The 72,089-nt window shown below is 40.4% G+C and overlaps 2 protein-coding genes across 2 annotated transcripts; both read left to right on the top strand.

The window, feature by feature from the left end:
- The first annotated feature begins 3,668 nt into the window (after positions 1-3,668).
- Positions 3,669-13,558, top strand: LOC148436131 (embryonic protein UVS.2-like). The gene is made up of 13 exons (XM_088465333.1): positions 3,669-3,693; positions 3,994-4,041; positions 5,559-5,606; positions 6,442-6,501; positions 7,350-7,484; positions 7,577-7,694; positions 7,923-8,101; positions 8,203-8,284; positions 8,429-8,556; positions 8,938-9,053; positions 10,367-10,592; positions 12,635-12,753; positions 13,337-13,558. Exons 1-13 carry the CDS (start codon positions 3,681-3,683, stop codon positions 13,556-13,558), a joined length of 1,494 nt encoding a protein of 497 aa, XP_088321459.1. The 5' UTR covers positions 3,669-3,680.
- Positions 13,559-32,546: 18,988 nt separating this feature from the next.
- On the top strand, positions 32,547-59,227 carry LOC148436130 (embryonic protein UVS.2-like). Its single transcript, XM_088465280.1, has 13 exons — positions 32,547-32,589; positions 33,429-33,488; positions 37,871-38,007; positions 38,095-38,210; positions 38,439-38,617; positions 38,721-38,802; positions 38,947-39,074; positions 39,456-39,571; positions 40,918-41,143; positions 42,678-42,796; positions 43,183-43,393; positions 55,474-55,826; positions 58,979-59,227. Exons 3-13 carry the CDS (start codon positions 37,906-37,908, stop codon positions 59,225-59,227), a joined length of 1,881 nt encoding a protein of 626 aa, XP_088321406.1. The 5' UTR covers positions 32,547-32,589; positions 33,429-33,488; positions 37,871-37,905.
- The last annotated feature ends 12,862 nt before the right edge of the window (positions 59,228-72,089 follow it).

Genomic DNA, 72,089 nt, shown 5'->3' with positions numbered 1-72,089 from the left:
TATATTCCTGATTTTAAAAGAGTAAAAATCGGCCATTTTTGATCGATCCAAGCTGATTTGAAAAATGGGACAAATCGGGACCAACAGGAATGTTAATAAATTGACCCCTGACTGTATGACTATTGATGCAGCAATGTTCATATACCTTGTCCTTGTTCTGCAATGTTTTGTACTGTAAATCACCTTTTTTTTCTGTGTGTGTTCATACTGTTTCTGTTTCTGTGCCTGATTCAGCATGGATCACAACTGCTAAATGGTGTGCAGAGGGACGATTGTTGCGTACTCTGCATGTGTATGCATCGCAACGCTTGTAGGCGAAAGTATCATTATGATCACGGTAGCGATCATGGAGACAACGGAGTACCATCACAGAGTGATTGACATGCAGTGAGCGTTTGGGGGTGGTGAGAGGGGAGTGGTTGGAGAAATGCAGGCGTACCTGTCCGTTTGAATGCCATTACATGGGCGTGCATAAATTAGCCACTGTGATGGCATATGCAGCTTGAGTGCTCACTGTGTGCACAGAGGTTAGCAATTTCTGAGTAAGGACTAACCTGCTTTCATAGACCATGAGGCTCCGATGTTACTTGATGGTACTGATGTTTTTGCTGGATTGCAAGGTACTTCAGATGTGAAATAGGGGAAGTGGGTGTCTATGTTGGTCTGTGACAGCTTTCCGATTGCATACATTATCATATTTTTGCAGCAGACCTGTGTGCGATTACAAAGATGCGATCACAATAGAGATCTGTAATAAATCAGGCCCTCTGTATGTTGTAAGGCGCTGCGGACCCCCGTGGCCCCATATAAATAAAGGATAATAATGAAATTAATAAAGATTAGAGATGAGCCAATAAGATAAAAAAAATAAATACAAACTAATTCGAACTTGCACTAATTTGATGAAAAGAACTGAGTCAAAACCGAATAAAGATTCGCCATATATTTTATCACCGTTGATTTTTTTATAGACTTCAATTTTTAAAGAAAATCAGTTCTTAAAGGTTAAGCTTCAAAAATCATAACAAAAGTGTCTCATACAATGACCTATCTGAATGATAAATGCCATTAAGGAAAAGGGAAAATAGAAGAAAATATTAAATAAGTTGCAAAGTACTGCTCATATTTACTATGTAATCAGACACCTATTCACTGTAATTATTTTTACTCCATGCATCATTATATTTAGAGCAAACAGGCAGAAACACAGCCTAACCCAGCTACTGGTAGGGCAAAGAAGAAGCATCCTCCTTGCTGAAGAAGTTACTTAAGATCCTACTGAAAGTTCAGTTCAAATAACTGGCAAATGCATAAAGACCAACATAACCACCCTGACAGACTGATTGTATCAGGGGTGGGATCTCTCTTCTACATGCTAATCCTACTTATGGTAGCAATGCTGCACAGATGAGGCAATCATATCACAGGTACAATAAGGACAAGCACAGTAACAAAACAACACACTCAATAGCTAATATTGTATTATTTGGGGAAGTAATAGCTTCTTGCTGGGGCACAGTCTGTCTACTAAGGAGATTGGTAAACAATTTGCCTACTGCCCTTGGCCTGTGTCCTGGGGACATGGGTGCAGGTTTCACATATTACCTATATCCTGATATTGGATGGATCCTAAAGTGGGGAAGGGCCTTGTGCCATAGGGAAACAGGAGAGCCCTAGTCTATTTATGTGGGTCTACTGCCCTGTCCTGAAAAACCCTATGATACATGCATGAAACACAGTGTACAGCACATTCAAAGATTATATTGCTTTGGGACTGAAGGTATCAGAAATGGGGCAGCAGAGTGATGAGCGTTCCTGGGCAGTGACTCTGATGTGGACTGAAAAACACAAATAAATCCTGTCTCATGGGCATGTTATGGAAATGTTGTTGGTGTGTAAGTAAAAGTGGTTGCATTCTTAGTCACATAGCCCCAGTAGCAGAAGCCATGCTCACATCAATAATCTGCACCTGCCATTGGTCTAATGCAAGTATTGAGGGTGCCTGTAATAGTGCGCCAATGGTGGTACGTGCACTGATTACCGGCAGTGTTATAGCATGCAGAGACACAGAGTGGGCATCTCAGTTCTTGCTCATTCAGACACAGACTACAAAACAAGAGAAGGCTGATACCAGTATTTACATATTATCTCAGCTGTGACTCCGACAACAGATGAAAAAGCTCATGCAGCAACGTCCATCACTGAGTTAGATCCTATGTGTTTGGATACAGTTGCTGAATTTTGTTATTATTGTGAAAATTTATAGACAATTTAGGCTTCAACAATTTTTATTAGGCGCTTATTGTAGCTGTATCCATAAATACTTTGAAACATAATATAAAAGTATCTTTGGTTTGGTATATAAGAATTGTCCTTCTCTGTATTGATCCATGGTGGAAAGTGGTTATACTTTGTTGTTACATCTTATAGTAGTTGAATGATGATGATATCCTCTACAGTCATTACATACTATCATGACAAATTCCGATTTACCATCATCCATCTCCCATTCATTGTATAGGGTTTAATGTCCTGGAATTACTCTAGAAGTAACTGATGAAAACAGAGACACTCTATGCCTACACAGATCATCAGTCTACTGACAGGACAGTAACATTTCAGTGTAAAACACTTATTTTTAATAACATATAATGTGGAGAATTTATACTTGACTGTGACACTAAATAATCTGCAGAAGCTCATTATGATAATCCCCATGTGGTCACACATAAAGATAATGACATACCTATAACAGCCATGCACTGACCCCAGGCATCTATCCCGGTCATTGCTTAAATCCATCATTCTGCCTTGTGGTTGGTTAGATTTTCTCCTAGACCAGTATATAAGATACTCCAGAGACTGAGGTTACCATACAGCTAGAGAGATTCTCTATAATATAGTACGGAGGCTACTAGAACAACAAAGAGAGCGATATATGAACAAGATGTATAAAATGTCCTCCTTGTTTCTTCTGCTCTGTGTTATGAACTCAGTGACAAGTCTTCCTTTGGCCCCATCATTACAGGTGAGATAATGAATGAAAATGAATGAATCAATGGTGCCTTATGCTGGGTTTTATCAGACTGTGTGGTTCTAATATACAGTTTTTGTGAATGAAAAATAATCTGTTATTTTATAGGGCAAACAGTACTGTATGTGGTAATTGTATAAATGTAAGGCTTTCTGCCCTCACCCCCTCCCCAGTATAGTACAGTACATAAATACAGTCTCTCTGTTTCTTAGTCAGTGACTGCAGTATAATAATAATATATAGGGTATATATATATATCACTGTTCACTTCTTCTATTCACTATGCAAGCAGTGAGCTAAGTGGCAGTGGGAGTAGAGGAGATAGAGAGGAGGGGGCCAAGTAACCTACCTCACTTATTTCTGTCCCTTCCTACAGTCAGTCACCATGATCATCAACCAGTGACTGCAGGAGGAAGCTCACAGTGACACGTGTCTCAATGCCCTTTTATTGTAACGACTTGTTGAGGAGCACTGTGACTGACTGCATAGTGGTAGCAGATGATAAAGAGTCCAGTGGCCATGAGCTGGGAACTTCATCACTTCTTCCTTAAGATTTATAATACTTTAAGTGAGACCAGTGAGTAAAACAAATCACAGTGTGAGCATTACCTAAACCATATTTATCTTTCAGCTTTCCCAGCATGAAATGAATGGTTTTGGTAAGTTAAAAATTTGAATAATTCATTAAATATCCTTCATTTTCCCCTTCTAGTCACTAAGTTTTCATTTTTATTTTGTCTACTTTTCTCTCTCATGTCATTGTTTTAATTAAATCATTCACTTGTCTCTTTTGCTGCATTTTCTCTCTCTCTTTTGCTGCATTCTGTCTTTCACTCTCTCACTCTTTTGCAGCATTGTGTCTCTTAATTTCTCTCTCTCTCTCTCTCTCTCTCTCTCTCACTTTCAAGAAACCTTCCTCATTCTTACACCATCACAATATTTTTACTTGTCTTTGACAGATCCAAAAACACTGGATATCATTAAGGAGATGGGAACATTCCATAAAGGTAAGAAAGAATACTATGAATTAGCACAATCCATATTACAATAGTTGTATTATACAATATTTATATAATGATGAAATCATTTCAATCTATTAAGACTTTTTTAAGGACACAATAAAAAAATGACCATGAAAGGAATAAGTACTCCCAAAACTATCTACAATTAATTAACAATTGGTGACTGTAACACCCGCTCTACAGAAGGGGGCATTCACAAAAAAAAATCCTGTGATTACAAGATAACTAAACAATCACAATAAGCAGTGTAACAAATCCTATAAATATAAAAATGTATCTGCTAGAGTAAGTAGAATAGATTTCCTAAAAAGTTAACAATGTATATACATCCAAAATGAAGTAAGACAGAAAAAAACAAAATTAAATAGCAAACTAAGCAACTGAGATAATGTATAAACAGGGCAATCTATGGCTAGCTAAGGGGTGATGCAAACCACCACATACTGTATTAGATGCAGTAAATCAGAGAACTGTTACAGAAATCAGGGGACACAATAATATAAAGTGACACCTAACCATGATGACTGTGAGTAATATCCAGTCTGTGTATCTATGTACTAAGTCTTGGAGAGTTATTAAGTTGATGGAGATAAAGTAGCAACCAATCAGCTCCTAACTGCCACTTCAAAGGCTGTGTTTGAAATATTACAAGAGCTGATTGGTTGGTATCTTTGCTCTCTCAAAGACTTAGTACATAGACCCGTAAGTCACCTATAGTAAGTATAGTAAGGCTGGTCTCACACCTGTCAGCATAACAGGTCAATTACGAACCTCCCTCTCTCTCCATCTCTCTCTCTCTATCTCTCCATCTCTCTCTCCATATCTATCTCTCTCTCTCTCTCTCCATCTCTCTCTCTCTCCATGTCTATCTCTCTCCCTCTCTCTCTCTCTCTCCATCTCTCCATCTCTCTCTCTCCATCTCTACATCTCTCTCCATGTCTCTCTCTCCATCTTTCCATCTCTCTATCTCTCTCTCCATCTCTCTCTCACCATCTCTCTCTCTCCATCTCTCTCTCCATCTCTCCATCTCTCTATCTCTCTCTCCATCTCTCTCTCTCCATCTCTCTCTCCATCTCTCTCTCCATCTCTCTCTCTCCATCTCTTTCTCTGTGTCTCGCTCTCTCTCTCCCCGTCTCTTTCTCCATCTCTCTCTCTTTCTCTCTCTCTCCATCTCTCCCTCCCTCTCTCTCTCTCTCTCTCTCCCTCTCTCTCCATCTCTTTCTCTCCATCTCTCTCTCCAACTCTCTCTCCATCTCTCTCTCCATCTCTCTCTCCATCTCTCTCTCCCTCTCTCTCCATCTCTCTCTCTGTCTCTTGCTCTCTCTCTCTCCATCTCTCCATCTCTCTCTATCTCTCTCTCTCCATCTCTCTCTCTCCATCTCTTTCCATCTCTCTTTCTCCCTCTCTCTCCATCTCTCTCTATCTCTCTCTCCATCTCTCCATCTTTCTCTCTCTCTCCATCTCTCTCTCTCTCTCTCTCTCGGTATCTCTCACTCTCTCAGATCCAGAGACACAGAACAATGAGAAGGAGACAGCAGCTTCCCATTCAGGTAAGAATTATAAGATAAAGTACAATCCATATTACCTTACATTACTTATATACTACAGTAACAAGAATATATATGTTTCCCCTAATAATGAGAAATGCTTATTTACACCATCACAATCACTATCACTGGGATATACATTTGTCTAATGATAACAATATTTAATGTAAGTACCATTTAGAAAGGTACATCAGTATAATGTAATAGTGTAAGAAATAGTGCAGTTATTACCACGTCTGTGTGTGAGTGCACTGACACTGCCATGGTGACTGCATCTTCTGTGGTTTGGTTACTAGAACGGCTCTCACTATTGGTTACACATCTTATACTACTGGCTAGAACATAAATGTAAATAAGACATATGTAACAAGGGTGTGACATTAATTACATTATAATTATATTTTAGGTGAAACTTCTAATATTTTTAGAAGACAATTTATAATTTTTTTAACAAAATAATAGAATCTGGCCGGAGTGTAATTTAGGTGAAGTTGTCTTATCAGTAGTCTATACAATCCCCATTACACTTATTACTGAATGTCAAAATAAAGCAATATTAGTAACTTACCCCTATCAATTACTTTGAGTCACATGTAATTGTAATTATAGCAGGTAAAACTGTGTCATGAGAGCCTATTCATAGAACATATTTATCTGGTCATAAGTAAGGACATGTATTGTATCTAAAAGATCATTGATAAGATAACTGATAGGAATGTATTTAGTATGATGCTGTTTATTGCTCTCCAACAACTGCAACATACTGTATGCTCAATGCACTATTTAGGTAAATGTAGTATTTATGGTTATTATATTGTATGTACATTACTATTTATAGTAGACACTGATGCCGGAGTGCAGGAAGGTACCTTCAGCAAGATTATTGAAGTCAACAAAGGTATTAACATACTACTAATGCTAAAAATGTATAAACTAGTTAGGTTAAGAAATCTGTTGGTTCCTTAAAGTCTATGTTGGTACATGAGTAGGCAGCTGAACACAAAGGAACCTAATCATAGAAAATAGGATTAAGACCAGGGATAGTTATAGAGTTACTCTGTTCTTCACCTTTTCCCCAAAACTGACAAAGAACTGCCCATTAGTACCATTTTTAGTAACCCAACTGCTAGTCCTGTAATCCATACTATTACCAGTCAGTAATTGTGAAGGAGGACGCATTACATTAATCTCTACTGACTGTACTAGGTACCCCCTAGATGACCAGTGCCAAGGGTGAGTAGGCTGAGCTTTTATAAAATGGTGGAGAGAGTTTATTTTATTAATTAATTTATTTTACACTACTAGACAGTAAGTATCCTTCCGCCCCTGTCCGGCTCCTTCCACCGGATGCCGGGGCTTTGTGCGCCTGCATGAACTTTAGTTAGACTCAGCAGTGCTAAGTTTCACTACTCCAGAAGGAGCAGTGAAAACATTTTGGGAATCAGATGATTTTCGGATGAGCTGTCTCAACACCAGTGTAATGATAAATTGCTCCAGTGCTCACCGCAAATTAGTAAGTTAATTATCATTGTCCAGCCTTACCCTGATAATAAAATAGTGAATAGACCCTTTAGTAAGGAGGAACTGTAGGTGTGTTAACGAGCTAAGAAACATCTTTAATGGAAAGAAAGATTGGTATAATATCTCTGTTATTATTACAACATAGGATTGAATAGTCTTACATAACTCTTACATACAGTAAACTAATGTATGAATTCTTCTTGTCCATGTAACTGGTTAATGTAGATAACAACATAACTGTGCATGAAGGAGATGTGCTCATGAAACCTGGACGCAGCGCCATCAGCTGTAAAAATTGCCTGTGGCCTAAATCTGCAGATGGGACTGTCCTTGTTCCGTACATCTTAGCCTCTGTTTATAGTGAGTTATCTATTCCTCATGGTATCCTAAAGTAGTCATGATCACCTATTGTTCTAATATAATAATATATGCTCAACTTCCTTTCGCTACAGATGACAATCAAGTCAAGTTGTTCAAAACTTCTATGCAGGAGTTTGAGACATTGACGTGTGTGAGGTTTGTACCAAGGACTGCAGAGAAGGATTATATCAACATTGTCTCATCAAATGGGTAGGTTCTTCCATTATGTCTAAGTTATAGAGTAACACTAACTGAGAGGCTTCTGGTAACAAAAGCAGAATTTTCTATTCTTCATGATTACTGCTAACTCTCCATAAGAATACTTCTGGAATGGGTGTGAATTTACCTTCCAGTGATGACTATTTATTTCCCTATGTATATAAGTATACTGTAACCATTAAACAGACTGTCATACTGTACCTTCCTCACTGCTTCCAGTTGTACATCATTTATCGGACGACAAGGTGGAGGACAGATGGTTGGACTAGATGTTGCTGGTTGTATGTCCAGAGGAGCTGTAGAACATGAACTAAGTCATGTCCTGGGATTTTACCATGAGCATATGAGGAGTGACCGCGATGACTATGTCACCATCAATTACCAATATATCTCACCAGGTACTATGCATATGGCAAATGCTCAAAAATACTGATTGTCACAGTTTTGTGTTGTTGTCATTCACATGTGATGTGTAGTAATGGGAGATTTCTTGTTACAGGTAATGCAGTGAATTTTATAAAGAAAAACACTAATAACCTGGGTCTGGAGTATGATTATAGCTCAGTGATGCATTATGACAGGTAAGCTGCTATGCACAGAGGTACTACATAATAGAGGATGGTGCATGAATATAATTAGTGCACATTGATGTTATAACTGCCTCTATAATTCTGGACTGTACCGATTTTTACATGATATTATCATGTTTATTGTCTGTGTGACAGGTATGCATTCTCTAACACTTCAAAGCAACCCTCCATTGTACCCAAGCCTGATCCTACCATAACCATTGGTCAAAGAAAAGGACTGAGTATCTTGGATGTTTCTAAAATTAACCGGCTCTACCAGTGTAGTAAGTACAGATGTCATATAGCCTCATTTATAGTTAGGAGTAAATTTAGCTAATACTTGCAATGTCACACCTTAGCTAGGCCATGTTGCACTGCAGGTGCTGGTGGTGGGGTCTCACGCTTCCAATCCCAACTCTAAAACCCAATATAAATATACCCTGGCCATTATTTCTATGCTATGCATTTGTGCCTCTTGTGTCACAACATGGTTTATCTAGGTGTAGACTTGTTCATTTTAGTGGGATTGTTTCTTAACACAAAGTGAGGCCCATTACAATGAGTGGCTGTATCTGTCACATATGTAGCTCACCCTAGTAATATAACAACTCATTATACTTTACCACATCTATAGTCATTAAATTATATCACTTTCTACCTCTTAGGTGTTTGTGCAAATTTGCTTAACGATAAGAATGGAACTCTGACCTCAGCCAATTATCCCTCAGCTTATCCCAATGATGCCAGATGTGTTTGGTTGATCAGGACACCATCTGGACAGGTATAGTAATGAATGGAATTAGCATATACATATATATGTACTATATATGTACTACCCACTTAATTCAGATATCAGAACGAGGCAAAATGTTATCTTTCATGGACATCTCTGCACAGATATCCATGAAAGATGATACTGGCCAACTGCTCTGGGATAAAACCTCATAGAAGCCATCAGATCGACCCCCAGCTATGGGTAAAGACAGAGGTGAATGGTGATTTGGAGCATTTGTGCCTGGGATTTATTTGGACTACTATAGCTGATGCTGCTTTTTTTGTGATTGATATCATTCTAACACACATAGGGCCACATTTAATAGGGTGAGTGTTTAGAAAATGTGAGAGTTTAGCAGTAAACACTCACACTATTACATGGGTTGAGTTGTATCTTCAAAATGGGAAAATATCTGGATGAGAATTTAAATCGTGAGAGTTTTTTGAGCCTGAATAACATGCACGTTTTCATGTTCTCGGACTCTATTACATTGGCCGAGTTTAAAAAGTGTGAGAAAACTCTCACTTTATCTAAACTTTCACAATATAATATTTGGACCATAGTGTGGCTGTGACTACCTGTGGCCCCATTATACATTTGCAGTGTATTTGCAGTGGAGTGCTCCAACTATGGACTTCACAAATATTTATAATTTATTTATGTCAAATGGAATGTGCAATGTGCTCCATAAAGACTGTGGGTCTCATTTATTAACAAGTTGGCAGGAGCACCATTATAATATGCAATGAGCTTTATCATATGCAACGAGTGATAAAGCTTATTGAATATTATAATGGTGCTCCAGCCAATCATCTCCTAACTGTCATATGTTGAGCACCACGTAATTGATTACACCAGCTGGGCGCAACTGGGAACCTTTCTCTGTGTGCCTTATAGATTGGGCAGTTAAGCAGCTGTCACATCCTGGTTTGCTGTATTACTAGTGTGTCATTTTATCTAGGGATTATTGTACTAGCACCAGGTTCAAAGTATTCGGAGGTCATTCTCTGATACTTATCTGTTCTTTTTATAGTAATAAATCCTCCTAAGGATTGTATAATTTCCAACAGAAAAGAAGGATGTGGGGGGGAAGTATATACAATGGTGACATACAGTATGATGGGTTGTTCTGCTCATTGCAAAGATGTAATTCTCCATTTAAGATTTCACAATACTCAAGTAAATAAGCCTAAATAAGGTGATCACATCCCCCAGTTTGGCATAATGTGTGTACATTAAGCTACATATGAACTTATTTGCAAAATGAAATGACTAAATAAATAAGTTATTGCTGACTCCCTGATATGTCTTACATTAAGGCTACCCTGAATTTTAATGGCTTTGATGTCCAATCCTCACCTGACTGTGCATCTGACTACATCAAGATATATGATGGTCCCAGTAAGACATCTCCCCTGTTACTGGACAAAACTTGTGGGACTGGACTGATCCCTCTAATTGTTGCTTCAACTAACCAGATGCTGGTGGAGTTTGCCAGTGACAGTAGCGCTACAGGGGTCGGCTTCAAAGCTACATATGGCTCAGGTATTGTACTCAGTTATAGAAATGCCCAATGTTATAGTTTTACACTGTCTAATCCTACTTATATCCTACAGATGTTGTCATGTTCCTTGCACTGAATGGCAGTTACAGCATGGATGATTATATAAATAAACTAGAACATGCAGCTCACAGCTAAACTAATTACCTACAATTCAATTCAATTGATCTCAAAGTAGAAAAACTGACATGAATTAACTAATACCCCTTTTACGCCGGAGCTAAAACCCGGGTTTTTGAAGGGTTAACCCGGGCAGCTCCCTGGTGTAAAAGGGGAGAGAGTTGGATCACCGGGTCGAGTGACCCGGCAATCCAACCCAGGTAACTAGCAGGGTTTAACACGGGCGTAGCCCATGAAACCCTGCTGTGAGAACAGCACACTCCGGGTCACGATGACCTGGAGTGCGCTGCTAGCCGGCCGATTGGTCCGGCTTCTGTGGTGCTTGGAGATGACATCATCTCCAAGCGACCACTTTCACTCCGCAATAGCCGGGTCAGTGCAGACCCGACTGCGGTGTGAGCGGCACTGACTCGGGAATATCCAGAGTCGGCTCCGGCAAAATTCCGGGTCTGATCCGGATAGGAACTTTGTTCCAACTCCGGGTCAGACCCGGAATTTAGGTGGAAAAGGGGTATAAGTAACCATTGATGTTTGATTGTTTTTACTGCTTCAATAATATGGTACCATCATTAATTTACTATATACTATTTTATAAAATATTGTTTCCACTATATATGGCAATGTTAGTATGAATAGAAACTATATCAAATCAGCCCTCAATAGCTCCCCTTACATATAAATCTGAACTTGTCCTGAGATATCTCTCCTCTTGCCACCTTAATATTTCCTGAGACGTACTGTATAACTTTCCTACCCCTAGTAACCAGACTTCTCCTGCAGCGCTTCCCACTTGTGGGAATCCCTATCTCACCTGACCAACTCTTTCTCAACCTTCACTACTTCAATTGGTCCCTCAAAACCTCTCTCTTCACAAGTGACTTCTTCCCCTCTACATGCAACATCTCCTACCACTCATCCCTTTAGCCCCTGCCCTACGAACTTCTCCTGCAGCATTTTCCACTTGTGGAAATCCTCATCCCATCTGACCAAGCACTTTCCTAACCTTCACTTCTTCAAGTGGTCCCTCAAATACTCTCTTTACAAGTGCCTTCCTCCCCTCCACCATCTCTTACCACTCATCCCTTCTGCCCCTGCCCTACCAACTTGTGCCTCTATCTGCCACCTACAGCTAGAGCAAGATCCTCTCAACCTTATGTCTCACATCTGTCCCTGGCATCCATCCATTCACACATTGTCCATCCTCTGTGAGCTTCCTAACAGTAAAACCATTTTTTAATTTACACCTTCTCTGGATTGCATGATTATAGCTGCTTAAAAATTCCCCACAGTAGGAAAATTCAGTCAAGCTCATATCTGCTATGCACCGCAAATCTTCTGCTCTGCTCCCCCTACCCGTAAAAGCAACATTAATGCAAAACCATAAAAAGGGCAACCAAAACACAGAAAGGGAGGGTGAGAAGTTTAAAACAAAAAAGCCTCAGTCAGGGTGCACATAACTTTTATTAACTTCTGAGGCCTGAAACCTATCCCCTAGCTGTATGCTGAATGGACAGTATTCAATGTGTGATAGCTCAGGCCAAAAAATTACAAACCAGTTCAATAAACTTCAAGGTTTAAACTCCTTCAGTCATAGTATGACTTCTATCATCCTTTATGAATATTTGTTTTATTTGTGTTAGATTGTTTGTTCCTTTGCCTGTTCAGTATTGTGGAACATTACAAATAAACTTTGATGATTATGATCAGAAAACCACAGGCACTTAGTAGTTGACATACTTACAAACAAAATTTGTTTATGAATTAATTTTATATAGAAATAAGAAAGTTTTATGGAAGCTTTGTCATGTTTTCATCATATGTTAGAGAATTACATAGCCTGGTCCTTTGCTGGATTTTGGATAACAAATGCTGTTTGTTCTCTGCTTTATATCATATCTCCCTAAAGTACAATGTGGAGGGAATTTCTTTGCCTTTGAGAAGAACTTTACATCTCCTGGATACCCAAATGCATACAGCCCAAACATGGATTGTACCTTCAATATTACAGCTCCTCAGGGATATCGGGTAAGAACAGATTTGTAGTTGAAGATAATTTGTGTAGTGGATTCAGTAATGTTATGGAAGCTTTATGTATAGATACATAGAAAGAGAGAAATAATAGATAGATAGATAGATAGATAGATAGATAGATAGATAGATAGATAGATAGATAGATAGATAGATGATAGATAGAGAGAAAGGGATAGTGTCTCATGTGTGAATGTAGTCACCAGGCCAATATTGAGTTCATCGTGGGCTGTGATATGAGGTAAGTGGCCAACTCACCTCCTTATCCTAGAATATATTAGTCCCATTTGTATGATGTAGTTTGCTGACTATAATGGCTGTGGAGATAGATTTATTTGAAGGAGTTTCATAGGCTCTAAAACACAAATTGTATGATTGGTTAATAAAAATATTCTGCTTTAAGAATGATCAGTATAGATATGAAATTTACAAACATATCTATGTATGATGTTATTATCAGATTTATATGCTCACACATTGTGCCTGTGGGGAATATTCTAGCTGACTTTGGTATTTCTGTCGTATCTGCTTTCTGTATGTCTCTTTCATTAATAATAATTAATATTTCTGTGTATTACAGATATTACTGACTGCAACTGATTTTCACCTAGAGGACGCCGCTCACTGCATCCAAGACTATGTGGAGGTCCATTTTGATTCTCGTGTGTATGGTCCATTTTGTGGTGAAGACGGCGGATTTAATCCCATAACCTCCACTGGGAATACCATGGTGGTGATATTCCACAGTGATATCAAAACTCAGCTAAAAGGTTTCCAGGCTTACTACACCTTCAGTGAGTAATATAATTCCATATATTCACTACAGAGCAGTTCTATAGGACATTATATAACTTTTATGATTTCATTTATTTGCTATAATTAGGTGTATTGCTTCTCACTGATACTGATTTATGACATCACTTTCATTTACACACATCATATAGCTTTGTTGTAACCTCAGGTAGTCTGAACCCAGATGTCGCCTGAGCAGGGCTGGATTCAGCTTTGTAAGGGTGACTACCGAGTAAATTGTCAAAATTATATAGTGGTGATGCTATTAAAAAGAATAATGTGTAAATATACCCAGCACCATAAATGTGTTAAACACACTATAGTGCTCCCAGTTCACATTATGCCACAGTGCCCCCCACTAAAGTGATGTAGCTAAGTGTGGGGGCCCTGTTGGTAATCTGGCAGTGGTTCTTTACTCAATCCTCAGGACACCACACAAGTCACGTTTTGCAAGTCACCCAGCAGGTGCAGAGGTGTAGTCATTACTCACTGACACATTTTACAAGATCCACAGGTGGAGCTAATTATTTCACTTGTGATTCTGTGAGGACACCTGGAAAACATGCACTGTTTGGGGTCCTGAGGACTTAGTTTGAGAACCTGTGAGGTAGATCATTGGCAGGATCAGTATCACAGTCCTTACACTTTTTATTTAACAAGTAATAACATAAAATAGCATGAAAAGCCTTTACATTAGGAATACAGTAGGACGATTTCCCATTAGAACTTGATGTTGTGATCCTATCATTTATATACTGTATCAATTTAGTGTAAGATATTTTGTATAACACAATTTTTTAAAAGTTGTATTATATGGCCTTCTTGTCCTCCAGCTTTTAGCCTCAAAAGAGCAGATGATTTTCTTATACATAAGAAAAATAATATCCTCTTAAACATTCCTGATTTGTCTGTTAATGGACATCAGAGTACAACACTAAATTTGGATGTTAGTTCTTGTACTCTTATTAGCCAAAGTTTTCAGTAATACCTCAAAATTTGCTGGTGACGGTGTGATTATAACAAAATAACCACTAGATTTAAAGTATCTATTAATTTAAAGGCAAAAACATCCTGGGTTTGTCTTTTAATAATTGCTATTTTAAATCCAGCAGCTTTATTGTTGAAATTATGTAAGTACCTGCAAGAGTGGTTGAAAAGATGCAGGAGACAGCAAGTGTCCCTTCCTAACCCCTGTACAGTCCACTAGTTCTTTTACTCTTGGGGCATATTCATTAGGTGCGAGAATAGCGACAATCCTGCACCTGCGGGGTTTTTCCTGCAAGTGCAGCATTTTTGCTATTTTGTTGAGGGGTTTTTAAACCTCCTCCCCGAAGACTGATTAAGCTATTGGAAATTTCCAATTAGCTTAATTAGTCCTTAATTACTCACCTTCCGAAGCGTAGTCTTCTTCCTCCAGCGTCGGGATCCAGGTCTTTTGCAGCAGAGTGAGTATGTCAGTGTGTGTTAGTGTTTGTTAGTGTTTCCAAGTGTGTATGAGTGAGTGTGTGTGACCCCCAGTGTGTGTGACCCCCATGTAAGTGTATACCCCTGTAATGGCTACTGAGCAGGGCCGGATTAAGGCTTGTGGGGGCCCCGGGGCAACTAAGTTGTGGGGGCCCCATCAATATAATTGTCGCGGCCTCACCCAGCGACTACTATGCCCCTTACCTTGCCACTGGATTCTCCACTGACCGGCAAGGTGGCAGCATACTAAATCATGTCCGCGACACTGCTGGGAACCGATTCCTGGCAGCATAGTGGACATGATTTATCTGTCCTGCTGCAGTTGTAATCTATGCTCCATGCTGTCTGAGCCGGCATCCGGGTCTACCCAGAATGCAGAGCGTGAGCAGATTCCCTTCCCCCAGTACACAGCACCTCTCTAACCATTCCCACTCTACCCCATTCTCTCTAAAGTGCACATCATCCAGTGTACCCCCTTTTCCCAGTACACAGCAGCATTCCATTCACCCAGAAAGCAGTCTGCGGACCCCCCCTCCCCAGCAGTGTCCGACCAACCCTCAACCCCTCCCTCCCCCAGTACACACCATCCAGTGCCCCCACCCAAGAGAGGTTGTCACCGTGGCCAGGTTTGTTTCTGCGGACTGATGCGGATAACTGGCTGCCATTACAGCTCAGTTACCGTAGAGGAGAGGCAGCCAGGGACAGCTAAGGGAATAAGCAACGCTCCACACAAATAATATGGCTCCCCTCCCAGATCTCCTCTGCGTCTAGTCTGCTGGACTACGCATGTGCACACAATTCACACTCAAGAAAATCAACTTCACTCGGCAGTGCTGTTTACAGAGAGAAACAGCGCTGGTGGTTTTTTTTGATACTAGCGCTTGCCAGCAAGCGCCTCAATGATGATTTCTGAATTGAAAATGATTGCGGCAATCACTAGTGACAAATATCTTTAGTGTAAAAATGCGTTGGTAAATGGAGCCCATTGCAAGAGCGATAGACAGATAGATAGATAGATAGATAGATAGATAGATAGATAGATAGATAGATAGAGAGATAGATAGATAGATAGATATTGTATAGAGAAAGAGTGAGTGAGTGGGGGGAAGGGTGAGAGAGGGAAGAAGGGGCAGGGAGAGATACAGACAGAGAGGGGGAAGGGAGAAAAAAAGAGGGAGAAGAGAGAGAGGGACGGAGGAGGATACAGAGGGACATGGAGAAAGAGAGGAATAAACGGTCACAGGGAGGGAGAGAGGAAGTGGAAGAGAGAGAAAGGGAGGAAGGGACAGAAAAAGAGCACACAGTACCTGTTGCAGCAGCTGCAGCAGCATAAGCTTTCTGATGGGAGCGAGCACTTCGTGGCAATAGGCGGGGGGCGGGGCTTCCATAGTCAATCACGTTCATGGACTCCATCTGGTCCACCAACCACCAGTCCATCAGTGAGTGTGGCTGGCAGTGTGCTGTGTATAATGCTGCCAAGAGCCAGCCAGGAAGTGTTCAGAGTGTCCAGGTTCCAGCCAATATTTGCGGCGGTATGGGGGCCCCTGGATGACCGCCCCATCCGCGTTGCCTATAATCCGGCCTTTTTACTGGGAAAGCAGCCCTTGCACCTCCCTGCAGCCCTTGGAGCCTCCCAGCTGTCCAGGGACTCCCAGAAGCTTCCTCCCCAGTGACAAGAAGGAGGGGAGACCACCAGGAGCCACAGAGACCCACGGGCAGGTAAGTGTTTTTTTTTCTCATAGCTGAAAACCCTGCAACCACATTTTTTGTTACTGGATACCATGGGTATCTGGGGCGCACTTACCCTCAGTGTTCCAAAATTGGGCACAAGATTTTTTACCTCACTAAACTTTGCACCCAATTGAATATGCCTAATAGTATTGGAAATGCAACCATATAAATCAGTAACTCATATTAACATCACACACTTGTCAGCTGTTGCATGTAATATGGTTATGTAAAAAAGTTATTATAAGAATTATATATGATGCAATTACAACACTGAATATGTGTAACCATTTTGTTTTCTAACTCGTGTTTATTTATTTCTCATTACAGTATAATGGAGGCGTATTACACAATGTTATATCATAGCAAGAAAGATCACTAATGGTGGAAATCAACAGAAGTCACTGGAATAAAATAACATTATAATTATCTCTCTCTATGGGAAGCAGCAAATCTGTTTAATTCTCACAAATCGGTGTGAAGACAAAATATAGTTTAGTCATTCAATAGAAAATGATATTGATAGCTTTCTCTTACTATGAATTGATTACATTGTAAGGACAGTAGAATATAGAATTAATAAAATGAAAATAATATGAATTGTACAGGTGTGTGTGTAATTACTTATAGCATCATGTTTTATAGTCAGTGATTCTAATAAGTGAACCTCACAAAAAGGTAAAGTATTGAAGAGGTTGACCCCGAGTTACATGATTATTGAGTAGAAGACATTTCTATACTCCATAAATGGGATATTTCTACCAGGGAATATCAGAGTATTAGAAGTAAATAAACCAAATGCACTGACACGTCCGCGTTTCGCCGACCAACCCCTTGTCACCACCATGAATGATCATGACTTATGACTTAAGCTTGATACAGAAGGCCTGATTCAGAAGTGGATGCTAATGATCACACTACTGTGAATTTATGCTAATGCCGCAGCCGATGGGCTCTCTACTGAGAGGCCCACCAGCTGTGGTTTTAATCAACTGCAATACGCAAATAGTTGCACCACCGAATGGACATTGGCTGCACTATCGGATATTAGAGCAACCCTATAGTTGTTCAGAAGGTCCAACGGTACATTGCTGCAGGTGCCAGTGGAACTATGTCTACCAACGCTGTCACTGACAAACACCTGGCATGCCCATCGATGGAAATCACCCCCAGTCACTGCCCAGGAACACCATCAGAATTGCTTAGATCTCAATGTAATTCCATTCTGTGTTCTCCAGCTCTAACCATCGGGATGCATGCCCAGTACTTCTCTGATGTAGGCGCAGATTTAAAACATCTAGTGCTTGTGCCCGATGTTTTAAATGCATCCACCTCTGGATCAGGCCCAGAGTCTTCAGGTACATAACTTACAGTACTAGCAATAGCTCGAGGATAATACACTGTTGCACCACTCTAATGTTTGTCTTCCGTATTAAATGATTTGATATGGAGGACTATGCTACAGTAGGTGCAAGAGGCCATCAGAAACAGGCTTCTCTTCTCCATATGCATGACTCGGAATAGCATGGACATGTATATAGATGCCCAGGATCAGGGCCAGCTCCAGGGGTCGGAGCACCCTGTGCCGGCCAATTCCAGAGAGCCCTATCTTTTCGCGCGGCAAAGATAGAATATAGGGGAGTGGCCTTTTTACCATAGGCCATGCCCTCTACATGACATTATTAGGAGGCATATCTGCCTCAAATAATGTTAGGCTGGGGGTAGCCTCACTAGCTGTGCTTCCCCCAGCACTCTCCCGTCACTGAATGGATGCCGCGCACATGCGCGCAGCATCCATTCAGAACCTCTGGGGTCGGGCACCGCAGCACAGCTGCGGCAGTGGGGGGTCCCCAGCCTCCCGATTTAACCACCCGTGGGCCACTGAAATCGGGATGTTGGGAAGGGGTGCAACCTCTATGGGTGGTGCCCCTATGCGACTGCTCAGGTCGAACAACCCTAGAGCTGGCCCTGCCCAGGACACTCCAACAAGAAAGATCTCCTGAGAACGTTTACATGGACGATGATGGTAGCTCCCATTTCATGCAAAGCGAGATCCAGCAAAGACCCATCAGAATCGCTCATACTGTAGCTATGCAAAGATGTGTACATTTACTGCAGTGCATGTGCTGTCTGGTAACACACACTATTGGCATCCATGTGATGTACCTGCCTCAGAATCAGGCCCATTGGGATAGATGTACTAAGCCTTGGAGAGTGATAAAGTGGTGAGAGATACTGCTTTAAGTTGGTGGGGATAAGTGGCATGTGATGATTGGCGGCTGAGGGTACAGGCTAGCAGGTTCATCACGTGGAGTGCCATAACTTTAAAGGGGCAGCCCTGCACCCTGCCTAAACAGAGGCACTCACCACCGTCTGGCTCCAGAAAGCCCACCCTCCAGCCACCCATTGGTGTTACTGTTATACACTCAGGGGTAGGGAGCAGGGGAGAGAAGAGGTGTGAAAGTGCAGCACAGGATGGCCCTGGGTGCAGAGAAGCCTAGTCCCTGTATATATAATGTGATATATATATTGCATACGCATGCAGTTCAACTGCGATAGCAAGCCACTCCACTGCGATCGCAATGCAAACTTAGCACCACAAAAGGATGCCTACTTTACATTACACACATCTGTAATACCTAGCAGAATAGTGAAACCATCAGTACAATGGAGTACCATCGGACCTATACGCACACTTGCATAAGCCCTGACCTTACTTATAAATTGCTAACTCCCACTCACGCTATGAGACCTCACACTGCGTATGATAATTTATTCACGCCCCTGCAACAGCGTGCAAATGCACTGGCACTCCTGTGTTTCCCCGACCCCCCCCATCACCACCCACAAATGGCACTTCCTGTCATTCACTCTATGAGGAGTGTCCGTAGCCTCTGTCATCGCAGTGCCAATTACAATGGCTAGTTCGTGCACGCGCACTGTGATGCATACACATGCGCAGTGAGGAACAATCAACCAATTGAGTGCATATTAGCGACTACTTTCCTTGCTCAATCAGGCCCTGTATACAGTACAAGTAGGACAAAACACAACTGAAAAACTCATTAACCATTTGCTGACATGATTGCATCAGATACAACCACGTCAGGCTGGGTTTTCCCTGACATGGTTGCATCTGAGGCGACCAATCAGAAACAGCCTATGAGCGGCTGCTGTAAGGTAACCTTCCAGCAGCCGCCCATATCACAGGGACACCAGGATTCTGTTATTGTGTGCCAGTCTGCCTGGCAGCACCCTCCAACTGGCATCTCTGCCAGGCTCCACTGTAACACTGCACCCGGTGGCTACAGAAGAGCAGCTGCAAGGGAAGTATAAACTTAGAAGCACCTCTTACCCCTTTGGTAGCATCGATTATAAATCTAGATTGATTTCCCAATTTATTGGTAACAGTCTATATATATATTTTTGTTTATTTTGCCCTTTATATTTATTTACATTTTAATATCAGTGTTATTGTGAAAGGTCTGATGGCAAGTTTTATTTTACATCAATGTAGCCCCGAGTAAACATGGTTGGCTCTCGTTCTGATAGTTATGGTTTTCACATGCAAATAACTCAACTATCGATTGTTAACCATCAATGATTTTCTGAAGATGGTTTAAAACCATCGGCCATCAATGTCTGTACCATTGATGGCCGATGGTACACTATAGTATACCATAAAAATGACAACTAATATTCTCAGCGCCTGAGTTGCACCTAAGGAAGGAACACCTGCTGCAGTTATAATGAGGGAGACTTGCAAACCCTCCAACAAACATGCAAAAAAGAGGGGGGAATTATTGCGCTGGTTTCCTGAATGTATATACTATTAAAACAATAGAAAAGTGACAAACCTCTTTAACTGTTTCTAACAGTCTTAATCACTCCAATTGATATGAATACATAAGTTATGTAACAATATTTCCTAGTAGAGAAAAACATTAGCTCACACAAACTTTTACTAGAAAATCACATAATATGGAAAAAAGACACATTGATGGATGAGTTCCTTTGATATTTGTGGCTTTAGGTGGTTGTCTATTGAAGTTACTATGTACTAAAAGATCTTTTAGGCTGGTTACACATGTAAAGATTTTCTGTCCAACCATCCAACTAGTTGATTGGTTGAACAGAAATTCTTTACGTGTGTACCCAGCCTTAGATTGGTGGATCATCTTATTCATATTTAGTTTAATATATATAAGGCATAATAGCATAATTACCATATAACTTTAAAATTGTGGGTGAAAGATTTAATAGTTATATGGCAATGATGCTATCATGCCTATTATGTGTTAAACTACATGTACATATAATTTTAGTATTGAAGCTACATAGTATAAATGTAAGCAATAGTTTTAAGTGATAGTAATCTTTTCACATGACTAAGATGCTGGCAGCATGCTTGCTGGAAATCTGGGTGTATAACAGAGACCGCTTGACCACAATCACCTACGTATTGATAAAGACCCAAATGGGTTGAAACATGACAGCGGCAGTAAGTGAAGGTGGTAACGCACAGCAGTGGGAACAGTGAATCTTAATTGCGCCAAGAAAACTGTCAACTTCAGAATATGCTCTATACAGAGAGCGGAGGAGAGTTACAGCCAGGCGATAATTTTGTGAAGCGGCTATAGAGTGGTAATCTTGTATTAAACATCATATCGGATGTATTTAATATAGCCAAACACTTCCAAATTTCAGGAGAGCTTACTTGCTCCTATTTTCTGATGGGAAGAACAATAAATATTTTTATATGAATGACTGTGCGTTCTGTGTATAAAACAGAGAAGCAGAAGTTTAGCTTTGACATTTAAGTGTTTTTTTATAAAACTTTTTATTACATATTATATCGATTCTAAGGAATAAAGGAATTTTTGGATTTTGAAAGAATTATATACCAGGTTGTAAGACTCTTGGATTTTTGTGATAAATATTTGATGGCACAAATGAGGTTTATTCAACCTAAACAGATTCTCATATGTAACAATATATATGAAAAGGATAATATAACCATCAAGTTTTGTTTTAAGTAGAGGGTTGATTAGTTTCCAATACAAGCTTGAGAACACTCTCATCATTGGTTGGAGGCTGTTATATATATTTGAGTTGTTATTCATGCTCTGCATAACTTGTAACCCCCCCACACCAATGCTCTAATAGCCAGCTAATAGTTACAAGAATCTCAGCTGCTCACTGTCTATTGCATAATTAAATGGAGCATATTGATTTAATGTTACATTTTGTAAAGGTTAGCAACATACCACAAAATCTGAGCCTTTGTCTAGGCTGTTTAATAGAACACCCCCAAACTTATCAAGATACCTAAACATTGTTTTTATAGTGCAAATGTGAAAGCTTTCCCACATCTAGTGGCTTCTCATTATATTGATGGTTGACAGGAGACCATAGTAGTGTCATACATCAAAAAGGAGAAATTGGGCTATCCACACGGGAAATAAAAAATATTACAATTAATCTATTCCCAGGATTTTTGTAACAATTTGTGCTAATATGAATGAGGTGCACCTAACAATAAAATATGGTACAACAGACAGAAAGATTTAAATTATGCTTATATTGTAGCAACAGATTTGTAAGTAGGCAGGAGTGACAGTCATAGCCTGACTCACCTGTGTGTAAAATAACATAGTAGAGTATTAATTATTTAAGACAAACCAAAAAAATAGTGTAATATACACATACCCAGCAGCAATCCTCCAGCATTAATCCATACTCGATGAATGGATGAGTTACTGCAAATAAAGGCATTGTGACATAAGCCAAAATAGCCAGCTACTTTACTTGACTCACTTAAAGTTTTCCATCACAGACACAAATGCATATTAAGTGAGCAGTTAAGAAGCTGTCAGGTTGTGGCCTAGGATCGGCCATTGCTCACCTCAGTGCCGGCTTCCCCTCATATCTAGATCGGCAGACATCAGGTGCGGTGGCGAGTGACGCGCTAAGGATTATACCTGGGGTCTGCTAGGACGTCCATGTGCTTGCTCCATGATGTGGTTTCTGCAGTTGCCATCTTAAGTGCAACCATTACAGTCACTTTTCATCTGACTAACCCTTTACCCAATGGTATCATTGGGTGCTGTCATCTGACAGTGTCCTCCAATGGACTGCTACCTTAGGGCATATAACCAGACTCTGGACAATAGTAAGTTGCCTATACAACGTCATTACTTCCAGTGTAAGCTTGCTGTTGCAGCATTCCAGGTTCCAAGCTCCAATTTCTCTAGTGACATATTCCTAGTGTGTTCCATGGTGTGTGTACTCAGAACATCTTCTAAGCACAATCTATTCAGAGTCATCTCCTATACTTCTCTGTGCCTAAAGCCACAACATGTGTACTGAGTACATTCATCAAGTAACATCTCGTGAGACCATTCGTCTATGACAGTGCTACATCTAAAGCCACAGCACGTGTACTGAGTACATTCATCAAGTACCATCTCGTGAGACCAATCTCCTGTGCCAGCTGAGCATCTGAAAATGCACTGGGTGTAATTAAGTACTGTCTCAGTATATCATCCTACAGTGCCACACCTGTGCCTGAAAACCATTAAGTGTGTATTCTATACATCACTTTATTCAAGATCTCCATATCTATGTCCTATGTTTCCATGTGACTTGTGCTGGATACCAGACCAAAGGGCTGCGACCTGCTTACTGGGTGCAGCTTAATCCCAAATCCTGCTTGGAGGGGCCATTGGAGAACACCTCCTAGTAAGTTACACTCTGCACCTTTGGTCAGGTCTCACCAACTCCTGCTACTAGTGGATAAGGAAGACACTGATCCAGGCCCATCCTCAAGCTGGATCAACGTCTTCCAACTCCATAGCAGAGAAGCACCCTAGCCTTATTGTGATAGAAGCCTATTAATAAATACTTTCTTCCTCTGCCTAGGTGTTCTCATCCCGTTATTTGTGAAATCTGTAACTCCCAAGACATAAGGTATTCCTTAGACACTGTAGAAAGATATCATTACCTGATGTTACTGTAACATCTGGCTGGAAAAACAGATTGAGGAGTAAGTAATGATCTTAATGGCTTTCAGGAACTGCAACAAGACAACAGGGGTGTAAACGGGTCATTCTCACTGTAGTAAGGGTGTATCCATTTAATTATGACTTTTACAGACCATTACCTACTGATTCTGTAATATATACGGTATATTCTGTATATCTGTTAAAAGGCATAACTTTTTATTTTTCAAAAATGTTGCTTTTATATAATGTATGCCCATGACACTTTCAACTATTCATCAGCATCTATGTCTCCATTTGTAAGAGCTAAATATTTGCTTGTATGATCACTAACTAATAGCTAAGAGGTGACACACAGAAGTAATGAAGAATGTCCCTACTTATGGAAGATTTTGCAATTTTCGAAGACCATTATAAATCAGCCATAATTAAACAGATATTATTATTATTATCCTTTGTTTATATGGCGCCACAAAGGTTCCGCAGCGCCTTACACAGTACATAAATGAGCACACAAGAAAAACAGTTAATAGTAATAGAAAACAATGCAGGACAAGGACATGATTATAAACATAGCTGCATAACACAAGAAGCAGGACAGGAGCAACCAAGTGTTAGGTGATAATTTACTCTAGTAATACAACTAATCTTGTCTCAGTGGTCTATAGATTGTTCTTATATGAAAATTTATCACAAGAATGTAATTGTACTTTCAATACCATCTCTAGTGCTGTGTATCAATGTTGATTTAGCTTATTCAACACCTATACCCAACCTCTCGTTTTGCTACTCTGACTCCTGTAAACAGTGTTTGAGCAGGTACAATTATGCTCCAGTCATGGCTACAATTAGACCATGACTCAGTAACAGCTGTGAAATGTCTACTTGTGAAATTAGTTCAGGGAGTGTAAGAATGTTTGTGCACAGAGCATGTACATTAGGGTGAGTTTGCCGTGAGCAAGTTGTGTGTGTGGACAGAACTGTGGGATACTCAGGGGTGAGAGCATGCTGAGATCCATCCACCATCAGTCAGATCTTTTCTACCAAGTATAGAGAGAGTGCAAATACATGATGATGATAATGACTTATTCCACCTGCATATAAATTGGGGTGGTGCCATCTCATAGATGCTGTCAACACATAAAGCCAACATATTTTATCAAATTTAAGTGAAACTCTGAATATAGTCTATGGTAGGATTGACATTAGTGACGAGTGGTTTAATTTTGACTTGGTTCTTTTTGTCAAATTAGCATAAGTTCGGATTAGTTTGAATTTATCTTATTGGCTATCCAAAACATGTGAGAGCCGGAAAGCCAATATTATTCTGTTTTTGAGTTCTGAACATAACAGAGTAAAACCGAGTACAACCGAACCGCTCATCTCTAGTTGCTATATTAAAAAATAAAAAAAATGGGAAACATTCACTGAGATCCCACAGGCGCAGTCAATCAGCATCACACCCAGTTATATTAACCCCATAATATGGGAATTATACTCCTGTGAAGACAAAATACAGGCTGTACATAGAATATGGTTGTGTTTGGACATTTAAAGTTCACAATGTATCCTGAGTGTATGCATTTTTATTAAAACACATGTGTCCACTGAACAAACAAAGAAATATTTTTAAAAAACTCACATTATAATGTAGATGATGATGTTCCATCACTTTTATTTTGGCTTTGAGATTAGGAGTATTTGCATGGATCATGGATTTGTGATAGAAATGTTTTGTTCTTAAGAATCTTGTGGCAATACTACGCAGAGGATAGTTGTACAAAATGAGTCTTCACTATTAGACTGACTCCTACTGTATCAATCTCTAGTCTGTTTCTCTCATCTGTCCATAGTGAGTTAATTAGTAAGAATACACATTTCATTGGAGAGTAAAGGGCCCCATACATCAGCGACGGATTGCCGCGATGCTGTGACCCAGCATCGCGGGATCGCAGAAATCCAACAAGTGGTGCCACTTACTTTTCCTAACATACTTACTAATAAGCACAGAAATGTACCACCCTGCTATGCATATTACTATATATATTGTTGGATATTGGTATTAGACTGAAGTTAGAATTTCTTATTACTATTAAGTACCAGGACAAGCTGGCAAGTCCGGGGCAGGTAGGGACCACACATCAATTTATTTTAACAAATGTAACCCTAAAAAGAAAAATAAAGGAACAAACAGTCTGCACATATTTCACTGATATGTGCAGGCTGCTTGTTCGGGAGACAAATTTGGCCGCCTTAATCAGGACTTCATACTCTACAGGATCGACCAAATACACCATCAATCAAAATGATACTGTCAAAACCAGGACTTTGGTATATTCCTGATTTTAAAAGAGTAAAAAACGGCCATTTTTGATCGATCCAAGCTGATTTGAAAAATGGGACAAATCTGGACCAACAGGAATGTTAATAAATTGACCCCTGACTGTATGACTATTGATGCAGCAATGTTCATATACCTTGTCCTTGTTCTGCAATGTTTTGTACTGTAAATCACCTTTTTTTTCTGTGTGTGTTCATACTGTTTCTGTTTCTGTGCCTGATTCAGCATGGATCACAACTGCTAAATCATGCGCAGAGGGACGATTGTTGCATACTGTGCATGTGTATGCATCGCAACGCTTGTAGGCGAAAGTATCATTATGATTACGGTAGCGATCATGGAGACCACGGAGTACCATCACAGAGTGACTGACATGCAGTGAGCATTTGGGGGTGGTGACAGGGGAGAGGTTGGAGAAATGCAGGCGTTCCTGTCCGTTTGAATGCCATTACATGGGCGTGCATAAATTAGCCACTGTGACGGCATACGCAGCTTGAGTGCTCACTGTGTGCAGAGAGGTTAGCAATTTCTGAGTAAGGTCTAATCTGCTTTCTTAGTCCATGAGGCTCCGATGTTACTTGATGGTACTGATGTTTTTGCTGGATTGCAAGGTATTTCAGATGTGAAATAGGGGAAGTGGGTGTCTATGTTGGTCTGTGACAGCTTTCCGATTGCATTCATTATCATATTTTTGCAGCAGACCTGTGTGCGATTACGAAGATGCGATCACAATAGAGATCCGTAATAAATCAGGCCCTCTGTATGTTGTAAGGCGCTGCGGACCCCCGTGGCCCCATATAAATAAAGGATAATAATAAAAATAATAAAGATTAGAGATGTGCCGATAAGATAAATACAGACTAATTCGAACTTGCACTAATTTCATGAAAAGAACTGAATCAAAACCGAATAAAGATTCGCCATATATTTTATCACAGTTGATTTTTTTATAGATTTCAATTTTTAATGAAAATCAGTTCTAAAAGGTTAAGCTTCAAAAATCATAACAAAACTGTCTCATACAATGGCCTATCTGAATGATAAATACCATTAAGGAAAAGGGAAAATAGAAGAAAATATTAAATAAGTTGCAAAGTACTGCTCATATTTACTATGTAAATCAGACACCTATTCACTGTGATTATTTTTACTCCATGCACCACTATAATTAGAGCAAACAGCCAGAAACACAGCCTAACACAGCTACTGGTAGGGCAAAGAAGAAGCATCCTCCTTGCTGAAGAAGTTACTTAAGATTCTACTGAAAGTTCATTTCAAATAACTGGCAAAATGCATAAAGACCAACATAACCACCCTGACAGACTGATTGTATCAGGGGTGGGATCTCTCTTCTACATGCTAATCCTACTTATGGTAGCAATGCTGCACAGATGAGGCAATCATATCACAGGTACAATAAGGACAAGCACAGTAACATAACTATACACTCAATAGCTGATATTGTATTATTTGGGGAAGTAATAGCCTCTTGCTGGGGCACAGCCTATCTACTAAGGAGATTGGTAAACAATTTGCCTATTACCCTTGGCCTGTGTCCTGGGGACATGGGTGCAGGTTTCACATATTACCTATATCCTGATGTTGGATGGATCCTAAATTGGGGAAGGGCCTTGTGCCATAGGGAAACAGGAGAGCCCTAGTCTATTTATGTGGGTCTACTGCCCTGTCCTGAAAACCCCTAAGATACATGCATGAAACACAGTGTCCAGCACATTCAAAGATTATATTGCTTTGGGACTGAAGGTATCAGAAATGGGGCAGCAGAGTGATGAGCGTTCCTGGGCAGTGACTGGGAGGTGGACTGAAAAACACAAATAAATCCTGTCTCATGGGCATGTTATGGAAATGTTGGTGTGTTAGTAAAAGTGGTTGCATTCTTAGACACATAGCCCCAGTAACAGAAGCCATGCTCACATCAATAATCTGCACCTGCCATTGGTCTAATGCAAGTATTGATGGTGCCTGTAATAGTGCGCCAATGGTGGTACGTGCCCTGATTACCGGCAGTGTTATAGCATGCAGAGACACAGAGTGGGCATCTCAGTTCTTGCTCATTCAGACACAGACTACAAAACAAGAGAAGGCTGATACCAGTATTTAAATATTATCTCAGCTGTGACTGACAACAGATGGAAAAGCTCATGCAGCAACGTCCATCACTGAGTTAGATCCTATGTGTTTGGATACAGTTGCTGTATTTTGTTATTATTGTGAAAATTTATAGACAATTTAGGCTTCAACAATTTTTATTAGGTGCTTATTGTAGCTGTATCCATAAATACTTTGAAACATAATATAAAAGTATCTTTGGTTTGGTATATAAGAATTGCCCTTCTCTGTATTGATCCATGGTGGAAAGTGGTTATACTTTGTTGTTACATCATATAGTAGTTGGATAATGATGATGTCCCCTACAGTCAGTACAGACTTTCCTGACATATCCCGATTTACCATCATCCATCTCCCATTCATTGTATAAAGTTTAATGTCCTGGAATAACTCTAGAAGTAACTGATGAAAACAGAGACACTCTATGGCTACACAGATCATCAGTCTGCTGACAGGACAGTAACATTTCAGTGTAAAACACTTATTTTTAATAACATATAATGTGGAGAATTTATACTTGACTGTGACACTAAATAATCTGCAGAACCTCATTATAATAATCCCCATGTGGTCACACATAAAGATAATGACATACATATAACAGCCGTGCACTGACCCCAGGCATCTCTTCCGGTCATTGCTCAAATCCATCATTCTGCCTTGTGGTTGGTTAGATTTTATCCTAGACCAGTATATAAGATGCTCCAGAGACTGAGGTTACCATACAGCTAGAGAGATTCTCTATAATACAGTTCGGAGGCTACTAGAACAACAAAGAGAGCGATATATGATCAAGATGGATAAAATGTTCTCCTTGTTTCTTCTGCTCTGTGTTATGAACTCAGTGACAAGTCTTCCTTTGGCCCCATCAATACAGGTGAGATAATAAATGAATATGAATGAATCAATGGTGCCTTATGCTAGGTTTTAGCAGACTGTGTGGTTCTAATATTCAGTTTTTGTGAATGAAAAATAATCTGTTAATTTAAAGTGCAAACAGTACTGTATGGGGTAATTGTATAAATGTAAGGCTTTCTTCCCTCACCCCCTCCCCAGTATAGTACAGTACATAAATACAGTCTCTCTGTTTCTTAGTCAGTGACTGCAGTATAATAATAATATATAGGGTATATATATCACTGTTCACTTCTATTCACTGTGCAAGCAGTGAACTAAGTTGCAATGTGAGTGGTGGAGGAGATAGAGAGGAGGGGCCAAGTAACCTACCTCAATTATTTCTGTCCCTTCCTAAAGTCAGGCACCATGATCATCAACCAGTGACTGCAGGAGGAAGCTCACAGTGACACGTGTCTCAATGACCTTTTATTGTAACTACTGGTTGAGGAGCACAGTGACTGACTGCATAGTGGTAGCAGATGATAAAGAGTCCAGTGGCCATGAGATGGGAACTTCATCTCTTCTTCCTAAAGATTTATAATACTTTAAGTGAGACCAGTGAGTAATACAAATCACAATGTGAGCATTACCTAAACCATATTTATCTTTCAGCTTTCCCAGCATGAAATGAATGGTTTTGGTAAGTAGAAAATTTTAATATTTCATTAAATAGCCTTCATTTTCCTCTTCTAGTCACTTAGTTTTCATTTTTATTTTATCTACTTTTCTCTGTCATGTCATAGTTTTAATTAAATCATTCACTTGTCTCTTTTGCTGCATTTTCTCTCTCTCTTTTGCTGCATTCTGTCTCTCACTCTCTCACTCTTTTGCAGCATTGTGGACCTCATTCAGAGTCGGTCGTTGCGGCAACACGGTCATAAGGTAAAAGGGTCCGGATATGCAAATGAAGCGCTCGCAAGTTGCGTCGTTAAGATGGGATCGTTAGCTGGACGAGCGAGGTGAGGATGCGGCCGTAAGACTAAAAATACGCCCCCTTCTCATTCCCATTACACGTCATCTCCGGGCATATAAGGATTAATCTAGACTATCGGGAACCATCGGAGCTGTTCGTAGACCTTAAGGTTGACCATACCCTTTCTTAAGTACTACGATAAAGTCAGTGTAAAATCCTCCCATGTCACATGTGCCATGACACTACTTAGTTAATTATGCACTCCCATAAAACACCGTTTGCATAGTCAGGCACGCCTGCGTTCGGATCTCCACTCCCCCATTCACAAGCACCTTCCTCTGTTACCACCCACAAACGCCTCATCCTGTCACTCAAACTAATGACCTGGCCAAGTTGAAGTGTGCGCAATTTCTGATCGTAATAGCTAGTTTGCGCATGCGCATTGCGAATTTTATGCATGCGCAGTTTAGCGTACATCGGTGGCATACGACCGTGCGGCCGCAACGACTGACTCTGAATGAGGTCCAGTGTCTCTTAATGTCTCTCTCTCTCTCTCTAAGTTTCAAGAAACCTTCCTCATTCTTACACCATCACAATATTTTTACTTGTCTTTGACAGATCTAAAAATCGGTCGAAGCGGCCGCACGGTCGTATAGAAAAAGGGGCCAGATATGCTAATGATGCACACGCATGTTGCGTCCCTAAGGTCGGATCGTTAGCTGGCCGACCAAGGGGTGTATGCGGTCGGATCGCTAAAAATATCCCCACATCTCGTACGCATAGCACGTCATCTCCAGCTACATAAGGATTAATCGCGAGCATCGTATAACATCGGAACTGGTCGTAGAGCTAAAGGTTGACCTTACCCTCTCTTAAGCTCTACGATCATGTCAGTGTAAAACCTCCCCTGTCACGTGTGCCATGACACTACTTTGTTAATTATGCACTCCCATAAAACGCTGTTCGCATAATGAGGCACGCCTGCGTTCAGATCTCCACACCCCCCGTTTTCAAGCACCTTCCCATGTTACCACCCACAAATGCCACAATCTGTCACTCAAACTACCGACCTGGCGGTGTTCAAGGAGAGAGACATTTCTGATCGTAGCCCCTAGTTTGCGCAAGCGCATTGCGAACTGTACGCATGCGCAGTTTAGTGAACATCGGCTGCGTACGACCGTGCGGCCGCTTCGACCGACTCTGAATGAGGTCCTAAGTACTCCCAAAACTATCTACATTTAATTAACAATTGGTGACCATAACACCCATTCACAAAAAAAATCCTGTGATTACAAGATAACTAAACAATCACAATAAGCAGTGTAACAAATCTTATAAATATAACAATATATCTGCTAGAGCAAGTAGAATATATTTCCTAAAAAGTTAACAATGTATATACATCCAAAATGAAGTAAGACAGAAAAAAACACAATTAAATAGCAAACTAAGCAACTGAGATAATGTATAAACAGTCTATGGTTAGCTAAGGGGTGATGCAACCACCACATACTGTATTAGATGCAGTAAATCAGAGAACTGTTATAGAAATCAGGGGACACAATAATATAAAGTGACACCTAACCATGATGACTGTGAGTGATATCCAGTCTGTGTATTCATGTACTAAGTCTTGGAGAGTGATTAAGTTGATGGAGATAAAGTAGCAACCAATCAGCTCCTAACTGTCACTTCAAAGGCTGTGTTTGAAAAATTACAAGAGCTGATTGGTTGGTATTTTCGCTCTCTCAAAGACTTAACCTATAGTAAGTATAGTAAGGCTGGTCTCACACCTGTCAGCATAAAAGGTCAATTTGGAATCTCCCTCTCTCTCCATCTCTCTCTCTATCTCTCTATCTATCTACATCTTTCTCTCTCTCTCTCTCCATCTCTCCATCTCTCTCTCTCTCCACCTCTGTCTCCATCTCTCCATCTCTCTCTCTCTCTCTCTCTCCATCTCTCCTTCTCTCTCTCTCCAACTCTCCACCTCTCTCTCCTTGTCTCTCCATCTCTCTCCATCTTTCCATCTCTCTATCTCTCTCTCTCTATCTCTCCATTCTCTCTCCATCTTTCCCTCTCTCTCTCTCTCCATCTCTCCCTCTCCATCTCTCTTTCCATCTCTCTCTCCATCTCTCTCTCTCTGTCACTCGCTCTCTCTCTCTCCATCTCTCCCTCTCTCTCTATCTCTCTCTCCATCTCTCTCTCCATCTCTCTCTCCTTCTCTCCATCTCTCTGTCTCTCTCCATCTCTCTTTCTCCATCTCTCTCTCTCCATCTTTCTCTCTCTGTCTCTCTCTCGCTCTCTATCTCACTCTCTCCATCTCTCTCTCTCCCTCTCTCTCCATGTCTCTCTCTGTCTCTCACTCTCCCTCTCTCCATCTCTCCCTCCCTCTCTATCTCTCTCTCTGTCTCTCACTCTCTCTCTCTCTCCATCTCTCCCTCTCTATCTATCTCTCTCTCCATCTCTCCATCTCTCTCTCTCTCTCTCTCTCTCTTTCTCGGTCTCTCTCACTGTCTCAGATCCAGAGACACTGAACAATGAGAAGGAGACAGCAGCTTCCCATTCAGGTAAGAATTATAAGATAAAGTACAATCCATATTACCTTACATTACTTATATACTAACAAGAATATATATATATATATATCCCCTAATAATGAGAAATGCTTATTTACACCATCACAATCACTATCACTGGGATATACATTTGTCTAATGATAACAATATTTCATGTAAGTACCATTTAGAAATGTACATCAGTATAATGTAATAGTGTAAGAAATAGTGCAGTTATTACCACGTGTGTGTGTGTGTGAGTGCACTGACACTGCCATGGTGACTGCACCTTCTGTGGTTTGGTTACTAGAATGACTGTCACTATTGGTTACACATCTTATACTACTGGCTAGAACATAATGTAAATAAGACATATGTAACAAGGGTGTGACATTAATTACATTATAATTATATTTTAGGTGAAACTTCTAATATTTTTAGAAGACAATTTATATTTTTTTTAACAAAATAATAGAATCTGGCCGGAGTGTAATTTTGGTGAAGTTGTCTTATCAGTAGTCTATACAATCCCCATTACACTTATTACTGAATGTCAAAATAAAGCAATACTAGTAACTTACCCCTATCAATTACTTTGAGACACATATAATTGTAATTATAGCAGGTAAAACTGTGTCATGAGAGCCTATTCATAGAACATATTTATCTGGTCATAAGTAAGGACATGTATTGTATCTAAAAGATCATTGATAATATAACTGAAAGGAATGTATTTAGTATGATGCTGTTTATTGGTCTCCAACAACTGCAACATACTGTATGCTCAATGCACTATTTAGGTAAATGTAGTATTTATGGTTATTATATTGTATGTACATTACTATTTACAGTAGACACTGATGCCGGAGTGCAGGAAGGTACCTTCAGCAAGATTATTGAAGTCAACAAAGGTATAAACATACTACTAATGCTAAATATATATAAACTAGTTAGGTTAAGAACTCTGTTGGTTCCTTAAAGTCTATGTTGGTACATGAGTAGGCAGCTGAACACAAAGGAACCTAATCATAGAAAATAGGATTAAGACCAGGGATAGTTATAGAGTTACTCTGTTCTTCACCTTTTCCCCAAAACTGACAAAGAACTGCCCATTAGTACCATTTTTAGTAACTCAAATGCATGTCCTGTAATCCATACTATTACCAGTCAGTAATTGTGAAGGAAGATGCATTACATTAATCTCTACTGACTGTACTAGGTACCCCCTAGATGACCAGTGCAAAGGGTGAGTAGGCTGAGCTTTTATAAAATGGAGGAGAGAGTTTATTTTATTCATTTATTTATTTTACTCTACTAGACAGTAAGTATCCTTCCGCCCCTGTCCAGCTCCTTCCACCAGATGCCGGGGCTTTGTGCCCCTGCATGAACTTTAGTTAGACTCAGCAGTGCTAAGTTTCACTACTCCAGAAGGAGCAGATAAGACATTTTGGGAGACAGATGATTTTTGGATGAGCTGTCTCCATACCAGCGTAATGATAAATTGCTCCAGTGCTCACCACAAATTAGTATGTTAATTATCATGGTCCAGCCTTACCCCGATAATAAAATAGTGAATAGACCCTTTAGTAAGGAGTAGGGGTGTGCACCGGCCACTTTTCGTGGTTTGTGTTTTGTTTTGGATCTGGATCTTTCTTTGTGTTTTGGATCTGGATTGGTTTTGCCAAAACCTCCCTTCCGTGTTTTGGGTTCTGGGTTTTGTGTTTTGGATCTGTATTTTTTTAAAAAAGCATAAAAACAGCTAAAATCACAGAATTTGTGTGTTTTTCTGCTCCTATGCTATTATTAACCTCAATAACCTCAATTTCTACTCATTTCCAGTCTATTCTGAACACCTCACACCTCAAAATAGTGTTTTTATATCCAAAAGGTTGCACCGAGGTAGCTGGATGACTATGCTAAGAGATACGAGTGGGCAGCACAAACACGTGGTCCATCTAGGAGTGACACTGCAGTGGCAGACAGGATGGCAGTTTGAAAAACTAGGCCCCAAACAGTACATAATGCTAAGAAAAAAAGAGGTGCAAGATGGAATTGTCCTAGGGCCCTCCCACCCACCCTTATGTTGTATAAACAGGACATTCACACTTTAACAAACCAAACATTTCAGCGCCAGGGTCTGCCACACGACTGTGGCTGAAATGATTGGTTCGTTTGGGCCCCCACAAAACAAGCTGGCAATTAATCTGTCCCTGCACAAACTGGCTCTATGGAGGCAAGATGTCGTCCTCATCCTCCTCATCCACCGATTCCTCACCCTCTTCAGTGTTGTATACATCCTCATCCTCACAGAGTATTAATTCGTCCCCGCTGGAATCCACCACCACAGGTCCCTCTGTACGTTCTGGAGGCTGGTCTCCCTGGAAGAGTTGATAATTCATTTTATGAACATCATCTTCTCCACATTTTGTGGAAGCAACCTCCTATGCCTTTCGCTGACAAGGTTCCCGGCTGCACTAAACACTCTTTCGGAGTACACACTGGAGGGGGGGCAACTCAGGTAAAATAGAGCCAGTTTGTACAGGGACCTCCAAATTTCTTCTTTTTCCTGCCAGTACAGGTACGGACTGTCTGACATGCCTACTTGGATGCTGTCACCGATGTAATCCTTTAACAGACAGACGCACGCTTGTCGCTGCTGCTTTAAGGATGCAGGTGTGGCTACAGCCCACACATTTCAGAAAGACAGAAAAAAAAAGAAGAATTTTTTATTGTTTGTGGAGCACACTTTGAGGGTGTCACCACCCTTTAACAGACAGACGCATGCTTGTCGCTGCTGCTTTAAGGATGCAGGTGCGGCTACAGCCCACACAATTCACAAAGACAGAAAAAAAAAGAAGAATATTTTTATTGTTTGTGGAGCGCACTTTGAGGGTTACACCACCCTTTAACAGACAGATGCACGCTTGTTGCTGCTGCTTTGAGGATGCAAGTGCGGCTACAGCCCACACAATTCACAAAGACAGAAAAAAAAGAAGAATTTTTTTATTGTTTGTGGAGCGCACTTTGAGGGTTACACCACACTTTAACAGACAGACGCACGGTTGTCACTGCTGCTTTAAGGATGCAGGTGCGGCTACAGCCCACACATTTCACAAAGACAGAAAAAAAAAGAAGAATATTTTTATTGCTTGTGGAGCACACTTTGAGGGTTACACCACCCTTTAACAGACAGATGCACGCTTGTCGCTGCTGCTTTGAGGATGCAGGTGGAATCTAGATGGGATTTGGAACCGGGGACACACTACCTCCATCAATTGTCTAAATCCCACTGCACTAATGGCGGATACCGGACGCATGTCTAACACCAACATAGCAGTCAAGGCCTCAGTTATACGTTTTGCTTCAGGATGACTGCTGTCGTACTTCATCCTCATCGCTAGGGACTGTTGGAAGGTCAATTGTTTAGTAAAAGTTGTGGTGTTCCTACTTCCTCTCTGGGATGATGAACAACTCCCAGTAGCAGCAACAGCACTAGGAGGAAGTGGTTCTTGATCTTTCCCTATTTTATTTTTATCGGAGAAAGTTTGGTCCTCCATTTATGTTATATTGATATATACGTGCGGCTAAGGCGCACACAAACACAGAAAATATTTTTTTATTTTTGCTGGAGAGTAGTGCACTTTGTGGGTTACACCACCCTTTAAGAAATGAGCCAGCCGGCTCTTTACTTATGGGACACAGGCGCACGCTTGACACTGCTCCTTTGTTGATGCACGTGCAGCCACAGTGCACACAATTCACAAACACAGAAAATATTTTTTTATTTGGTTTGTAGTGTACTTTGGGGGTTACAGCACCCTTTAACTGTCAAGCCAGCCGGCCCTTTACTTATGACACAGGCGCACGCTTGGCACTACTTTGTTGATACACGTGCGGCTACTGCGCACACAATTCACAAACACAGAAAATATTTTTTTATTTGGTTTGGAGTGTACTTTGGGGGTTACAGCACCCTTTAACGGTCAAGCCCGCCGGCCCTTTACTTATGACACAGGCGCATGCTTGGCACTACTTTGTTGATGCACGTGCGGCTACTGCGCACACAATTCACAAACACAGAAAATATTTTTTATTTGGTTTGGAGTGTACTTTGGGGGTTACAGCACCCTTTAATGGTCAAGCCAGCCGGCCCTTTACTTATGACACAGGCGCACGATTGGCACTACTTTGTTGATGCACGTGCGGCTACTGCGCACACAATTCACAAACACAGAAAATATTGTTTTATTTGGTTTGCAGTGTACTTTGGGGGTTACAGCACCCTTTAACGGTCAAGCCAGCCGGCCCTTTACTTATGACACAGGCGCACGCTTGGCACTACTTTGTTGATGCACATGCGGCTACTGCGCACACAATTCACAAACACAGAAAATATTGTTTTATTTGGTTTGGAGTGTACTTTGGGGGTTACAGCACCCTTTAACGGTCAAGCCAGGTGGCCCTTTACTTATGACACAGGCGCACGCTTGGCACTACTTTGTTGATGCACATGCGGCTACTGCGCACACAATTCACAAACACAGAAAAAATATATATTTTTTTAGCACTTGGGGGGAGAACCCCTGACGGACAGAGCACCCCCTGGACAACACTACAGCACCCCTTTAGGACTGGGACACTGCACAGGACTTTGGAGTGGACACAGCCCCTATGGACAACTGACTGCACAACACTGTCCAGCCAGCCCCTATGGACTTTGAAGTAGTGGACACAGCCCCTATGGACAACAGCAGCACAGCACAACACAGCCAGCCCCTATGGACTTTGAAGTAGTGTACACAGCCCCTATGGACAACAGCAGCACAGCGCAGCACAGCACAGCATCACACTACTCTGCACTACACTACACTACACAGCCCAGCCAGCCCTAACTCCCACCCTCCCTCTTCACTGTCCACAGCCGAGTGAGAAAATGGCGCCGACGCGGGTACCTTATATAGGATCCAAAACCCGCGAGAGCCGGAAGGCGGGATGATGACGTTTTGCCTCGATTTCAGATCTGAGTCAGGCGGAAAAAATCGAGCTAACTCGGATCGGCCTCGGATCGGAGGGGGGTTGGGGGGATTCGGATTTCAGAAATCCGAACCCGCTCACCCCTAGTATGGAGGCACTGTAGGTGTGTTAACGAGCTAAGAAACATCTTTAATGGAAAGAAAGATGGGTATAACATCACTGTTATTATTACAACATAGGATTGAATAGTCTTACATAACTCTTATATACAGTAAACTAATGTATGAATTCTTCTTGTCCATGTAACTGGATAATGTAGATAACAACATAACTGTGCATGAAGGAGATGTGCTCATGAAACCTGGACGCAGCGCCATCAGCTGTACAAATTGCCTGTGGCCTAAATCTGCAGATGGGACTGTCCTTGTTCCATACATCTTAGCCTCTGTTTATAGTGAGTTATCTATTCCTGATGGTATCCTAAAGTAGTCATGATCACCTGTTGTTCTAATATAATAATATATGCTCAACTTCCTTTCTCTACAGATGACTGTCAAGTTGTTCAAAACTTCTATGCAGGAGTTTGAGACATTGACGTGTGTGAGGTTTGTACCACGGACTGCAGAGAAGGATTATATCAACATTGTCTCATCAAATGGGTAGGTTCTTCCATTATGTCTAAGTTATAGAGTAACACTAACTGAGAGGCTTCTGGTAACAAAAGCAGAATTTTCTATTCTTCATGATTACTGCTAACTCTCCATAAGAATTCTTCTGGAATGGGTGTGAATTTACCTTCCAGTGATGACTATTTATTTCCCTGTGTATATAAGTATACTGTAACCATTAAACAGACTGTCATACTGTACCTTCCTCACTGCTTCCAGTTGTACGTCATTTATCGGACGACATGGTGGAGGACAGATGTTTGGACTAGATGTTGCTGGTTGTATGTCCAGAGGAGCTGTAGAACATGAACTAAGTCATGTCCTGGGATTTTACCATGAGCATATGAGGAGTGACCACGATGACTATGTCACCATCAATTACCAGTATATCTCACCAGGTACTACGCACATGGCAAATGCTCAAAAATACTGATTGTCATACAGTTTTGTGTTGTTGCCATTCACATGTGATGTGTAGTAATGGGAGATTTCTTGTTACAGGTAATGCAGTGAATTTTATAAAGAAAAACACTAGTAACCTGGGTCTGGAGTGTGATTATAGCTCTGTGATGCATTATGACAGGTAAGCTGCAATGCACAGAGGTGCTACATGATAGAGGATGGTGCATGAATATAATTAGTGCACATTGATGTTATAACTGTCTCTATAATTCTGGACTGTACCGATTTTTACATGATATTATCATGTTTATTGTCTGTGTGACAGGTATGCATTCTCTAACACTTCCAAGCAACCATCCATTGTACCCAAGCTTGATCCTACCATAACCATTGGTCAAAGAAAAGGACTGAGTATCTTGGATGTTTCTAAAATTAACCAACTCTACCAGTGTAGTAAGTACAGATGTCATATAGCCTCATTTATAGTTAGGAGTAAATTTAGCTAATACTTGCAATGTCACACCTTAGCTAGACCATGTTGCACTGCAGGTGGTGGCGGTGGGGTCTCACGCTTCCAATCCCAACTCTAAAACCCAATATAAATATATCCTGGCCATTATTTGTATGCTATGCATTTGTGCCTCTTGTGTCACAATATGTTTTATGTAGGTGTAGACTTGTTCATATTAGTGGGATTGTTTCTTAACACAAAGTGAGGCCCATTACAATGAGTGGCTGTATCTGTCACATATGTAGCTCACCCTAGTAATATAACAACTCATTATACTTTACCACATCTATAGTCATTAAATTATATCACTTTCTACCTCTTAGGTGTTTGTGCAAATTTGCTTAACGATAAGAATGGAACTCTGACCTCAGCCAATTATCCCTCAGCTTATCCCAATGATGCCAGATGTGTTTTGTTGATCAGGGCACCATCTGGACAGGTATAGTAATGAATGGAAGGAGCATATACATATATATGTACTATACTGTATATGTACTACCCACTTAATTCAGATATCAGAACAAGGCAAAATGTTATCTTTCATGGACATCTCTGCACAGATATCCATGAAAGATGATACTGGCCGACTGCTCTGGGATAAAACCTCATAGAAGCCATCAGATCGACCCCCAGCTATGGGTAAAGACAGAGATGAATGGTGATTTGGAGCATTTGTGCCTGGGATTTATTTGGCCTACTATATCTGATGCTGCTTTTTTTGTGATTGATATCATTCTAACACACAAAGGGCCACATTTAATAGGGTGAGAGTTTGGAAAATGTGAGAGTTTAGCAGTAAACTCTCACAGTATTACATTGGATGAGTTGTATCTTCAAAATGGGAAAATATCTGGATGACAATTTAAATCATGACAGTTTTTTGAGCCTGAATAACATGTGAGTTTTCATGTTCTCGGACTCTATTACATTGGCCGAGTTTAAAAAGTGTGAGAAAACTCTCACTTTATCTAAACTTTCACAATATAATATTTGGCCCATAGTGTGGCTGTGACTACCTGTGGCCCCATTATATATATTTGCAGTGTATTTGCAGTGGAGTGCTCCAACTATGGACTTCACAAATATTTACAATTTATTTACGTCAAATGGAATGTGCAATGTGCTCCTTAAAGACTGTGGGTCTCATTTATTAACGAGTTGGCTGAAGCACCATTATAATATGCAATGAGCTTTATCATACACAACGAGTGATAAAGCTCATTGCATATTATAATGGTGCTCCAGCCAATCATCTCCTAACTGTCATATATGTTGAGCACCATTGGTTTGAGCACCAGTTATCATACCTAATTGATTACACCAGCTGGCGCAACTGGGAACCTTTTCTCTGTGTGCCTTATAGATTGGGCAGCTAAGCAGCTGTCACATCCTGGTTTGCTGTATTACTAGTGTGTCATTTTATCTAGGGATTATTGTACTAGCACCAGGTTCAAAGTATTTGGAGGTCATTCTCTGATACTTATCTGTTCTTTTTATAGTAATAAATCCTCCTAAGAATTGTATAATTTCCAACAAAAAAGAAGGATGTGGGGGGGAAGTATATACAAAGGTGACATACAGTATGATGGGTTGTTCTGCTCAATGCAAAGATGGAATTCTCCATTTAAGATTTCACAATACTCAAGTAAATAAGCCTAAATAAGGTGATCACATCCCCTAGTTTGGCATAAAGTGTGTACATTAAGCTACATATGATCTTATTTTCAAAATGAAATTACTAAATAAATAAGTTATTGCTGACTCCCTGATATGTCTTACATTAAGGCTACCCTGAATTTTAATGGCTTTGATGTCCAATCCTCACCTGATTGTGCATCTGACTACATCAAGGTATATGATGGTCCCAGTAAGACATCTCCTCTGTTGCTGGAAAAAACTTGTGGGACTGGACTGATCCCTCTAATCATTGCTTCAACTAACCAGATGCTGGTGGAGTTTGAAAGTGACAGCAGTGTTACAGGGGTCGGCTTCAAAACTACATATGGCTCAGGTATTGTACTCAGTTAAAGAAATGCTTAATGCTATAGTTTTCCACTGTTTAATCCTACTTATAAACTACTGATGTTGTCAGGTTCCTTGCACTGAATGGCAGTCACAGCATGGATGATTGTATCAATAAACTAGAACATGTAGCTCATAGCTAAACTAATTAGCTACATTTCCCAAGATAACATGAACCATCCACTTAATCATATGGTGACCATTTCCTGCAGAGACACTACTACAACTACTTGTCACTATCATCTTTGTAAGATCTCATCAGCATCAGAAAGTTTAGGCTGCTATTGTAATTCATGCAGTAACATTTTCCTATACAGTAGGAGTAGAAACAGGAGGAAAACTATCATCATACTATAATTGGTAACAAGTCCATGAGAGTCAGTTTTGAAAAAATGGATCTCAAAGTAGAAGAACTGACATGAATTAACTAATTAACCATTGACGTTTGATTGTTTTTAATGTTTCATTAATTAAGTAGCATGATTAATTTACTATATACTCATTTATAAAATTCAGTTTCCACTGTATATGGCAGTATTAGTATGAATGGAAACTACATCAAATCTGCCCTCACTAGCGCTCAATAGCTCCCCGTAAATATAAATTTGACCTTGTCCTGATATATATCTCCTCTTGCCACCTCAATATATCTAGAGACCTACTGTATAACTTTCCTATCCCTAGTAACCAGACTTCTCCTGCAGCGCTTCCCACTTGTGAGAATTCCTATCTCACCTGACCAACTCTTTCTCAGCGTTCACTACTTCAATTGGTCCCTCAAAAGCTATCTCTTCACAAATGCCTTCTTCCCCTCTACCTGCAACATCTCCTACCACTCATTCCTTTAGCCCCTGCCCTATCAACTTATCCTGCCTCCCTCTGCTGCCTACATCCAGAGCAAGGACCTCTCAACCTTATGTCTCACATCTGTCTCTAGCATCCATCCATTTACACATTGTCCATCTCCTGTGCTATCTCTTACAGTAAAACCATTATATGATATATACTTCTCTGGATAGCAAGATTATACCTGCTTAAAAATGCTCCAAGGTACGGGAATTCAGACAAACCCATATCAGCTATAAGCTGAATGGACATAATGCAATGTGTGATAGCTCAGGCCAAATCATGACAAACCAGTTCAATAAACTTCAAGGTTTAAACTCCTTCAGTCATAGTGTGACTTCTATCATCCTTTATGTATCTTTGTTTTAGATTGTTAGTTTCTTTGCCTATTCAGCACTGTGGAATTTCTGAAACCTTATGAATAAACTTTGATGATGATGATTAGAAAACCACAGGCACTTAGTAGTAGACATACACTTACAAACAGAATTGTTAATGAATTGCTGTCTCTAATCAGTAATTAGACCGTAAAAACATTTTTTATAGAACTAAGTACGTTTTATGGAAGCTTTGTCATGTATTCATCATATCTTAGAGAATTACATAGCCTGGTCCTTTGCTGGATTTTGGATAACAAATGCTGTTTGTTCTCTGCTTTATATCATATCTCCCTAAAGTACAATGTGGAGGGAATTTCTTTTCCTTTGAGAAGAACTTTACTTCTCCTGGATACCCATATGCATACAGCCCAAACATGGATTGTACCTTCAATATTACAGCTCCTCAGGGATATCGAGTAAGAATAGTTTGGTAGTTTAAGATAATTTGTGTAGTGGATTCAGTAATGTTATGGAAGCTTTATGTATAGATACATAGAAAGATAGAGAGAGAGAGAGAGAGAGAGAGAGAGAGATAGTGTCTCATGTGTGAATGTAGTCACCAGGCCAATATTGAGTTCATCGTGGGCTGTGGTATGATTGGTTAATAAAAATATTCTGCTTTAAGAATGATCAGTATAGATATGAAATTTACACACATATCTATGTATGATGTTATTATCAGATTTATATGCTCACACATTATGCCTGTGGGGAATATTCTAGCTGACTTTGGTATTTCTGCCGTATCTGCTTTCTGTATGTCTCTTTCATTAATAATAATTAATATTTCTGTGTATTACAGATATTACTGACTGTAACTGATTTTCACCAAGAGGACGCCTCTTACTGCATCCAAGACTATGTGGAGGTCCATTTTAGCTCTCGTGTGTACGGTCCATTTTGTGGTGAAGACGGATTTAATCCCATAACCTCCACTGGGAATACCATGGTGGTGATATTCCACAGTGATATCAAAACTCAGCTAAAAGGTTTCCAGGCTTACTACACCTTCAGTGAGTTTTACAATCCCATCTATTCACTACAGAACAATACTATAGGACATGATTTAACTTTTATGATATCATTCATTTGCTATAACTAGGTGTATTGCTCCTCACTGATACTGATTTATGACGTCACTTTCATTTACACACATCATATAGCTTTGTTGTAACCTCAGGTAGTCTGAACCCAGATGTTGCCTGAGCAGGGCTGGATTAAGCTTTGTAAGGGTGACTACCATGTAAATTGTCGAAATGATATAGTGGTGATGCTATTAAAAAGAATAATGTGTAAATATACCCAGCACTACAAATGTGTTAAACACACTATAGTGCCCCCAGTTCCCATTATTCCACTGTACTACCCACTCAAGTGATGTAGCTAAGTGTGGGGGCCCTGTTGGTAATCTGGCAGTGTGCCTGAACCAGACTATAGATGACACCAAAACTCTGTTCCTGTGCCTCCATCTTAATTTATGATTGCTGTCACCTGTGTTGAACTAGTTAATTGATAAGAGAGGTGCTTAAGTACAGGTGACGACAAACATAAATTAAGACAGAAGTCCAGGAACAGACCACTCCTGGAATGGATCATGTGGGAGGTATGCACCAACCCTTATCATCTCTCTGGGTGAATAAGGGTCAGCATGCTGATCACACCAACTAATGACGCTGTACATCCTCTTGTAGCTGGTGAGGATGGCAGCTGCTGTATAGCTGTGTGTGGCAGGAGGAAGAGGGAATACACTGGTCACATACAAGCCAGCTTTGAAAGATATATATTCATTTTATGTTTGCAAATAAAATAATAAATACTCTCAACCTATTAAGGTAGATCAGTGGTTCTCAAACTCGGTCCTCAGGACACCACACAAGTCACGTTTTGCAAGTCACCCAGCAGGTGCACAGGTGTAGTCATTACTCACTGACAAATTTTACAAGATCCACAGGTGGAGCTAGTTATTTCACTTGTGATTATGTGAGGACACCTGGAAAACATGCACTGTTTGGGGTCCTGAGGACCAAATTTGAGAACCTGTGAGGTAGATCATTGGCAGGATCAGTATCGCAGTTTTTCCACTTTTCTTTAACAAGTAATAATATAAAATAGCATAAAAAGCCTTTACAGGAATACAGTAGGATGATTTCCCATTAGAACTTGATGTTGTGATCCTATCATTTATATATCAGTTTAGTGTAAGATATTTTGTATAACACAATTTTTTAAAAGTACCGTAAATTATATTATATGGCCTTCTTGTCCACCAGCTTTTAGCCTCAAAAGAGCAGATGATTTTCTTACCCATCAGAAAAATAATTATAAATATTCTCTTAAACATTCCTGATTTGTCTGTTAATGGATATCAGAGTATAATACTATATTTGGATGTTAGTTCTTGTACTCTTATTGGCCCAAGTTTTCAGTAATACCTCAAAATTTGCTGGTGACGGTGTGATTACAATAAAATAACCACTAGATTTAAAGTATCAATTAATTTAAAGGCATAAACATCCTGGGTTTGTCTTTTAATAATTGCTATTTTACATCCAACATCTTTATTGTTGAAATTAGGTAAAGTAACTGCAAGAGTTGTTGAAAAGATGCAGGAGACAGCAAGTGTCCCTTCCTAACCCCTGTACAGTCCACTAGTTCTTTTACTCTTGGGGCATATTCATTAGGTGCGAGAATAGCAACAATCCTGCACCTGCGGGGTTTTTCCTGCAAGTGCAGCATTTTTGCTATTTTGTTGAGGGGTTTTAAGCCTCCTCCCCGAGGACTGATTAAGCTATTGGAAGTTTCCAATTAGCTTAATTAGTCCTTAATTACTCATCTTCCGAAGCGTAGTGTTCTTCCTCCAGCATCGGGATCCAGGTCTTCTGCAGCAGAGTGAGTATGTCAGTGTGCAATAGCGTTTGTTAGTGTTTGCAAGTGTGTACTATTATTATTATTATCCTTTATTTATATGGCGCCACAAGTGTTCTGCAGCACCTTACATAGTACATAAAACTAATAATTGAACAAAAAAACAACAAAAAACAAACAAGTAAATTACAGTACAGTGAAGGACATTATATACATTGCTGCAATAGTGATTTAAACACTCACAATAAGCAGCAGGGAGTTGGCAGAGACGTGTTAGGGGCCCTTATGAGGAGTAAGGAGTAGAAGAAAGTGTAAGGAGAAGCACATCAGGGAAGAGGTCCCTGCTCGTGAGAGCTTACATTCTAAAGGGATGGGGCAGACAGACAGGCGTGACACAGAAGGAGAAGATAGGGAGGAGAGAGTATTATGTTGGTTAGGATGAGAGCTGGAAGGCCTTGTTGAAGTAGTGGGTCTTGATAGCCCATTTGAAGATATGCAGTGAGGTGGAGAGTCTGATAGGGAGAGGGAGAAAGTTCCAAAGGTAGGGAGCAGCACATTCAAAATCTTGGAGGCGGGAGTGAGAGGAAGTAATCAGTTGGCAAGAGAGGCGGCATGCATTTGTTGAGCGAAGTAGACGGGCGGGAGTGTGAAGGGAGAGAAGGTCAGAAATCTATGTGGGGAGGATTTAGTGAGGGCTTTGTAGGCGAGTGTAAGAACCTTGAATTGGCATCTGAAGGTGAAGGGGAGCCAGTGTAGGGCTTGAAGGAGAGGGGAAGCAGATGTAGAATGTCTGGAGAGGAAGATGAGCCGAGCAGCAGCATTGAGGACCAATTGTAGTGGAAAGAGGTGGGAGACTGGGAGGACAGCTAGGAGAAGGTTACAGTAGTCCAATCTGGAGATGACTAGTGAGTGGATGAGGGTTTTAGTGGCATCCTGGGTGAGGAAGGGTCTAATCCTGGAAATATTTTTTAAGTGGAAGAGGCAGGACTGCGAGAAGTGCTGAATGTGTGGTTTAAAGGAGAGGGAGGAGTCAAGAATAACTCCAAGACAGCACACTTTGGGGATAGAGGAGATAGTTGTGCCATCAATAGATAAAGAAATTGTGGGAAGTGAGGTAGTGGAAGAGGGTGGGAAGATGATCAGCTCAGTTTTAGACATGTTAAGTTTAAGAAAGCGCTGGGACATCCGTGAAGAGATAGCAGAGAGACAGTTGGAGATACGGGTAAGAAGCAAGGGGGAAAGGTCAGGGGTGGAAAGGTAAATTTGAGTATCATCAGAATAGAGATGATATTGGAGGTCAAAAGAGTTAATGAGTTCACCTAGAGAGGATGTATATAGGGAGAAAAGGAGAAGTCCAAGAACAGAACCTTGGGGAACTCCTACTGTTAGTGGAAGTGGGAGGGAAGAGGAGTCATGAGAGGAGACAGAGAAGGAATGAACAGAGAGGTAGGAGGACAGCCAGGAGAGGGCAATGCCATGGAAACCAAGAGAGTGAAGGATTTGCAGGAGGATAGGGTGGTCTACAGTGTCAAATGCAGCCGAGAGGTCAAGGAGAATGAGCAGAGAGTAGTGGCCCTTGGATTTGGCAGCAAGGAGGTCATTGCTGACTTTCGTGAGGCCAGTTTCAGTGGAGTGTAAAGAATGGATGCCAGTTTGAAATGAGTCAAGGAGAGAGTGGGAAGAAAGAAAGGTGGTAAGGCTTGTAAGGTGTGTATGAGTGAGTGTGGGTGTGTATGAGTGTGTGTGTGACCCCCAGTGTCTGTAACCCCCCATGTAAGTGTATACCCCCATAATGAGTGCTGGGAGAGCAGCCCTTGCACCTCGCTGCAGCCCTTGGAGCCTCCTAGCTGCCCCAGGACAACCAGCAGCCCCCTCCCCAGTGACAAGAAGGAGGGGAGGCCACTGGGAGCCACAAAGACCCACGGGCAGGTAAGTGTTTTTTTTTCTCAGAGCGGAAAACCCTGCAACCACTTTTTTTGTTATTGGATACCATGGGTATCTGGGGAGCACTCACCCTTGGTAATCCAAAATTGGGCACTAGGTTTTTTTCCTCGCTAAACTTTGCACCCAATTAGATATACCTAATAGTATTGGAAATGTAACCATATAAATCAGTAACTCATATTAACAACGACACACTTGTCAGTTGTTGCATATAATATTGTTATGTAAAAAGTTATTATGCTTATTATGTATGATGCAAATACAACACTGTACATGTGTAACCATTTTATTTTCTAACTCGTGTTTATTTCTCTCTCATTACAGTATAATGGAGGCGTATAACACAATGTTATATCATAGCAAAAAACAATCACTAATGGTGGAAATCAACAGAAGTCACTGGAGTAAAATCAATATTATAATTACCTCTCTATGGGAAGCAGCAAATCTGTTTAATTCTCACAAATCGGTGTGAATACAAAATATAGTTTAATCATTTAATAGAAAATGATATTGATAGCTTTCTCTTACTATGAATTGATTACATTGTAAGGACAGTAGAATATACAATTAATAAAATGAAAATAAGATGAATTGTACAGGTGTGTGTGTATTTATTTATACCATCATGTTTTATAGTCAGAGATTCTAATAAGTGAACTTCACAAAAAGGTAAAGTATTGAAGAGGTTGACCCCGAGTTACATAATTAACGAGTAGAAGACATTTCTGTACTCCATAAATGGGATTTTTCTACCAGGGAATATCAGAATATTAGAAGTAAATAAACCAAATGCACTAACAAGCCTGCGTTTCGTTGACCACCCCCTGTCAGCACCCCGAATGCTCATGATTAATGACTTCAGCTTGATACAGAAGGCCTGATTCAGAAGTGGATGCTAATGCAGACACTACTGTGAATTTATGCTAATGCCGCAGCTGTTTCCTCCAGCGCTAACCATCGGGAGGCATGCCCAGTGCTTGCGCCCGATGTTTTAAATGCATCCACCTCTGGATCAGGCCCAGAGTCTCCAGGAACATAACTTACAGTACTAGCGATAGCTCAGGGATAATACACTGTTGCACCACTCAAATTTTTGTCTTCCGCATTAAATGATTTGATATGGAGGACTATGCTACAGCAGGTGCAAGAGGCCATCAGAATATTAGAAGTAAATAAACCAAATGCACTAACAAGCCTGCGTTTCATTGACCACCCCCTGTCAGCACCCCGAATGCTCATGATTAATGACTTCAGCTTGATACAGAAGGCCTGATTCAGAAGTGGATGCTAATGCAGACACTACTGTGAATTTATGCTAATGCCGCAGCTGATGGGCTCTCTACTGAGATGCCCACCAGCAGCGGTTTAAATCCGCTGAAATGCGCAAATAGTTGCACCATCGGACATTAGAGCAACCCTATGGTTGGTCAGAATGTCTAACGGTACATTGCTGCCAGTGCCAGTGGAACTGTGTCTTCTGACACACCCCCAACATGCCCATCAATGGAAATCACCTCCAGTCACTGCCCAGGAGCAGCTATCAGAATTGCTTAGATCTCGATGTAATTCCAATCTGTTTCCTCCAGCGCTAACCATCGGGAGGCATGCCCAGTGCTTGCACCCGATGTTTTAAATGCATCCACCTCTGGATCAGGCCCAGAGTCTCCAGGAACATAACTTACAGTACTAGCGTTAGCTCAGGGATAATACACTGTTGCACCACTCAAATTTTTGTCTTCCGCATTAAATGATTTGATATGGAGGACTATGCTACAGCAGGTGCAAGAGGCCATCAGAAACGGGCTTCTCTTCTCCATAAGCATGACTCAGAATAGCATGGACATGTAGATAGATGCCCAGGACAGTCCAACAAGAAAGATCTCTTGTGAGTGTTTACATGGACGATGACAGTAGCACCCATTTCATGCAAAGCGAGATCCAGCAAAGACCCATCAGTATCGCTCATACTGTAACTATGCAAAGATGTGTACATTGCCCGCAGTGCATGAGCTGTCTGGTAACACACACTATTGGCATCCATGTGATGTACCTGACTCAGAATCAGGCCCATTGGGATAGATGTACTAAGCCTTGGAGAGTGATAAAGTGGAGAGAGATAAACTACCAACCAATCAGAAAGGGTGTGTGGGAAATACTGTTTTGAGTTGGGAGGATAAGTGGCATGTGACGATTGATGGCTGAGGGCACAGGCAAGCAGGGTCATTGCCTGGAGCACCATAGCTTTAAGGGGGCAGCCCTGCACCCTGCCTAAACAGAAGCACTAACCACCGTCTGGCTCCAGAAAACTCCATCCTCCAACCACCCATTGGTGTTATTGGTATACGCTCAAGGGGAGGGAGCAGAGGAGGGAAGAGCTGTGACCGTGCAGAACAGGGGGCGCAGAGAAGCCTAGTTCCGGCCCTGTATGTGACTACAGTACATACACTGGGGTAAACAGGGTTGGTAGAGTGAAGCTTTGTCTAGGGCATCTAGAAACCTAGCACCGGCCCTTGCACCACATAACCTGCAGCTATTATAGATACACCCATACATATAAATACAGAATGTATTGTTTGGTACCCCACCAAAGTATAGTACAAAATGTGTATTTTCCTCTAAAACATTGGGCTTTGGTGTAAAATTTGACAAAAAAAAAGATTGGATAAGTGAATGTGATTGCAATATACTGTACTCCATCCCTTCATTTTGTTATACTCAATTGTCTGGCAGTATAGTAACACTAAGCATGTACCAATCCCAATTAATACACTGTGAGCATCATTCACTGCGTTTATTGCAATATTGCGTACGCACGCAGTTCACCTGCAATAGCAAGCCAATCCACAGCGATCGCAATGCAAACTCAGCACTGCATAAGGCAACCACTTACCTTACACACATCCATAGTGCTTAGCAGAATAGTGAAACCATCGGTAAAATGGAGTACTATCTGACCCATGAACACACTTGCACAAGCCCTGACCTTACTCAGAAGTTGCTAACAGTCACGCATGCTACGAGGCCTCACACTGCGTATGACATTGCAGTTGATAATTTATGCATGCCCCTGCAATGCACTAGCATGCCTGCGTTTTCCCGGGCACCCCCTTTCACCACCCACAAATAGCACTTGCATGCTGCAGATTCGCAACTGAAAACTCATTAACCATTTTCTGGCACGCCAGGCAGGATTTTCCCCTCACGTTTGCATTTGATGTGACCAATCAGAAATGGCCTCTGGGTGGCTGCTGGAAGGTAACTTTCCAGCAGCTGCCCATCTCACATGGCACCCAGGCCCCTCTATACCTTTGGATTCTGTTATTGTGTGCCAATCAGCCTGGCAGCACCCTCCAACTGGCAGCTTAGCCAGGCCCCACTGTAACTCTGCACCTGGTGGCTGCAGAAGAGAAGCTGCCAGGAAAATATAAACTTAGGAGCACCTCTTACCCATTTGGTAGCATCGATTATAAATCTATATTGATTTTCTGATATATTGGTAACACAGGCAAATTTTTTTTACATCAATGGCAGCCCTGAGTAAACATCGTTGGCCCTCATTCTGATAGTCATGGTTTGCACATGCACAGAACTCAACCATCAATTGTTAACCATCAACGGTGTTCGGAAGATAGTTTAAAACCATCAACCATCGATGGCTGATGGAGCACTACAGTATACCATAAAAATGACAACTAATATTCTCAGCGCCTGAATTGCACCTAAGAAAGGAACACCTGCTGCAGTTATAATGAGGGAGAAAAAAGAGGGGGGAATAACTGCGCTGGTTTCCTGAATGTATATACTATTAAAACAACAAAACTATTACCTTTAAACCATCACCTAGATAAAGAGACTTGTTAAATGTTATCTGATCATAAGGAGAGACTTTTAGTTTGGTACCAGTACATTTCCAATATTCACCTCAATAGGTGTATTGCTGCTGGGACACTTTTTTAACACTGACAAACACAGAGACTTTTTATCAAATGTTGTTACCAATAAATAACTTATGTATTCATTTCAATTGGAGTGATTCGGACTGTAAAGCAGCCCATACATGGTGCGATGAATTCGATCGATCATAATGATCAATCATGCTCATCGTGTGTTGTTTCTGCACCATGCCGATGCCAATGCGTGTCCGCACTGTCATCTAGCTGGATCGTAGATCTTATGGGAAAACCGTAACATTATGAACTATAGTGTACAATGAGACACACATTGTATGCTGTTTATCACATTGCACATGAGATGCATGTAGCACAGACCAGGGAGATCCATGTTACTTGCATCTGTGAGACCCATCTGTGCTCCTGCGGTAAGAAAATAAATAAAAAAACCTGTGTATAAAAAAAATGGTGTAACACCCCCCCCCCCAAAAAAAAGTGCAACCAGCCCTGGGCTTTTAGTGACCCAGTGCAGGGTGTGCTTAAATTCAGGTGACAAATGACGTAGGGGCACTACTAGCACTGGGCTAGTCAGAACCAGCCATGGTTGCGAAAATACAGGGGACAAACAATGTAGGGGTCCCCTCGTATTCTGCGCAACCAGCACTGGGCTCTGATCTGGTACTGGTTCTGGAAATACAGGGGAAAAAATTAGTAGGGTTCCCCTGCATTTTCCAGAACCAGCACCAGACTTTTTCTAGCGGGGGGCTGATGCCACAGCCTGAGGAGCCCTTTCACTGGTCCCAAAGCCACAGCATCAGCCCTGACTGCTAGCCAACCCAGGCCAGAGATCCCTGGGGAACCACCCAATAAATGTTTCCCCCTTTCCAGGGCACCACAGGCCCAGGTTGATAGCCCAGGGCTACCCCTAGCACCCCTGGGTGGTGGGTGCCGGGTTGATTATGTGGTGTAGTGTAAATAAAGAATAGCAAAAATTGTCTTGTAGAACTGCAGGTCATAGCAAGCCTCCCCCACATGCTGGTACTTGGAGGACCACAAGTACCAGCATGTGGAGCATTAAGAGCCCAATGGTACCTGTAGTTCACTTGTAAAGAAATGTTTAAATAAACACAAGACACACGCCATTAAAATAAAGTTTTAATACAAACATACACACTCACACATACTCACCTACATCACCTGGAGTGGTCCCATTCTCCCTGTAGGCATCCATGATCTTCTTAAAATAAAAAAATGATCAAACACAAACTACACATTAAGTAACAACCAGGATGAGAATGTGTTACTAACTATGGTGCAATATATGAGTGTAGCCGGCACAGCACATAAGGACTTTATCCAGTTATAGTCACCATGTCAAAGGCAGTCACACCCACTTTACTTACTCACTAGTAGGCAGCCTCTCAGGTGGAGTAATGCATCCTATGCTGAGTTATTACCTCATCTTGGGTAATATACTGTAACTATATCGCAGAATGTCTGTCCTAATATTAACCTAAAGCTGGTAATTGTATGGCAATAACTAAAATCTCCAATACCATTAAACTTGGCTAGAGAGAGCTCAGTGGGTGTGTTCATCATGAGTCTCACATTCACATCATGTGGCTCGTTTCTCTATTATACAGTGGTTTCATCAGAGGAGGTTACTAATCATCATCAGCAATATTTCAACTGGTCTTATTAAAAACCACAGAGAACCACCTCCACTATTTTATAATCCATTCTTAATATCACTATACAGTATTTAATCACTTGAAATGTTATTATTATTATTATTATTATTATTATTTTTATTTTATTTTTTATTTTTTTTCAAATTCTTTTTATTGACAGGTTTCTAGCACAAGGTACATAGTACACAACCAAAATATTTCAATATAACAATAATGGTACAACATAATAGAAAGAAGAACAAATCTTGTATAAAATTTTCACATAGTGGTATTGAAAACATTCAAAACAAATGTGAACAGATAATACATATAATAATCCATAAATTTGCCAAATTAGTGTCAAAAAGGGTTCCCAGAGTTTAGTATTTCCATATTATACCAGGATGTGAGAGCAAAATATTTCTTAGGGAATCTCTTAATGTAGCTGATAGAGTGTGTATATAAGGAAGCCAGGTGTTGAAGAATTTCCCTGCTAGTTTCTCTTTTTGTAAAGTGGTGTTTGTTCAATCCATTGAAAATAGGAATGAGAGCCTAGGATATATTAGTGAGATAGGGATTGGTTCAGGGGTAATCCACTGGGAAAGTATGGTTTTCTTTGTGGCTGCAGCTAGCTTATTAAGCAAGATGCGGTTACCTTTTGTCAAATAGTTGAGTGAGTACTTGAGTAGATTCCCCAAAAAGCCCAAGTTTTGTCAATATTGAACTGGATTTTTAATTCGCTAGTGATATAGGTTTGAAGTGATTCCCATATTGTCTGCACCTGTGATCATATTGTCTGCACCTGTGGACAAGTCCACAGACAATGTACAATATCCGCCTCTGGTGATCTGCATTTGCAGCAGTTAGATGTGGGAGCATCTCCAATTAAAAATGTTAACTTGGGCGTAAAATAGGATCTATGTAGAATTTTTTGATGCATTTCAGTGTATGAAATAGAAACTAATTTCTTGTCCAGTTTGGTGTTGGCCTCCAAAATCTTATTTATTGTAAGTTTAGGGAAATCTGACTGCCTTTTCAACAGTCCCACATTACCAGACTCTAAATTAAGCAATGGTCGGGAGTGAGTGTAGATGAGAGAAGTGGAAAAGGAGGACCTCATTTTACGTTGCACCATCCCATCCAACCAACAATCCCTGTCTTTATTGGTTAGGGATGAGAGAATAGTTGATATATAACTGTTAGCTTGTAGAAATGTAAATATTGGGAAAATTAGTGAAGGATATTTCTCCTGTATCTGGGAGTGGGTGAGGAGAGTGAAGGTCTTGTCTTGTAAAAATTGGTAAGCCTAATGAAGACCCCAATTATACCATGTCCTAAAAATCAGAGAAGATTTATATGGAGCAAATTTATCATTACCACATAAGGACAAAAAAATAGAGGAATATCTTGATGCCTTTAGTTTTAGATGATTAGCTCTCCACTGTTCTGGGATGGCCTGTGGGGGTGTGTTTAGAAGTGATACTAAATCCCAATGTGGTGAAAAGGTTTGTTCCAGACCTAGTGTTGTATATGTATTATAATTATAACCTCCTATCCAGTATAGAGCAATTCTGTAATTAGCTGCCAGCGCATAGGTGCGTATGCAGGGTACGTTAAGGCCTTCCATATCTTTTGATTGTCGCAGCTTAAATAGAGAAACTCTTGGACGTTTCCCATCCCAAATAAATTTAGATAATGTTTTATTAAGTTGATCAATAGCATATTTGGGTGGCATTATAGGGAGCATTTGTAGTACATATAAAAACCTCGGGAAACAGATCATTTGTATAAGTGACAACGGCCTGTGTATGTCAGAGGGAGATGGACCCATTTTCTAAAATCAGAATAAGTTCTAATAAAATGAGTTAAGTAAAATTAGAGTTCAGCCAGGGATCAGCCATCCCTTACCGTCCCGCCGGCTTCCTCTAACTTCCCAGGCAGTCAGGTGGCTGGTGCGGCGATGTGGGAGGTGCTAAGCATTCTCCCTGATGCTGGTGTGTCGGGCGGCCTGGTGTGCGGGGATCGGAGTCTCCGTCATGGGTGCTGCCATGACACTTCCTCTTCTGACTTGCCTTCCTTCCCTGACAGTCTGGCTGGTCAGCTGACGCTGTGGTCCAGCACGCTTTTTAGGATTTTCAAACTATTACAGAGGTTTATACCAAATTTCTCCACACTGATGTTACCTATTACTAGTTTCACAAGAAAGTGTGCCAGCCCCACCCTTTGGCCGGATACTGCCATACAAACCTTTCAAAAATTAAAAAAAGCTTTCTCCACTGCACCTATTCTGTGCCAACCTCAATTGGACAAACTGTTTACAGTTGAGGTGGATGCCTCTTCAGTAGGGGTAGGGGCAGATCTGTCTCAAATCTCAAGTGACGGTAAAAACCACCCCTGTGGGTATTTCTCTCATAAATTTTCCTCTGCTGAAAAGAACTATGGAATTGGTGATCAAGAGTTACTAGCAATGCGGTTGGCTTTAATGGAATGGCAGCATTTGTTGGAAGGAGCCAACTTTCCAGTTACCGTTGTTACGGATCATAAAAATTAAATCTACCTCCAAACGGCTCACCGTTTAAATGCTAGATAGGCCCATTGGTTCTTTTTCTTTTCAAGGTTCAATTTAAAACTGCAATTTCATCCAGGCAGTCTAAACAAAAGGCTGATGCCCTCTCACGGTCTTTCTTGTTCGAAATCATTAATGTTCTCGATCAATTCTAGATCCTATGGTCTTCGCCTCTACACAAATTTTGACTCCTCCTCCAGGGAAAATTTTTGTAACCTCAGAATTACGGAAGAAATTGCTAACTTGGGCTCATAGCTCTCTGTTCGCTGGTCATCCAAGTATCCTCAAAACTTACAAATTCCTTGAGCGTTCCTTTTGGTGGCCCACAATGAAAGGGGACATTAGAGAATTTATTCTATCATGTGTGAAATGCTCTCAGCATAAGGTTCCCCGTAAGAAGGCAGCAGGTCTCCTGCGACCCCTATCAATTCCAGATGCTCCTTGGACCCATATATCCGTGGACTTCATCTCTGAACTCCCATGCTCCAAAGGATACAATACCATATGGGTAGTGGTATATCGCTTTTCAAAGATGGCACACTTTATTCCATTGATGGGTCTCCCTTCTGCTCCTCAGTTGGCAAAAGTTTTTGTTAAAGAGATATTCAGGTTACATGGACTTCCAAAAGAGATCATCTCTGACTGCGGAGTCCAATTCGTAGCTAAATTCTAGAGAGCCTTATGTAGCATTTGCGGAACTAAGTTAAAATTTTCATCTGCCTATCATCCACAAACTAATGGGCAAACCGAAAGAGTTAACCAAGAGCTGGAGACCTTTATAAGACTCTTCGTTTCTTCCTCACAAGACAACTGGGTGGATCTATTACCTTGGGCAGATTTTCGCACAACTTCAAATATCACACTTCCTCCAAAGCCACTCCTTTTTTCATGGGGTTTGGGAGACATCCTCGAGTCCCAGGTTTTAAAATTTACCCACAGTAGAGGCTCCTGCAGTTTCTAACTCGGTGGAATCTTTTGCAACCATTTGGAGGAGGGTTCATTCTTCTCTGAAGCAATCGTCTAAGAACTAAGAACTAAGTCTAAGAACTATAAAAAATTTGCAGATAGACGACGTGTCGCTGTTCCACTGCTGAGAGTTGGAGATAAAGTCTGGGTGTCCTCCAGGAACATTCGATTAAAAGTACCCAGTATGAAGCTAGCCCCACGCCTCATTGGTATTTACTGTGTTCACAAAGTCATCAACCCAGTTGTGTATAAATTGGAGCTCCCTCCTCAACTAAGAATTTCCAATACCTTTCATATTTCTCTGCTGCATCCTCTGGTGTTGAATTGTTTTCAGACTTCTGCTCCCAAGTTACCTCAAGTGCAAACCTCACAAGGTACAGAGTTCGAGGTTGGGAAGATTCTAGACTCTTGGTCTACCAAATCTAACAGCCATCAATATCTCATTGATTGGAATGGGTATGGTACTGAGGAAAGTGCATGGATCAGAGCCACAGACGTTCATGCACCTCAAATGGTTCGAGTCTTCCATATTAAATTTCCTGGTAAGCCTGGTGGGTGTCTGGTGTCCACCCTAAAAGGGGGGGTACTGTCAGAGTTCAGCCGGGGATCAGCCATCCCTTACCATCCCACCGGCTTCTTCTGACTTCCCGGGCAGTCGGCAGGCTGGTGCAGTGATGTGGGAGGTGCTAAGCATTCTCCCTGATGCTGGTGTGTCGGGCGGCCTGGTGCGCGGGGATCGGAGTCTCCGTCATGGGCGAGTGTTCGTTTCTCCTTTTCCCGTGGGCTTTGGTCACCTAATCAAAAGACCGCAAATGATTCAGTTTGATACCCTGCCATCTATACTCCTTTAAAAAGTGTCAAAATAGGGGGTCAAGTGCCAAGTTAAATAATAGTGGGGAGAGTGGGCATTCCTCTCTTGTACCTCAGGATAAATTAAAGTAACTAGTATTCTGAGCATTTATGGTCAGGAAAGCTCTTGGTGTCTGGTATATTGTGTGAAACACATGTAGATATTCAGGGCCAAACTCCTGAAGTTGGAGAATTCTGGTTAAATGGGACCAGGAAACTCTGTCAAACACTTTATCAGCGTCACAGCTGACAACTATATTTTCTTGTTCTAGTAAGTTATTTGTGTGAAGCATGGCCGCCAGTAAAGTGCAGACATTATGTACAGAGTGTCTGTTTTTAAGGAAACCTGTTTATGCTGGGTGTAATAGTTTAGGTAATATCAACTGGAGGAGAGAAGCCATAATTTTTGTAAAGATTTTGAAGTCTTGATTTAACAGAGAAATTGGTCTGTATGAAGAAACAAGCGTTGACTGTTTGGTTTGGGGATCAGTATTACTCTGGCAGTGTTAAAATCTGGGGGAGCAGGGTTGCCGGTGAGAATAGAGTTGAATAGCGTAGAGAGATAGGGTTGAATCTGAGAAGAAAGGATTTTATAATAAGCGGCCGAACGGGTGGGTAGGGACTTAATAATTGTGTGTATTTCCATTTCTGTAATTGGAGATATGAGTAATTCTCTATCTGCCATGGAAAGTGTTGTGAGTTTTGCTTGTTCCAGAAATGTTAAACCTTGAGTAGGGTCATCAGGAGGAGCTGTATACGAAGATTCAAAAAATTATAAAAAGAATTTGTTCATGTGTTCTGGGTCAGTTATGGTTACACCTTGAGTTGTTCGGAGGGAAGATATGCGTTTATAAACATTAGAGGATCTTGCCAAACGAGCTAACAACTTCCCTGGGCGATTACCCCATCTGAAAAAATTGTTTTTCTGCTATGATAAATGAAGTTGTGCTTGTTCGGCGCATAGTGTGTCATAGACAGATTTTGCGTCTTTATACAGCAATCTATGAGCCTCTGAGGGATTAACCAATAAATTCGAGTATGCCTTTGTTACTTCACGAGTAGCCTGGGAAAGTCTCTGTTGGAATTGTTTCTCTTTTGAAGCCACATAGGACAACAAATGACCTCTCAACACTGGCTTTGAAGCTTGCCAAAACAGGTTAATGTTCTCAGTGTGAACTTGGTTATTTTGTGTCTAATTATGAAAGGATTGAAGTAGATGATTTTTAAAATCGTCAGAGGAGGCTAGACGTTGGGAAACCTCCAGCTGACAGAGTTTTAGTGTGGTGTAGTTAAATAGATTGTAAGACTAATGGGTGTGTGGTCAGAGAAAAGGATTTAAGCAATCTTTGAATCTTTGACCGTGTGTAACAAAGAGTCTGATATGAGCCAGTAGTCTAGTCTAGAGAAAGATTTGTGGGTGTGAGAAAAAGGAAAATTCTATAGAAAGGGGGTGTAAAAATTGCCATGGGTCCAATAATTGTAGTAACTCAATCATTAAAGATAATGTGGGTGGGGCATTACGAGAGTGTCCTGTTTGTCTGGGACCACCTGAGGTATCTAAGGAAGGATCAAAAATGGCATTTAAATCCCTGCCAAGAATTAAAGAGCCCTCTGTCCAACCCTGTAAATGAACAAATATATTTGAAAAAAAGGTAGCATTTGGGCCTGTAGGGGCGTAAACACAAGCCAAAGTGAACATTTCATGTTCAATATCAACTTTTAAGAACATAAATCTTCCCTCGGAGTCTATCCACTCATCTTTAATCTCATAATGTAAAGATTTGCCAAATAAGTACACCGTGAGATTTCGTGACTTAAGATGCACATTTGTATTCACTAATCCAGGTGTCCTTTAATGTGTTAGGGTCATCCGCCTTCCAATGTGTCTCTTGCAAGAACACTACATCTGGGCAGAATTTCTTTAAATGTTTTAATATCTTCTTTCTCTTAATTGGTGTAATCAACCCTTCCACATTCCAAGAGACTAATTTAAGAATGTTTTTGGCAACAGTATCAGAGACAGCACTATTAGGTGTCATCGACATCAACCAATACCCAGTCTATGGAAATAAGATGGACGAAGCCACATTATAAACACCGTCTGCCCGTCCCAGCTAGCGAGCGTAAGGTCATTTAAAACTCTAAACAAATTGAACATTAAATTTTGTGAAATAGAATTGTGTACCTTGGTGTGTGCAAATGATCAAAAATCCAAACAAGTTGTAACCTGTCAAAACTTAAAAAAAAATTTTGAACCCAAAAAGACGATTTCAAAAATCATCTTTTCATAAAAAGAAAAATTACTCGTTTAGAGAAAAATAGTAAATAGAGAATAGTAGTGAGCGAACATACCCACCCCGCTCAATTATCCAGGGTGGATATAAAACATTGCATCTCAACAACATCATTAACATGAGCAATACCATATTGCGCCATAATAGTAATAGCGATATTATAGACGTGAACATAATTATAAAGGACAAATATATAAACAATACTTATCAATCTTTTATGTGTTCAGTCATTGTCATCCATCTGTAAAGCAGGGGAAGCGGAATTCAAAGAGGTAAGGAAGGTCTTCGCCGTGTTGGGGGAGTCAAAGTAATACGACTTGCCCGTGTTTATAACTCGCAACTTTGCGGGATACAGTAGGGCAAAATGGATTCCCTTAGAGAAGAGTTCCTTACAGATTGGAGAGAATTCTCGTCTTCTTGAGGATACTTGAAAAGAAAAGTTTTAAAAAATAAGCAATTTATTGCCATCATAGCAGAGATTATCTTGTTTCCTATAAGCTTCCAGGATTTTCACCTTGTCAAGGTAATTTAGTAGCTTAAAGATGGCTGGTCTGGGTCGTTGTTGCGAGGACTGACGTTCTGGTCCGATACGGTGTGCCCATTCTACCATGCATGATGATGGTGCTGATGTGACTCCCAGGGTCTCAGGAAGCCAGTTAGAAACCAGTGAGAGAAGATCTTAAGGTCGCACCATTTCCGGGAGACCAATGAGGCGAAGATTGTTTCTTTTGTTGCAGTTTTCCTAATCTTCAATTTTGTCATTTAAGGCAACTAGGTTTGGGTCCTGAGACTGTAGTTGTGATTTGGCCTCATGTAAATCATCTTCCAGGGTAGAGATACGATCTTCGGCTTCAGTTAACCTTTTAGTGTGTTGTGAAATCTGCATAGTAGCAGAATTGATTGCCTTTGTCAGAGGGGCCAGTTTAATGTCCAGAAGAGGAGAGATTATGTCAGGTATTTCTTTGGCCCTTTGCACAGAAAGAGAGCTGTAATTGGTAGTGTTGAATAATGCGTCTACCGGGTCATCTCCCTTGGGTGAGTTTGGGGAGAGAGATGAATCAGAGGTTGTAGCTTTATCTCTTTCTCCAGTTTTGGATTTGGCGTTCTGACAGCATTTAGGACAGCGAGGCGTTTTTGTGACATGTTTCTCCATGGTTTCGTATGAGTGTGAAGAATCAGTCAATGAGAAATAGAGATAATTTAATAGAGATGTGATATATTAATGAGGCGTTGTTTCCACTTCTAAGGTTATACACCGAATTATTCTATTTCACCCAGAATGGTCGGTAGGTAGGGAGAGCGTGGTGTGAGTGAGTGTCAGTGGCCTCAAAGCAGGGATTTGCTGGTTACCTTAAAAGAGGGCAACAGACCGAGGACATATGTGGAGGGGGAGGTATTATGTCCCCTGATGGGGGGTCAGTGGTGTTTAAAATTGTAAGCAGCGGCCAATGCGGTACTCTCAAAATGTGGTACCTTTCCGTAGTCCTCTCAGAAGATTGTCAGTTAGTCAACTGTCAGCACGGATTCCGGTGGGTAGAATGGCTGAGAGCCAATGCATATACTTGCACTTTGCCTGGACTTATCCCCAGATGTTTGTCTGACAATCTGCTTGTGGAATACCAACTCCAGGATAAAATAAGTGACCCGGGTCTGTCCTTCACAGGGGAGAGTGTGGGGAGCTCTTTTAAAATGTGGCCACTAGGTTGAGTCTGCTCACCGGAAATATTACTAGGTGGTGCTTTAGTTTCCCTATTAGGATTTACTACCCCCTTACCAATTCATATAGAATGGGTGATGGCCTATCGGGTTAGAAGATGAAGGGGTATGTGGTGGATCAAGGGGGGACTCACCAAACCAGGTGTCAGTATTGCAGTGCTGGGGATCTGAAGGCAGCAGAGAGAGAAAGCTGTTCTGGGTGTTTGCCCAGCAATGGAGGTCATGACCTCAGAGTGCTCAGTAGTCCTGTCATAGATCCAAGAAGGGCCCGGGGAGACTTGTCTGCAGCATCAGGGGGACCGCTGCACAGAGTGGTGACAGCTGCCAGGAGTGCAGTACCTGCCGTGTAGTCCGGGTCCCTGTGACTCGCAGCCTCCACCAGGTGCTCAGCAGGGAGACAGGGCTGGGCACGGGATGTCAAAATGGTAGGCGTCTGCAACCCACGGCTCTGTGCAGCCTCCACAGGAGTCCAGAGAGCATGGCTGGAAGCTCTGCAGGATGGGAGCAGATGTCAGCCGACGAGGACCAATGAGACCCTCCAAAGGTATGGTGGTGGTTTCCGGTGGCAGCCATAGTAATGACAAGATAGCCGCATCGCGGGTGTCCTGAACTTGAAGCCGCGGCTTCGCAGCTGTGAGTAGGCTGCAGGTGAGGCAAGCTCACAGAGACACGCAGGAGGCACCAGAGTGGAGCAGGCATGAAGCGGAGGTCCAGAGACCACCTCTTGGTTGTTGCAGACCACTTTGGGGCAGTTTACAGGCCACTTAAGGGTCACTTTGTGTAGGAGCTGTGAGCCACCACATCTGCCTCATTTGCCAGTCAGGCCACGCCCCCTATTATTATTATTATTATTATATTTTACTTATATATAGCACTGTACATAGGTGTAATAAATAACAATTTGCACAAGTACAGAATAGTACACTGGGGGACATAGCTTACATATATTTAATTACAGAATTACAGTGCTAACATTTCATAATTAAACATTGAGATTACAGAGTGTAGAGGGCCCTGATTGTTATAGCTTACTCTCTATAGAATGTATAGATGCAGATAATGTAGGTAGAGGGGAGGAGATGGTGGGAAGCAGAGTTTGGGCACATATGAAGAAAAGTGGTAGGCTGTAATGAAGAGAAAAGTTTCAGAGAACATATAAATGTAAAGATCTCAGAGGAAAGTCTGATTGGGCATGGGAGGGCATTCCAAAGGATGGGGCTAGTATAAGGAAGAGACTTATTCTGGAAATGTTATGGATGTGGAAAAGGCAGGAATGTGAGTTGTACTGAATGTGGGAAGAGATAGAGAGAGTAGTGTTGGGACTGATACCCAGGTAGTGAAGTTTTAGAAACAGGGAGAGGGAGATGTTGGTAGTGGGAAATATGAGGAAGCATTGGGTTATACCAGAGGATACAGCTGAAACACAGTGGGTGACAAAGTGCTGCTAGTGAGCTATAGTCCTCTAGACTATTTCTTTCTGGTGCGATAATAAATAGTGTATGCCAGTGGTTCCCAAACAGGGTGACGTGGGGTACCTCAAATTGGTGATCCAGTAACAAATAAAATTATTTTTATTTAGTCTCATAGGCCAAAACAGTGCTATTGGCTGCCAATTAATAAATATGTGGACAAAAAAAATGCAGCACTGTCAACCACCACATAACTGAACCTAAGGGTGACATATAAGAACAATTTACATTATTACATTTTTGCTGAATTTCTCAATAAGAAACTTTTTGCCCAGGTGTGCCATGGGAAAAATTCTGATACTATAGGGCGCCGTGATTCAAAAAAGTTTGGGAATCACTGGTGTAGGCCATTAATGATCAATAATCGGATCCATATTTTATCCAGCAGATTACATTGTGTAGTGCCTCTGTAGACATGTATCTATATCATTAAAGGAAGCTCCTACACATACACCGGCAGGTAGACATTTTTCCATGTTCTAATGGAAGCACATACTATAAGTGCATATCTGCAAGTCACCCAGTAAGTAGTAAGACTCTTTCCTGTACTGTCTGGTGGCCATTCCTTTGATGTCAAAAATTGAATCAAAGCATAAACATAGTCAAAGAGGTCAGCTATTTGGGACTCTTATTGCTGTATGGGAAAAAGGATAATATGAAGCGCCGTGTAGAATTCAGTAAAAATTTTTATTAATACATAATATTCCTATAGTGGCACAATAATGTTCTCAACCAATTGGGGTAATGTGACAGAGTGTGATTATACAAACTGTATCAATACATAGAAACCTCTATAGACATTTAGACAACATAAAAAGTATCAGAACAATAGATTCCTATAGGATCATTCAGAATATAAGTCACTGATAAGGCACACTATTAATATAGCAATCCTCAGGAATTTGAGCCAATATGATCCTATAAGGTGTTTTTTTTAAAAAAAATAAAAAATAATGGATAAAAAGTTATTAATGCTGTACTCTTGAGCATATAGCAGTCCACGATGTATTGTGGCTATATTGCTGAGTAGAAATAGAAATCCAAATGTTTCCAAAGTTGCTACTAATGGACCATAAATGTTATTGTATTGGTAAGTGTAAAAGTACTGGAAAGTAATACTTGCGGAAATGGGATGTCAGTGGAGGGATTGATTTTCCTAGTAGGAGGTCCATTGTATGCCTCTCCAGAGAGATGTAGATAAATTAGCTGGTATGTATGATGGCACTCAGGTGAGGGGGTCGTCTCTCTGCTGTATGGAGACAATCCGTCAGGTGGCTTAGACACCTCCGTTACCAGTCCAGTACACAGTCCCCTATGGTCTGATGCTCTCTGTCCCACAAGACACGGACACTCGGCTGTGTGTCAATGATGGAGAGAAACAACCGAGTGTCCGGTGTCTTTTTTAGACTGCAATCCGATGTCGATATCAAAACCAACTTTTAGTAAACTTACCCCAAATCCAATGTAGTTACTTGACAGATTTCAAACCCCTATAATGCAACAGATCTTATGGCAAACCTTCTGACAATCTGCTGCAGAGGTGAAGCACTGCTCAGATCTCTATGATCTGTGCAGCCTTTGTTAGTTTAGAATATAAAAAATGGGTTAAAACAAATAATGTGTGGGGTCCCCCTCCACCAAATCAGTAACAAGCCGTGGACCTTTCAGCCTGGGCTGGTACTGAAAAATAACAAGCAACAGCCTTAGCCAGCTAAGGAGATAATACCACAGCAGAGAGAAACACAGTATGTGGTACCATTTCAATGACATTATCCTGCCTCAAACAGGTCACCCCAGGGCCAGAATTCCAAAGGAAGTGGAGATCCCAAAGACAAAATGTGGTCTCCCTTACTAAGGAACAAGCAGATTGAGGCTGAAAGCCCAGGGCTATTTCCCTCATACCTGGTGGTGGTGCATGCAAGGTTAATGTTAATATAATAGTTCAAAATATTCTTCAGTACCAATGGACTACAAGTTCCAGGCAGCCTGCCCAGGCATGTCAGCACTTGTGGAACAACAACATTCTTTAAAGAATTGTTTTTGGAACTTTGTGTTGCATAAGAATTGTTTCACATTCGATGACAGATTTTAGGTGCCCACCTCTGTATAACTCTTTTTTTAGGATGGTGAGAAATGGTTTTTAATAATGAGAATGACATCTACACTGAAAACATCATCACATGGAAGAGATATGTTGATGTGTTGGTTGATATGGGTGGGGGAAGATGAACTCATTAACCAATTTATCATATCATTGGACCAAAATGACCTTTATTTAATGCTGACACATAAACTCAGGAACAGATCTGGTTTCTAAATCTGAAGATCTATAAAGACCAACATGAAATATTGCCTATGGAATTATTGAGGACATATATGGCTACAAGTAGCCTACTGCACAGCACAAGCTCACACTTCCCGCTCACTAAGTATACCCAAGTGGGGATTCCTGATGTTTGAATGGAACTGTTCCAACAATGGGCTGTACAAAATTAAGAGCAAGGAACTCTTCATCAGAATAAAAGAGAGGAGGAATATAGTGAGATCAGCCAAAAAAGCCACCTCTACCCTACTAAAGACTAGCATGAATTCTTTAGTTTTTCTGCAAAGGAAACATAAAAAGAAATTCACAGAATCAAGGTTTGTGGGTGACTTTTGTCAGTCATCAAAGGAGATTTGGGATATCCTTAAGAAACACAAACACTATCCAATTAACAGACCCTGACCTTACAACAGGACTAGGGACTACTGGAATATGATGTCCATGCTTGTCTGATATACTTGTTTGTTTAATAATATGGTTGTATCCCTTGCATTTGCCACATGGATGTGTTCCTTTGATATTTGTGGCCTTAGGTGGTTGTCTATTGAAGTTACTATGTACTAAGTGAAATCTTAGATAGGTAGATTATCTTATGGACATCTAGTTTAACATATATAAGGCATGATAGCATAATTACCATATAACTATAAAATTGTGTGTGAAAGATTTAATAGTTATATGGTAATTATGCTATCATGCCTTATATATGTTGGGTTGAACCATGACAGCGGCACTAAGTGAAGGTGGTCACAAACAGAATCTTCTCTATTCAGAGAGCGGAGGAGAGTTACAGCCAGGTGGTAATTTTATGAAGCGGCTATAGAGAGGTCTATTTAGTATAGACAAACACTTCCTAATGTCCAGAAAGCTTACCTGCTCCTGTTTTCTGATAAGAAGAAAGATAAATATTTTTATATGAATGACTGTGCATTCAGAAGCAGTGGTTTAGCTTGACATTTAAGTGTGTTTTTTATTGAACTTTTTATTACATAATATATCAATTCTAAGGAATAAAGAAATTTTGGGATTTTGAAAAAAGTATATTTTCCATTTTCTGGCACTAGGATTTTTGTAATATATATTTGATGGTACAAATGAGGTTTATGTAACCCAACAGATCCTCATATGCAACATTATAATTGAAAGAAAAAAAATAGACATCACGTTTTGTTTTAAGTAAAGGGTTGATTAGATTCCATCACAAGCTGTGCAGGCTTTTATATATTTTTTGAGTTGTTATTCATGCTCTGCATGACCTCTACCCCCCCGATGCTCTGATAGTCAGCTAATGGTTACAAGACTCTCAGCTGCTCACAGTCTATTGCATAATCAAATGGAGCCAATTGATTTAATATTAAATCATGTACAAGGTAGCAACATACCACAATATCTGAGCCCTTGCCTAGCCTGTATAATAGCACACCCCCAAACTTATCAAGGCATCTGAACCTTGTTTTTATAGTGCAAATGTGAATGCTATTCCCACATCTAGTGGCTCCTCATTATATTTATGGTTGACAGGAGTCGGTAATAATGCCATAGATCAAAAAAGGAGACATTGGGCTATCCACACAAGAAATAAAATTATTATTACAAGTATGAATCTATTCCCATGATTTATTATTTGAATTTGTGCTAATAAGAGAGGAGGTGCACCTAACAATAAAATATAGTACAACAGACAGACATTGTTAAAATATTATTGATCTGTATATAAGAATATTCTAACTCTTTCTATCTGTTGTAGCACCAGAGGTGTAAGTAGGCAGGAGTGCCAGTCATAGCCTGAATCACCTGTGTGTAAAATAACATACAGTAGTAGCCTATTATTTAAGATGAAACCAAAAAATTAGTGTAGCATACACATAATCCTCCAGCATTAATCCATACTCAAATTTTGGATGTATGGATGAGGTACTGAAACTAAAGGCATTGTGACATGAGCCAAAATAGACAGTTATGTTACATGACTCATTTTCATTTTTCCATCACAGACCAACTGCATATTAAGTGAGTAGACGAGAAGCCTATTAATAAATTCTTCAGCCCTCTGCCTAGGTGTTCTAGTACCATTGAATTCTATAACTCCCAAGATATAAGGTATTCCTTAAACACTGTAGAAAGATATCATTAGCTCATGTTACTGTAATATCGGGCTGGGAAAACAGATTGAGGAGTAAGAGTTTATTTTAATGGTTTCCAGGAACTGAGACATATGGTGGGATTATGCCCATACATTCATACTTACATTTGCAAGCAAAGAGACATTACAGGGGTGTGAAGAGAAATTCTTAATTTAGTAAGGGTGAGTTCATTTAATTATAACTTATTCAAACCATTACCTACTTCTGTTAAAAGGCATAACTTTTGCATCTAGTTATTTTTCAAAAATGTTTCTTTTATGTAATGTATGCCCATAACACTTCCATTGTTCATCTGAATCGATGTCTCCATTTGTAAGAACTAGGGGAGAGCGGGTTCGGTTTTACTCGGATTTACTCGAATCTTTAAACGGCATTTTATTGGCTATCGCCAATCATGTGTTTTGGGTAGCCAATATAATAAATCCGAATTTGCGGTAAAGTGGCGATAAGAACCGAGTAAATCCGAGTAAAACCGATGCTGCACATCCCTAGTAAGAACTAAATCGTTGCTTGTTGGATCACTAACTATTAGCTGAGAGTCGATGCACAGAAGTAACCCAGAATGTCCCTACTTATGGCAAACTTAGCAATTTTCTAAACCAGTATAAATCGGCCATAATTATATATAGTCTATACAGTATATTGTCCTTATATGATCATCTTATAAGATCACGAGAATGTAGTTATACAATTACTCTCAATGCCATCTGTAGTGCTCTGTATCGATGTTGATTTACCTTATTCATCACCTATACCCTACCTCTCGTTTTGCTACTCTGTCTCCTGTAAACAGTGTTTGAGCAGGTACAATTATGTTCCAGTCATGGCTACCATTAGACCATGACTCAGTAACAGCTATAAAATTTCTACTTGTGAAATCAGTTCTGGGAGCTTAAATTCTAAGAATGTTTGTGCCTAGAGCACGTACAGTAGGGTGAGTTTGCCCTGAGCAAATACATGATGATGATGGCTTATTCCACCTGCATATGGGATGGGGGCGGTGCCATCTCCTAGATGCTGCCAGAATATAAAGCCGATGCATTTTATCTAATTTAAAGGAAACTCTGGGTCTAGTCTACAGTAGTTTTTCCATTAGTGATGAGTGGTTTAATTTTGACTTGGTTCTTTTTGCAAATTAGTGCATCTTCAAATTTGTTTTTATTTATCTTATTGGCTATCCAAAACACGTGAGAGTCGGAAAGCCAATATTAGTCTGTTTTTGAGTTCTGAACATAACAGAGTAAAACCGAGTACAACTGAATCGCTCATCTCTAGTTGCTATATTAAAAAAAAAAAAAATGGGAAACATTCACTGGGATCCCGCAGGATCAGTTAATCAGCATCACACCCAGTTGCATTAACCCCAAAATATGGGAATTATACTCCTGTGAAGGCAAAATACAGGCTGTACATAGAATATGGTAGAATTTGGACATTTAAAGCACATTTAAAGTTCACAATGTATCCTGAGTATATGCATTTTCATTAAAACAAATGTTTCCACTGAACAAACAAAAAATATTTTTAAAAACTCACATTATAATGTAGATGCTGATGTTCCATCACTTGTATTTTGGCTTTGAGATTAGGAGTATTTGCATGGACCATGGATTTGTGGTAGAAATGTTTTATTCTTAAGAATGTTGTGGTAAAACTACGCAGAGGATAGTTGTACAAAATGAGTCTTCACTATTAGACTAACTCCTACTGTATCAATCTCTTGTCTGTTTCTCTCATCTGTGCATAGCGAGTTAATTAGTTAGAATACACATTTCATTGGAGAGTTAGTTGCAGAAAGTGAGAATAGAAATTCTACCACAGTTTAAAACACTGAAACATCAATTCCTTCCTCAATGAATGTTTTGAAAAGATGAACCCATTTATCTTCTAAGGATAGACTGGCTTCTGATTTAGAAATATTCTTCTCCCAATTTAATTTAATATGCCTTTCACCTGTTTTCTACTGGTCAAAATATTGTTCTTCATCAATAGTACTGGTATAAATATGCTGAACAATTACTAAAGATGATCTAGCACCAAACCAACTTATATTTTACTTAGAGGTTTAGTCCAAGCAATGAAAAATTACCTAATGCCTCTGTAGGACTTTGAGCTTCCCACTTTTCAATGTAGTTCACGCAGGCATTATAAATCTCATCACACATTGTTCGGTTAAGTTTTCATTGTTCGTTTAAGTCCCCCTCATCATGCAATGCTTGTAGCAGTGAGTTGGTTTATGTGGGCAGTAAATGCTTTCTTTTCTGTCACAAATGGCTAGTAGTTCTGTAGCTGTCATTTTCTCGTTCTCTATTTGCTTAATGCACATGTAGAACACTTTGAGCTGCCACTGTAGGAATATAAGACACAACATGGAGGTTCTGTATGCAAAGAAAGTTTTCAGGATCTTGATACATGTTGCTTGTGAAAGGACGTAAGATTTCAGAGCATTAAACATAGATACTATCCGGCCAATTACTGGAGACAACAACTACCTTGTTTTTGAATGATACAAAATATTTTAGGACTTTGGACATCAACAAAATCACAAAACTCTTGTAGACTAGCCACACGGACAGTACACTGTATAATGAAAATATCTTGCATACAATTGTTTCTACATCAACTGGTAACCAATCACTTTCACTTTGAATTTTGTTGCTTAATTGTGTACACCTCACTCCATTCCAAAAATGTTCCCGTTTAAATGGGATTTTAGTTGTACAAAAACATTGCCTCTTCCCCCATAGTTGACTCCTCCATAGTTGGTGTTTGCATTATCTGCATATAATGCTGCTACTATTATATCTGTCAGTTTATATTTGTTCAAAATGTCAATAACCAAACCCTGTAATCAGGTCAGAAGTTTCTCTCTTAACTTTATTAAAGTGAATCATGTTCACCATGATACCTACACCTGGCACCAAGTAGTGGTTAAGGAAAGGAACTAACTTTATGTCCTTATGAATTGATTTGTCTATTACACGTTGTGCATCTTTCAGTTCTCAAACAACTTCTTGCATTGTGCATGGTGCCAGTACATGTCCAATTTCTCTTCAGTTTACTGTGCACACATACATTTTTTTTTCTAAAGAGTTCCCTTACATCATCTAAGGTGCAGATCATTAAGTTGAAACTATGATTATGCTTTACCGTATGGAAGCCACCATTCCCTCACATGCAGCCAATTCATATGACTCGTTGGCTGCTTTGCCAGGTGTAAAACAAGTGGTGCCACTTACTTTTCCTAACATACTTACTAATAAGCACAGAAATGTACCACCCTGCTATGCATATTACTATATATATTGTTGGATATTGGTATTATACTGAAGTTGGAATTTTTTATTACTATTTGGAGATCTCTCTCTTTCCACACCACACACATCCGTACATACTTTATATATATGTGTTTGTGTATATATTAGTAAACTTTGTGTATGAATGTATTTGGCTGGCAATACTTAGTTTTTGTATTTTATATACTTTTTGTTTCATAAATTGATTTTATAGGTTCACAAAAAGTAATTCGTTTACCTAGCATAGCCAATTTGTAAATGGCTTCTTCAAACCACTTAGCACAGTGTTATTACAATCTCTGCACGTCATCTTCATATAATGATAGCAGGTGGAACAAAAATGCAAATTACAAATGTAATGTTACTCAGCTATGTGGTTATTATTATCCAACACAGTAAAATGCAGTATCGTAAGTATTACTTACATTTGTGCTTTGATATATCTAAAATACTTTCTAACACATTGTGGATGGGCACATCTCTTGCAATCAACTGTATAATCCAGTTATTATCAAGACTTAATTATTATTCCCTAGTTTAATTGTGTAATAGATAATAGTCATACTTCTGTAATGTAAATATAAAACAATTCACTGCATGTATATGATGTTCTATGAATAAACTTCAGCTCATATTCATAGATCCACTTCCCTATTGTGCTGCTACTTCTCTCACTTATACCATTATCTTATCACTGCCAAAAATAGCACCAAACCCTTGGGTTCAGCCATCCCGTTACTGATTTGGGTATGACTGCTGATGATGTTCATATACCTTATCCTTGTTCTGCAATGTTTTGTACTGTAAGTCATCTTTTGTGTGTGTGTTAATACTGTTCCTGTACATTGCAAGACGATGCGGTACCCTGTGGCCTCATATAAATAAAGGATAATAATAATAAAAATAATAGATAAAGATTAGAGATGAGCGCTTCGGTTTAACTCATTTATATTCGGATTTCCAAAACGGCATAATATTGGCTATCCAGTTCTCACATGGTTTTGGATAGCCAATAAGATAAATCTGAACTTGCACTAATTTGATGAAAAGAACTGAGTTAAAACCGAACTGCTCATCTCTAATAAATAAGATACAAATATTTTACCACAGTTTAATTTTTTATTGACTTCAAATTTTGCCAAAAGAAAATCAGTTATAAAAGGTTAAGCTTCAAAAATCATAACAAAATTGTCTCATACAATGATCTATCTAAATATCATTAAGGAAAAGAGGATATAAAAGAATATAATATACACATTGCAAATGACTGCTCATATTTACTGTGTAGTCAGGGGTTGGGTATGAAATCCTGGCTGTTGGGATGCCACTGGTCAGAATACCGACACCCGCATCCTGACAGCCAGAATCCCAACACATAGGGAAAATAGGTAAGTATTTTTCTATCTCCTACCCTAACCCTAATGCTCCCTTCCCGATGCCTAAAACTAACTTCCCCCCTAGTGACTAACCCATTGGTTGCATGCAGAGACACTGAAAGTGGATGTCTCAGTTCTTGCTCATTCAGACACAGACTACTAAACAAGGGTAGGCTGATACCAGTATTTGTGTTTTTTCGCAGCTCTGATTCTGGCATAAGCACATGCAGCAATATCCACCACTGAATTGTTGTTATTATAGTGTAATTGAATAGACAATTTAAGCTACATCAATTTTTATTAGGCACTTATGGTAGCTGAATCCATAAATACTTTGA

The sequence above is a fragment of the Taudactylus pleione genome, unplaced genomic scaffold (assembly GCF_031769625.1).
Source record: "Taudactylus pleione unplaced genomic scaffold, aTauple2 ptg001956l, whole genome shotgun sequence".
NCBI classification, from domain to species: Eukaryota; Metazoa; Chordata; class Amphibia; order Anura; family Myobatrachidae; genus Taudactylus; species Taudactylus pleione.
Note: the sequence above shows the minus strand (reverse complement) of the source record. Positions and strands in the feature narration are given on the sequence as shown.

Bases quoted from the DNA above. Each gene is read 5' to 3' on its own strand.
- LOC148436130 (XM_088465280.1), top strand. From the start codon at position 37,906: ATGAAACCTGGACGCAGCGCCATCAGCTGTACAAATTGCCTGTGGCCT. The intron at 38,211-38,438 runs GTAGGTTCTTCC...CACTGCTTCCAG, and splicing joins AACATTGTCTCATCAAATGG to TTGTACGTCATTTATCGGAC. The intron at 55,827-58,978 runs GTAGTGGTATAT...TCACTAATCCAG, and splicing joins AAGGATACAATACCATATGG to GTGTCCTTTAATGTGTTAGG.
- LOC148436131 (XM_088465333.1), top strand. The intron at 8,102-8,202 runs GTACTATGCATA...TTCTTGTTACAG, and splicing joins TTACCAATATATCTCACCAG to GTAATGCAGTGAATTTTATA. The intron at 12,754-13,336 runs GTAAGAACAGAT...TGTGTATTACAG, and splicing joins CAGCTCCTCAGGGATATCGG to ATATTACTGACTGCAACTGA.